The sequence below is a fragment of the Neolamprologus brichardi genome, chromosome 14, assembly GCF_056152115.1.
Source record: "Neolamprologus brichardi isolate AB-2024 chromosome 14, ASM5615211v1, whole genome shotgun sequence".
NCBI classification, from domain to species: domain Eukaryota; kingdom Metazoa; phylum Chordata; class Actinopteri; order Cichliformes; family Cichlidae; genus Neolamprologus; species Neolamprologus brichardi.
Genome location: NC_142117.1, coordinates 25,523,993 through 25,593,463, shown reverse-complemented (window position 1 = coordinate 25,593,463; position 69,471 = coordinate 25,523,993). Strand labels below are relative to the sequence as shown.

General features: G+C 37.9%; 9 protein-coding genes across 9 annotated transcripts; all 9 read right to left on the bottom strand.

The window, feature by feature from the left end:
* Positions 1–11,855: 11,855 nt before the first annotated feature.
* Positions 11,856–15,001, bottom strand: LOC148098896 (extracellular calcium-sensing receptor-like). Its single transcript, XM_087851547.1, has 6 exons — positions 14,904–15,001; positions 14,475–14,760; positions 13,540–14,364; positions 13,215–13,436; positions 13,000–13,093; positions 11,856–12,760 (listed from the first exon to the last, which is right to left on the bottom strand). Exons 1-6 carry the CDS (start codon positions 14,990–14,992, stop codon positions 11,856–11,858), a joined length of 2,421 nt encoding a protein of 806 aa, XP_087707673.1. The 5' UTR covers positions 14,993–15,001.
* A 4,307-nt stretch (positions 15,002–19,308) lies between these two features.
* On the bottom strand, positions 19,309–22,454 carry LOC118453644 (extracellular calcium-sensing receptor-like). The gene is made up of 6 exons (XM_087851546.1): positions 22,357–22,454; positions 21,928–22,213; positions 20,993–21,817; positions 20,668–20,889; positions 20,453–20,546; positions 19,309–20,213 (listed from the first exon to the last, which is right to left on the bottom strand). The coding sequence occupies exons 1-6, from the start codon at positions 22,443–22,445 to the stop codon at positions 19,309–19,311; spliced, it is 2,421 nt and encodes an 806-aa protein (XP_087707672.1). The 5' UTR covers positions 22,446–22,454.
* A 7,411-nt stretch (positions 22,455–29,865) lies between these two features.
* LOC102778147 (extracellular calcium-sensing receptor-like) lies at positions 29,866–33,049 on the bottom strand. Its single transcript, XM_087851545.1, has 6 exons — positions 32,961–33,049; positions 32,531–32,816; positions 31,797–32,369; positions 31,335–31,457; positions 30,980–31,103; positions 29,866–30,764 (listed from the first exon to the last, which is right to left on the bottom strand). Exons 1-6 carry the CDS (start codon positions 33,047–33,049, stop codon positions 29,866–29,868), a joined length of 2,094 nt encoding a protein of 697 aa, XP_087707671.1.
* A 4,995-nt stretch (positions 33,050–38,044) lies between these two features.
* LOC148098895 (extracellular calcium-sensing receptor-like) lies at positions 38,045–40,834 on the bottom strand. Its single transcript, XM_087851544.1, has 5 exons — positions 40,586–40,834; positions 39,647–40,471; positions 39,317–39,538; positions 39,105–39,228; positions 38,045–38,949 (listed from the first exon to the last, which is right to left on the bottom strand). Exons 1-5 carry the CDS (start codon positions 40,832–40,834, stop codon positions 38,045–38,047), a joined length of 2,325 nt encoding a protein of 774 aa, XP_087707670.1.
* A 3,901-nt stretch (positions 40,835–44,735) lies between these two features.
* LOC102778426 (extracellular calcium-sensing receptor-like) lies at positions 44,736–47,619 on the bottom strand. Its single transcript, XM_006795499.3, has 5 exons — positions 47,365–47,619; positions 46,456–47,244; positions 46,071–46,301; positions 45,801–45,924; positions 44,736–45,649 (listed from the first exon to the last, which is right to left on the bottom strand). Exons 1-5 carry the CDS (start codon positions 47,599–47,601, stop codon positions 44,736–44,738), a joined length of 2,295 nt encoding a protein of 764 aa, XP_006795562.3. The 5' UTR covers positions 47,602–47,619.
* A 1,059-nt stretch (positions 47,620–48,678) lies between these two features.
* LOC148098894 (uncharacterized) lies at positions 48,679–50,711 on the bottom strand. The gene is made up of 4 exons (XM_087851542.1): positions 50,661–50,711; positions 50,025–50,268; positions 49,399–49,456; positions 48,679–49,316 (listed from the first exon to the last, which is right to left on the bottom strand). Exons 2-4 carry the CDS (start codon positions 50,172–50,174, stop codon positions 48,679–48,681), a joined length of 846 nt encoding a protein of 281 aa, XP_087707668.1. The 5' UTR covers positions 50,175–50,268; positions 50,661–50,711.
* Positions 50,712–54,489: 3,778 nt separating this feature from the next.
* Positions 54,490–57,486, bottom strand: LOC102797367 (extracellular calcium-sensing receptor-like). The gene is made up of 5 exons (XM_087851541.1): positions 57,238–57,486; positions 56,233–57,045; positions 55,925–56,152; positions 55,681–55,804; positions 54,490–55,409 (listed from the first exon to the last, which is right to left on the bottom strand). The coding sequence occupies exons 1-5, from the start codon at positions 57,484–57,486 to the stop codon at positions 54,490–54,492; spliced, it is 2,334 nt and encodes a 777-aa protein (XP_087707667.1).
* A 733-nt stretch (positions 57,487–58,219) lies between these two features.
* Positions 58,220–61,822, bottom strand: LOC102778727 (extracellular calcium-sensing receptor-like). Its single transcript, XM_087851540.1, has 6 exons — positions 61,632–61,822; positions 61,226–61,523; positions 60,287–61,081; positions 59,890–60,117; positions 59,597–59,720; positions 58,220–59,133 (listed from the first exon to the last, which is right to left on the bottom strand). Exons 1-6 carry the CDS (start codon positions 61,763–61,765, stop codon positions 58,220–58,222), a joined length of 2,493 nt encoding a protein of 830 aa, XP_087707666.1. The 5' UTR covers positions 61,766–61,822.
* A 1,857-nt stretch (positions 61,823–63,679) lies between these two features.
* LOC102778988 (extracellular calcium-sensing receptor-like) lies at positions 63,680–67,622 on the bottom strand. Its single transcript, XM_087851647.1, has 6 exons — positions 67,444–67,622; positions 67,039–67,336; positions 66,163–66,957; positions 65,754–65,981; positions 65,020–65,143; positions 63,680–64,584 (listed from the first exon to the last, which is right to left on the bottom strand). The coding sequence occupies exons 1-6, from the start codon at positions 67,575–67,577 to the stop codon at positions 63,680–63,682; spliced, it is 2,484 nt and encodes an 827-aa protein (XP_087707773.1). The 5' UTR covers positions 67,578–67,622.
* Between the last annotated feature and the right edge of the window lie 1,849 nt (positions 67,623–69,471).

Below are 69,471 nucleotides of genomic sequence, written 5' to 3'. Positions count from 1 at the left end.
TTTTGGTCTGAATTGAGAAGACTTAGGGGACAATAGGATGAAACATTAGTTTCGTCTCTGTCTTTTTTCAGGAGGAGACATATATGGGCATCGTAGAAAGAATGAGGGAATGAGCCGTTTAACACTGCGCAATTTACCATCCGAAGTAGCAGGGGAGCGATAACGTCAATATGTGTTAAAAGATTTTGAATTTTATTAATATTCAACTGTAATAATCGCTTATGTTTAGCTTTATTTGAATTTCGCAGTAATGTCTGTACATAGGGTGTCAGCAAATTCTTTAACTGGAACAAAGTGACTACATGAGGAGGTTGCTCAAGTTTAGACAACACCCATTACAAGATCGTTAATCAACTTGTTCATCTTTGTCTTGCAAGGCTGCACCCTTTGCAGCCTCGTATGCAATCACCAGATAAGAAGTTGCTTTTTCTTAACTTGTACTGCACCCATGAGTAAAGCAGTATATAATAAAGTTTGAGCAGATGCTTGGCGCGCATTTCTGCACTGACTCTGTAGTTGACAGATCGTGCACAGAAATCGTCCATGTACATGAATTAACTCTGGGCCCGTGATTCTTTGCTTTCCTGAGGTTTTTCTCCTAACAATATGTGTCTTATAAAGCTCTATCCCAAAACCGTCCGGACCACAAGCTTTTCTGTTAGGAAAGGAGCAGATTGCATTTCTAATTTCCTCCAGCGTAAAGTCTGCATCGAGTAAGCCCCGTGCAGCCTCAGGAAGAGTCGGGATGTCTAAAGCATTAAGAAAATTAGTGATTTCAGTAACTGTGGCCGTGGTACTAGATGTATATAACTGACAATAAAAACTGCGAAATCTGTCATTTATCTGCTTGTGTGATGGCTGCACTTACAGCCACACAGTGGTAATATCCACCATGTTAGTGTAGAGGCTTATAAGTAACACTGCATTCACATGTCTTTCTTTAAATATAGGAATTAATTTACAGGACAATAAATAACTGGTTTTGGTTTAGAATTCATTCACATACCCACATAACACTGCATTCTAAAATAAGTGCACACATTTTAGTTTACACTGTTATGTACGATTAATCTTTTGTTTTCTGAGTTACCTTAGTTGCAGCTGTTCCAGTCCCTTGATTAAGGAGCCAAGAGGTGGAAAAGGGGCGGAGCGAGTTTTAAAGGAAGACTACAAATTGGTTCATGCCATAACTAGGGACCATGGGGGGGAATTGGAGTTCATTATGTTTGGTTTAGTTAGGTTTTGTGTGTTTTACCCCTTCTTCTGTTTTTGTGGGCTGATCAGCCACTATTTAAGTTTCCCCTTTGTCTCGTTAAGTTAGGTCAGTTTGTTTGAGTTATCAGTAGTGTTGTCAACTTTGAGTAGAGTTCTGTTATTTTGACCTCTTTTATGGGCCCAAGATTTTGATTCTTTTTGCATGATTTAACTAATTATGTTTTTTGGGTTAAATAAAAAATCTTTTTTTTTGGACTTTAACCTGTGCCTAAGTTTCCTTCACTGCTCGGTCCATCACAGCTTGTGATCAGACAGCAACTGGCCAGTTGAAGAGAGAATTCTGTGTATTGCCCTATCAGCTTGAATGCCCTTCCGCTGTCTGGAAAGCACCTTGTCAGCCTTTTCACCAAGCTCAAAATGCTTCTGTTTTAAGCTACGAATACAATTCATGACCTGCTCCCCCAACATGTGGTTGTAGTCATATTTAAATTTGAGAATGGTATTAAGTGGGTCAGCAGCCCCGGTGTCGTGATACTTCTCCTCCAACACAGCCAGCTCTGCCTCAATATTAGTACGCAGCCTGAGTTTGTCCCTTTTCTGAGAAGCTTGATAAGCAATAATATGACCTCTAATAACGACTTTAAAGGACTCCCACAAAACCGAGTCTGAAACTGCACCATTATCATTGAATTGTAAAAATTCTGCGATTTTAGTAGATAGGTAAACCGTAAAAGAGTCATTTAGATATAAAGAGGGGTTAAATTTCCAATTGTATTGGGGGGTATATAGGTTAAAGTCAATTACCGTTGAGAGAGGTGCGTGGTCCGAAACTAAAATACTGTGATAAGTGGAACTAACCACTTTCGAAATAAGCCTGGAATCAATAAGAAAATAGTCAATTCTACTGAAACTGCCATGGACAGGGGAGAAGAAAGAGTATTGCTTTTCTAACGGATGCTGGTGCCTCCAAATGTCAACCAAGTCCAAAGATTTAGTAAGAGTATTGAGTACAGAAACAGCTCTCAAGGTTGGGGCCAGGGACGCAGAGGACCTATCCAACAATGGATCGAAATAACAATTAAAATCACCACCGATAATGATATTATGGTCATTGTATTGTGAGACAAGATTGAATATTTTACTAAAGAAGTCAGTGTTGTCAAAATTAGGGGCATAGATGTTCAAGAGGACTACAGGGGTGGAGTTGACCGTACCTGTAACAAGTATGAACCTCCCACCTGGATCACATATCTGAGTTTTGAATATAAAAGGAATAGTTCTGCGAACAAGAATGGCAACCACTCTTGCCCTGGAAAAAAAGGCGGACTGGTACACCTGTGACACCCATACCGATCTTAATCGCCTCTGCTCTGAAGGTTGGATATGGGTCTCCTGTAAAAAAATTATATCAGATGACAGAGATTTTAAATGTGAAAATACTTTACCACGTTTAAGAGCTTTGCCCATACCCCGACAATTCCAGGTCGTAAAAGTGATGTGGCTCATCCCCAGCTTAAGTGAGTGGATGATGTACGACGATGTGGAAGGACAAAATGAAGGCTTTGACATTTGACAAATAAAGAGCTGGCACTTACATCAAAAAAACAAAAATGACACATATTTAGAAACATGTAGACACCCCCCACCCCCACCCCACAAACCGCAGAAAAAAGAAAGCGGAACACCCCCAATATCCAACAGGGAGGCAGCCGGGAACCAGGGCCAGCCTGACTGAACGCTAATACTCAAAAACTACCGTGGAGCCCCGTGCGCCCCACATATAATCTATTTAACAAACATAAAAAATAAAATTGTGCACAAAGTACGAAAGATCCAACTCAAATATCTAGATGGATATAAAACTTTTTAACTGGTGCAACAAAACTGCAAATATGCAGAAATGAGATAGAGCATACAGAAACATATGCATATTCCCAATATCACAACGTAACACAAATTACATAGAAGCAAAACCCAATAGGCAAAACAGGCACTGTACACCGTTTCAGTGCGGGAAAGAAATGTACTCTACGGTATGTAAATCACAGTATGCGCACCAAAAAACCTTTATATTGCACAGTGATCAACTGAGGACAAAGATGTTGGATCAAAACATTCAACATAGCTGGGTAGAGAACATTACTGCAGAAAATGCGCAAATATGTAAACATGTCGTGAAATTAGTAAGTCCCTTGTGAATTATTATTCATTTGCAGAGCCAATGGAGTCAGCAAACCGTGCAGCTTCCTCCGGCGACATAAAAGTCTTCGATGTGTTGTTATATTCGACTTAGAGCTTTGCAGGAAAGCGAAGACAGCACTTAGCACCGGCGTCGGTCAGCCGCTTCCTCACACCACCAAAGGCCTGCCGCTGCGCCGAGACCTCCGCAGTGTAATCAGGAAAAATGGAAACTCTGTCTCCGCGGTACAGCAAAGGAGACCTTTGCCTGCTGAGTCGTAGTATGTCAAACACATCCCGGTCGTTGTGGACTTTAGCGATGATGACACGTGGCCGTTCATTGGGCTGTGGCTTCGGTCTCAGGCTACTGTATAGGAATTTCTGTTACCTAGGTATTAATCACATTATTTATTGTATTAACATGTCTGACACTCATACTGTAAGACAAATGGTAGGGAGTGTAGTAAGGATGTTGGGGGAAACAGGAACTCCAGAGGACCAGTCTTTTGTCTCTTAGAGGACTCTGGGAAGTAGCAAGGGAGTGTGAACCTTAAGGTGTGAAACAGCTGTGTACTGCCTTTGTTCCTGGAGAAGGTATTTAACTGAGAGCCATGCTAGGCTCAGTGAGACTCTGCTGACCGTCTGTCCCGCGGCCATGCTGGGGCTCCACAAGCTTGTTTGTCTGTTCTTTGTGTGGTTGGATTAAAGAATGTTAGCTACCGCTCACCGCTCGTCTGCAGGCTTTATTTAAGTGGAAAACTTCCACAACAAAATGGCGACGAGGATGGGATAGTCCATGTGGTCGCTGAACAACGGTTCCGTGGACGGGGTGATCACCCCTGAGGAAAAAGGTACCTTTGTCCTACCAGCTGTTGAAGCAAAGGAAATGGAGGAGTCACGGAGCCGTGTGTTTCAGTCACCACAGAGACTATTGATTTTGAGGGGACCTCTGCAGATGGGTGAGTTGTAGCTAACTTGTATACAGTCATGGGGAGTTTTTTGTCTGGCCGAGGGGGGGAACGCTGGCCGACCCCGGAGTTCGAGTCTCCGGGAGGAAAAACCTGGTGGTTTGAGGCCCCAGGCTTGTGTTGGGTACGGTCCATCACAAGGACATTGGCTCGAGCACGCTGTTGGGGAGAAACCGGCCCAGACCTGTGTTCGGTCCAAGTACGTCACAGGGACAGCGGTTCGGGTACACTGTCGGAATCCATTTCTGCGTACTATAGTGCACGGAGTGGCGGTGTTCATTCCTTGGTCCGTAGAAGGCAAGGACCTCACGGGGGACGCCTCGTGTAGTAAAATGGGATCTAGATCCAGTAGATCGGCAGACGTTCCACCGGGCGGCCAGAGACAAAACTCAATACGTGACTGTATGGTAAGAATTGAGTAAATGTGTGGTGTGTAAGATTGCAGAGAATGGTTGTGTGGGAAAAGTTGATGTGTGTGTAAAAACAGTGAGAAATAGGGTTTCAAAATGTTGAAAATGGGGAACAAAAACAAGAAAAAAAAAAAAAGAGAGAGAGGAGTGTAGAAATGTGTGTAAAAGTTGTTTCCAACTAGCGGGAGAGGGTGGTACTGCAGGCCACCAGCACCCCTAGGGTGGACACACACAAAATTAGCAGAATTGTTGATGAAAATAAGCAATAAAATTAGGGCAAGGGTTTTGTGTTTAATGATCAAAATGTCTTAGTGTGTCACTTGCAGGTGAAGAGCAGACCCGGATCAATTTTCCACGTGCAGCAGTCGGAAGAAAATTATAGGTTAACATCATTAGAAACACTCAAGCCAAGTTTTTGGCTGAATTATTTTACAGCTTAACTTCCATGTGTTTGTCACCCTGAGAAAACAAGCTCCAAAAATCTCTCCCTGAAGACAAGAAATGCAGTTCCAGAACAACGAGATGGATCTCAAGAGCTCACAGCAGTATCCTGACCAGTGAAGAAAAGGTCCAGCAGCGCAGCAACAGCTGTGCAAGACAGCGGCAGCAAGGAGAAAATGGCATCATCATGACTGGATGGATAGATGTGCATTTCCAACGAGCTGCACCTTCACTGTGTGTGAATGGACTTTTGAAAAGACTGCTTGAGTTGGACATTTGCCACTTTCGGCGCAAAAATGGCAAAATGAGACCGTGGAAAACACAGGACAAAGCTGAAAGACAACTGACTCTCACTGGGCTGCTGCAAGGGGGAGAGATGAGATGAGACCACAGTCAAAGGAGAAGGGGACAACATAGAGGAAGGCTGTTGTAGTGTGGGAATAAAATTTGGGGTTAGAAAACTGGGAAGAAAAAACGACTGCCTTGCGTGGAGAATTGAAAAGTGTCTGGAGCACCGCAAAGAGGAGAGGTACACAAAATTACACAAACCGAAAAATGCATTAATCCTACTAACACAAACACACATGCAATGAAGCTCATGAAGACCAAATAGCATTTTAAGCATGCATTTCTGTTACCGTCATCTTGTCCGGTTCACTTAGTGGGTTAAGCAGTGATACATAGACTAGTGAACTAGTATTATTTTTGGGGAAGGATGATTGAATCATTGCAGGGGTGAACAGAATGCTGCGGGGGGGGGGGGGGGGGGGGGGGGGGTCAAATGAGTGGAGACTAATAGATTATTGAGTTTCTTGTTTCTGATGTGTGGGGGAGGTCTTATCATGACACATCTGGGTACATGGGGAAAACAAAAACTCATTTTCTAATAGAATATTGCTGTTGTGTGAGGTGTGTGACTGGTGGATGAAAGTTTTGGAGATTTATTGATGCATTTTCCTTTGGTACCACTTTGAACCTGCCAATTAGTTTTGTTTTTTCATCATTCTAACAGAGTATGCTTAGACAAGTCCTAAAACTAGGCCTTCATATTTTTTTTTATTTTTAACAGTGCACTGAAATTTTTTGTTTGGCAATTTTCTCTTTTTCAAGCAGGCTGCAAGATCGGAATCGAAAGCGCTACACAACATGTTGATCAATCGCAAGTGAGCTTCTCCAAAATTAAAATGGGCTCGGGAGAAAGCCACTTATTTGGGACAATCAGAAAACAAGTCCCTGGCAAAAAGGATTCAGCGAGGTAATCCAGTCTAAATTCTTTTTTTCTTTTTGTGAAATGACGTTATTGCTGGCAGTAGAAACTTATTGCGTCACGAGAGGTTCTACTGTCAGCAAATAAAAATGGGGACTGACTGGACTGACAAAAGCTTTCATTGACTTGACACCAGTATGCAAGATTGCACCTCCACCCAGAGTGACAAAAGGGTGGATGTATGTATGTTTCTTTTTACAGGAGCAGAAAGGTGACAGCAACATCCTGGGTTGCATGGGCTTTTGAGCCGTGCTGACTTAACCTTTTAATTGCCACTTTCTGTGTCTTTGTGAATTTACCAGGGGTGTGTTATTCATGACCTTGTATTGTTTACAGTGCAGAGGTCACTGTGAGAAAGTGTGCACTGCGCTGTGCTAACATCTACATCACTTTTTCCACAGCAGAGGGCTAATCATATGATCTAATCACATGATTTACAGCAGGACACACCACTGGCTAATGTTTTTTCTTACGACAGGGCCTGGAGTGAAGCTACTTCAGGGGAGAAGCCCTGAGAATTTTTAAGAGACAATGCACAACTTTATTGTGTATGTCTAATTGTGATAAGCTGACATAGGGCAAAAGAGGGTTTTCCGGGGAAGTTTTCATTTTTAAATTGCAGGAACCGTGACATGAGGGATATGGAAGGATTGACTGAGGCGCAGATGCAAACTATGACTAGGAGAGAATGCTTCAAGAGGACCAGTGAGAAGCAGGGACCATCTGCAGGACAACTGACAAACGACAGTAGGCTGCACCACTGGGCTTCCAAAGGATTGTCATGAGGAGATTTTGAACAGCAAAATCTTAAAAATAAAATGAAAGAGTTTCGCCATTGACATTGAGGAAGACAACTAAGGTGTACGACATGCTCTGCCTTAAATCTACAGCCGCGTTGGAACAGAAATCGAGGGATGAAGAGAGCGTGCCAAGCTCCAAAAGTGACAGCGCAAGGAAGATCAGCGTTGGAATTATGACTCTGTAAATGGCACAGACACCAGGAGCCATGACTGTGACTGAGAATGACCACCTAATGCTGTTTCACTTTGCCATGCAAAGTACTTTGACACTCTGGAGAAGACCTTTCCTCTGTATCATTGTTGTTTCCATTTGCATGTGAGAGCTTAGATTGTGGGGAAGATTCAAAGATGAACAAAGGGTTTTGGGAAAACAGTGAAGTGAGGATATACAGTGTGAAACTCCTTTAAGTGTACAATAATGTTGATGTGATATACAGAATGTCAGGAAAGAAATTCTGGTTTTAATGTGATTCTTGATTTAAGAATCAAAGGGTGGGATTGTATAGGAATTTCTGTTAACTAGGTATTAACCCTTTAAGACCTACCATAGAACCAAGGCCACCAGAGCTTACTTTATATTTTTACATGCTGTAGTGCCATTTTTGGGAGCATTTCAAGTTGATATACATCAATACAACCATTATAGCCCAAATTTTAATAATATGTCTGCATTAAGTGCATAGTAATTACATACATTGCAAAAAAGTGCAATAAACTATAAACAAATTGAAAATTGTTTTTGTTTTTTTAACATTTATTTCTAGCTAGAGAAATTTAAGAGGTTTATCCCTAAAAACTGTAAATACAAAAAAGTTTCCCACCACAGGAAATTTATTTTAAGTGTCTTCATAGTTTTATTTTTGAAATACACCAATTTCTATATACTGCAGGAAAAACGAAAATAAATATTATAATGCAAATTTGCAAAAAAACAGCATATGCATCAAAATAAACTATTTCCAGCAGTGCAATATGAGTCCTAAGCATCCCAGAAACGACACCGAAAATCATAACGTTAAACATAACTTTTAAAAACACCAGTATAGGCTCATGAGGCCCTGATGGTAAAAAACTACATTTCCGCAAAATGACGTCACTTCTGATTTCGGGCAGGTCATGGCGGACATGCGATAGTTCACGCTGATGGACTAAGAAGTGTTACAAACAGCTGATCGGATCGGCAAAGCGTGTTTCTGGAATATTATGTTTTTATTTCTGAAAGTGCTTTTTATGCAGTTTTTGCAAAGCTATATGTGGAAGGAAACTGTGACCTAGGACAAGCTGATGGCATAAGATGTAAGTACAACTCCTCCGGTTTCATATGCAAAAAAAATTATTGTGCTAGCTTATGTGGTTGCAGAGCTATTGGGATTTAAAAATAGTTATGCAAAATGGAGCGTGCCCGCTCTGACCGGCTTTAAAGGGTTAATCACATTATTTATTGTATTAACATGTCTGACACTCATACTGTAAGACAAATGGTAGGGAGTGTAGTAAGGATGTTGGGGGAAACAGGAACTCCAGAGGACCAGTCTTTTGTCTCTTAGAGGACTCTGGGAAGTAGCAAGGGAGTGTGAACCTTAAGGTGTGAAACAGCTGTGTACTGCCTTTGTTCCTGGAGAAGGTATTTAACTTAGAGCCATGCTAGGCTCAGTGAGACTCTGCTGACCGTCTGTCCCGCGGCCATGCTGGGGCTCCACAAGCTTGTTTGTCTGTTCTTTGTGTGCTTGGATTAAAGAATGTTATCTACTGCTCACCGCTCGTCAGCAGGCTTTATTTAAGTGGAAAACTTCCACAACACTACGGTGGGCCCGGTCTATTTTTATCGGCCTGCTGAAGTTCCCATGACCCAAAAGCTCTGGAAGTAGGTTAGCAACGAAGTCAGTAGGGCTGCCTTTCTCATCCCCTTCCTTAACTCCCACAATCCTCACGTTGAGTCGGGGAGAGCGCCCCTCCAGATCGTTGACTTTAGCTTTGAGGAGAGTGTTAGCCACCTGTAGCTCTTTGCACGATGCTTCCAGCGTTGCTAATCGGCTATCGTTAGCGGACATAGCTTCATCAAGGTCTTCAAACCGGCGCTCAGACTCATGATATTTCTTCTGGAGAGAAGTTAGCGTTGCATCAATTGCATCGAGACGGCCCTCAACCGACTTCTTCAACCCGTCCACGAGCGAGGTTATTTTGGAAAGCTGAGCTCCATGGTTAGCGATAGCCGCTAATATGGCATCATTACCTGCCACCGACTGGCTCGCCTTGGACGTATCCCTCTGGCTCTCATCTTTCTTCGGCATGATGACAAAAGATTGGCTCCGACAGTCCGCGAAAAGATTTTAAAACTACCAAGCTAGAAATAAACTTAAAGTGCAACTTTATCAGTGGAAGGCACGGAGAGCACAGAAAACACGTCTACTCCATAGCTGCACACGAGCGCCCCCCCTCCACTTGATATTTTTGTTCCATAATCCTAAGCATCATTTAAGAAATTCCAAATTACTGTCTTACTGCATCCCACCTCGGCAGCAATTTTTGCTATTTTTCAAGTGGTCTTAAACTTTTGATCAGGACTGTATAATAACTAAGAATTCAATTGCACAATTTTCCCCATTAGACGTGGCACCCAGATCTGACGGTCAGTGCAGGCCTTGTAGGAATTTTTGCCATCTAAATAATGTCACGGAAAGCAATTGTTATCCCATTCCGCACATTGAGAATTTTTTTGGCTCATCTCGCGGGGACTTTTTTCATCAATTTTTTCTAAAATTGATTTAGTACAGGGGTATCACCAGGTTCCTGATCATGCTGAGGATGTCCCCAAAACCACTGTAATAACTCAGTTCAGCCTTTTCAGGTTTTTGCACATGCCCTTCGGCCTGAGGGGTGCAGCCCAAACCTTCTAGCGTTTGACTAACTGGGTATTGCGCGGGCTCTCCTTCGTTTTTGTATATCTAGATAATATCCTGGTGGCCAACAGCTTGGAGGAACAGCACACCTGCGTCAGGTTTCTTGGCGCTTGGCAGCACATGGCCTGATCAATAACTTGTCTAAATGTCAGTTTGGTTTTCCAGTTCCACCGAGATTAAAGTTGCAGTAAAATATTGGGATCTCTCGTGTCATCATTACATACATCCTTACCTCCACAACATGAACATTTCAGATGATTTTATTTAAAATTATTATGGCATTTATTTAAAGAAATTATTAACACAAAATTTATTTGTTATTTTCAACATTCCTGCAATTATTTACAATTTACCATATAGGTCACTTTAGTATTAAATCTAGATGGTACAAAGCACTATATCATTTCCAGAAATGGCCCACTACATTACATATGAATGCAAATATAATGCCAAACAGCAGTTGTCTCAAGGCCTGTTTTGCCTTTCAAATGGAGCTAAGAGAACGTGGTAGAAGGGAAAGTTTACTCCAGTTTTGTACATTTATTGGGAAAGGCAGAGGAAGGTGTTTATGTACACACAAATTATTGTTCTTATTTTGCTGGTTAAAAAAGAAGATACAAAGTGAACTCCCATCCTTTGTGCTCACTTCCTAATTACCTAGAGACACCCAAAAGACAACCGGCCCCCCTCAACAGTTGAGACAAATCATCTGGGAAGTAGGTAAGCAAAGGAGACTAAACATTGAGTAACAAATCCTCATTTCCTCCTAAGATGGCAGCAACTCTTTCATGAGGAATAACTCTTAACAATTCCCTGTACCAGAAAGTAACAATGGGAGGGTTATCCTTAACCCAGTTAATAAGAATACATTTCCAGGCCAGCAACAATAGTTTATCATCTAGTTTATGCTGCAAATAAGTTAATGCTGATTCTTTTGAAAGTAAACTAAGCATAAAAAATCCAGGGTCCCTTTAGATCCAATTCTTAAAAATATTGCTGAGTTCTTGAGATATGGAACTTCAAAATCTTTTGATTAGTTTACATTCCCAGAAGTAATGGGAAAAGGTACCAGTCTGTATTTGACATTTGATACAAAAAGGGGATACATGCGATGTAATCTCATGCAAAACATTGGGAGCTATATATAGGCGGTGTAAAAGTTTTTATTTGGTTTCAAGCAAGCGGTTGCAAGTAAAAGTAGATCTAGCTATGTTAATGGCTCCTTTCCAATCCTCCTAAGTATATTCATTATTAAGATCTCTCTCCCATTTATGAATAGCACTCAATGTACAGAGTGGAACACATGTTTATTTCAAAGGATTTACTGCATCTTGCTTGTAATGGTGTTAGAGACTGATAAGCAGGCAAGAGTCTGTTTTTGTTTTTTATCTTAAATTGTGTTGCATTTGTGTGTGGGTCTATAACTACTCACAAACATCCATTTCTTTAGCAGCATAAAAAATATCTTGCAGTGTAATGTAATGTTAATTATAAATCCTTTATCTGTAAAAAAATTACATTTAAATATGTATACACCCAGACTCTGTTATTTAATGTGTCACAGAATTTTAAGTGACTCGTAATGTCTACTAATGTAATATAAATGTAATAATAATAATAATAATGTAAACACAAAAATGGCAACATAATATAAATTGTTAATGGTTTTTAAACTTTTAGCTTATAGTTTTTCCCATGACATGTTTCTTGGTATTTTTTTCTGGCTTAAGAAATATTATGTAACACTTGGGTGCAAAAATACAAATTAATAAGCCAAAAGCGGAGGACAAAATTGCAAATATTTCTACAGCTACAGTGAACTTTCCAGGAGAGCTGATGTATGCTGGGATGAAGGTAATCCACACAGCACAGAATATCAGCAGGCTGAATGTGATCAATTTGGCTTCATTGAAATTATCAGGAAGTTTTCTTGCCATGAATGCCAGGATCAAACAAATGATTGCAAGGATCCCTATGTATCCCAACACTGCATAAAAAGCAGCCTGAGATCCTGTTTTACATTCCAGAACAATCATCCTATTGCTGTATGTGAACAACATATGTGGGTAAGGTGGGTTTAAAGTCAGCCATAATGCACATATTACCACTTGACTCAAAGTGCAGGAGCAAATGATGAGTCTTTGTTGTGCATGACCAAACTTTCCAGCAATGTTCTTGCCAGGAAATGTGGCTTTGAAGGCTGTGACAACAACAATGGTTTTTCCCAAGACACAGGAAATGCAAAGGGCAAATGTCACACCAAACGCGGTGTGGCGCAGCATGCATGTCCAGACTCTTGGTTGACCAAGAAAAGTGAGAGGACAGAGAAAACACAGAAAAAGAGAAAACAATAAGAAAGAGCTCAGCTCAAAGTTGCTGGCTTTTATCACAGGAGTTTCTCTGTAGTTGATAAAAACCACTATTGTGGCAAGGGAGAGAGAGGCCCCTAACAGGGATACAAGTGTTAGAGCTATACCCATAGGCTCATGATATTTCAGAAACTCAATTGTTCTAGGAATGCAATCATCTTTTCTCTCATTGGACCAGTATTCCTTTGGACAAGGTGTGCAGTCTGCTGCACCTGTTGAGGATAAACAGAAAGGGTAAGTGATGTATCTAGATGTACATTTGGGATAAAAATAAATTAAAAATTTACTTAAAAAAAGCATATGATGCAAGTAAGACATTAATATTTTAAATATTAGTTATATGTAGACACTAAACATGTCATGTTATAATGTACACGTTCAACGTTTACGGGATATACACTCTTGATATGTTTTTGTCTACCTGTTGAGTTGGCTATAGTTCCATCAGCACAGGGTACGCAGTCAAAACAACATATAGGTTTTCCCTGAATTTGAGCTTTTCTTGTTCCAACTTGGCAAACATTAGAACACACTGATGTGGGGACCTGTGACAAAAAAAATATTTAAGTATTGTAGAAGTAAATGATTATGTGTTAACAAGAGAATACTAAAGGATGAGATACTAGAAGTGTACTGCATGTAAAAATAGAGAGACATCATCATTACTGTTTTCCCTGTCCTCCACACTATCTTTTCCTCCTCGATGCTGAGCTTGTAATCACCATTTGCAGCAAAGGTCAAATGACCAAGTGTCACATGTTGCACTTTTCCATTTATCAACTGCCAGTTAATAACATCATAAGAAGCAGGAGGATCGCCATTCTCATCAAAAAACACCTCATCACCAAACTGATTTGTGAAATTCACCTTTTGTAACGTTTTACTGACCTAGAAAGGAAAGGATTATGTATTAGGTATGTATAAACATTCAATTATTGGTTTTGTTCAGACTATTTGAACGATTGTAACTTTCAGTTAAACAATTTCTCACCTCCTTGGGCTTTATTTCTGACAGGTTTAAACATCGCTTTACTGTTTGTGCTCCAACTGGTTGGCAGAATACCAGCTGATGCAGAGCATGTGCAATAGCATAAACCGCTTTATACACATTATAGGTCACTCTGAGCTCTGTGACATTAAAGAAAGCATGCTCGGAATTCATTAATGTTTCATTGCCTGTACATCTTTTGGTTGTGTCCTCAGTAGCTGCATGTACCCCTGGCAAAACAGGTGTGCAGCCCACCATAATCTCCCAGAAATCCTTCACGAAAGGTGCATGTGGATCTGTATAAGGACTAATACTTGTAAGAAAGTGTTTAAATTTAGGAATAGCCATCTTCTGCATTGCAAATCCCACTGTTCCACCAAAGGATCTATTCATTTCAGGCGTGGATGGTCGAGGTGCTTTTATCCAGGCCACACAAGAAATCCACTGAATTCCTGTAATGTTGTGGTTCACAATCTCTTGCATCAAAGGATAAAAGTCACCCTCAGAAGAAAAAGCCAAAATTACTTTGACAGATGACTGTTTTATTATTTCCACCACTTCTAGAAATTTATCTCTTGTGTACGTGCGTAGAACTGATGCAACAAAAGCAACACAAACCCCAAACTTTTCAACCTCCTCCTTAAAGGCAAGAATTCCATTACGTCCATAATCATTGTCTGCCTGTATGGCTCCAATCCACTGCCATCCAAAATGTTTGACCAGTGCAGCCAAAGCTTTTGCCTGGAAATAGTCGCTGGTGATTGTTCTAAAAAATGTAGGATATTTAGTTCTGTCACTCAGACAAGCACACGTTGAGGAGTAGCTGATCTATAAAAGAGAAAGGAACACTGAAACAGTGTGCATGCAACGATACATCATACAATGCCAAAACATCAAATATCACTTAGCATCATAAAATATACAACTTTATCTCTTACTATTGGCATATGAAATGGTCCAAGAATTCCAGCCACAGCTATTGACTGAGATGATCCAGACTCTGCTATGAGGGCAGATATAGCTGGAGGGCAGTGAGAAGTCGCACTTGCCTCCTCTGCTCCACTAGCCAGCGTTAGAGCAGCACGTAAAGTATTTGTAGGAGATGAGCATGAGTTAAGGATCCTATAGCCAAGAGATATGTTTGGAAGCAGAGCAGGATCGTTGTTGATTTCTTCAATGGCAAATAACATTGCCTGTGTCCATCGATACATTCGCAGGTCAAACCTAAAGACATGTTAGTGATTGATACAAGTCATAAAATAACCCTGCTATTGCTTCCCATTTATGTAAAGTACAATGTCAAGAATTAAAACACAAATAAACATACATGCATGACAAATGAAAAAGCCACTTGTGGTAAATCATACCCTTCACACTGCACTTTAGGTGGCTCCTTGTCAAATGTATAAGTGCTGAGTATCTCTTTGTTTAAAACTGGGAAGATTCCTCCGATCATTATGTCACCTTCCTTAAACAAACTTGGCATATCAAACCTGCTTAACAATTCACAGCCAGATACTGTGTTCGTGCTGAGAACACACAGAAATAGGTGGATACCTCTTTGCATGTTTGCACTGCATTGCCATATAGGCATGAGAGCACAGTTCTTATAACAACAGTATTACATGTAGTCAATGTGCTATAATTTCCCAAAGGGCTCAGTGATCTTAGATTGCCAAACTTGGAATCAGGAAATTAATGCTCTACACGTATTGTTAAATGTCAGTAAACTATCGTGTATCGAAAAGTGTCTAAAACTACTTTTGCAATGCACATTAATCATAAAGAAATTTTAAAGGGACTTTAGAAAACTCTTTAGCTAGGTAATGTATAAGTTATCCATAGTCTTTCAGTTTTTCAGTTTTTCACAGACAGGTAAATACAATTATTGCCCCTATAAGTAGATTAATCTATCTTTAAATGATGAATTATTCATTTTGATTTTGCTTTTTAAAAGTTAAATTGCATTACATTTTTTGTTTTTGTACACAAATCTATCTATCTATCTATCTATCTATCTATCTATCTTTCTATCTATCTATCTAACTATCTATCTATCTGTCTATCTATCTACATACATATGTGTGTGTGTGTGTGTCTATACTGCATGAAAAAGAATCTGTCGTGATTCATTGGCAGCGTTATTATTAAATTACAGTTTTGTGTAATCTATACCTTTGTGCCAATTCCTTGTCTCATAACAGATCTTAAGGGCAGCGATAAACGATTTCAATAGATATATTTAATAATAATAGCAATAGCAACTGGACAGGCAAAACAGCAAAGGAAAAAAGTTGTTTTTTTTTCTTTAGATGGGCTTATTCATCATATAATGAATTTTGAGGTTTGATGTGTTGCTTAGTAACATGATTGCATGATTTACACATATTTTTAATATGAAGGCTGCAGTAAAATCAGCCAGAACGATCTAGATGTGAGTAACACACACACACACACACACACACACACACATATATATATATATATATCTATATATATGTATATATATATATATATATATATATATATATATATGGAACTGTGTAATTACATAAAAGATGAACAAATACTAAAGAGCCGAATGGGTTGTGGATGGGATGTTTAAATGGGGCAGATTATGTTATAGCTGTGGAGTTAAAAGACTTAAATCCCATCAAACGCTTAAATCCACTTGAAAAATGGCAAAAACGCATGCAATTTATTGAAAACAACACTTAAAGTGAGACATGTTTTTTTACAGCTTATTAAAAGCTTAGGACCATACCTCCAAAAAAACCCACACCCACCCCCCAAAACAGAAATTTCCAAACATGAACTCAGTAATGAGTAACTCCACTGTTATTGTTTTCACCTAATAAAATGTGTTGCAGCATGCTTGATGCAAGCATTTTCATGAGGTGAGTGGGAACATTTCTCCAAGTGGTGAAGACGGCCGCACGGCGGGCATCTACTGTCTGGAACTGTTGTCCATTTTAGAGAACTTCCCTTGCCATCCATCCCCAAAGGTTCTCAATTGGATTTAGATTAGGGGAACACGTAGAATGGTCCTAAAGAGTGATGGTATTCTCCTGGATGAAGTCCCTTGTCCTGCGGGCATTGTGTACTGTAGCGTTGTCCTGTTGAAAAACCCTGTCGTTCCCACACAGACAAGGGCCCTCGGTCATGAGCAATGCTCTCTGCACCATCTGGACATAGACAGTGGCTTTATGATGCCCCTGCACCTCCTGAAGCTCCATTGTTCCACTGAAGGAAAAATCACCCCAGACCATTATTGTACCGCTTCCACTGTGCCGCGTCGAAAACATGTCAGGTGGGATCTGCTTGGCATGCCAGTAATATTGGGAACCATCATGACCATGAAGGTTACATTTTTTCTCATCAGAGAATAAAACTTTCTTCCTCAAATGCTCAAATGGTCAGTTCTGTGGCGTTTAAGGAGACTAGGCCTTTGAAGACATTTTTTGTTTTTGAAGCCCTTCAGTCTCAGATACCAGCTGATGTTTATGGGGCTCCAATCGGCACCAGTAACAGCCTTAAATTCGGTTGAGGATCATCCAGTGTCTTGGTTGACAGCCAATTGGAGCTCCGGCTCAGTGCTGGTGAAATATTTTTGGGTCTTCCACTTGATATTTTTGTTCCATAACCCTAAGGATCATTAAAAAAATTCCAAATTACTGTCTTACTGCATCCCACCTCGGCAGCAATTTTTGCCATTTTTCAAGTGGTCTTAAACTTTTGATCAGAACTGTATAATAACTAAGAATTCAATTGCACAATTTTCCCCATTAGACGTGGCACCCAAATCTGACGGTCGGTGCAGGCCTTGTAGGAATTTTTGCCATCTAAATAATGTCATGGAAAGCAATTGTTATCCCATTCCGCACATTGAGAATTTTTTTGGCTCATCTCGCGGGGACTTTTTTCATCAATTTTTTCTAAAATTGATTTAGTACAGCGGTATCACCAGGTTCCTGATCATGCTGAGGATGTCCCCAAAACCACCGTAATAACTCAGTTCAGCCTTTTCAGGTTTTTGCACATGCCCTTCGGCCTGAGGGGTGCAGCCCAAACCTTCCAGCGTTTGACTAACTGGGTATTGCGCGGGCTCTCCTTTGTTTTTGTATATATAGATAATATCCTGGTGGCCAACAGCTTGGAGGAACAGCACACCTGCGTCAGGTTTCTTGGCACTTGGCAGCACATGGCCTGATCAATAACTTGTCTGAATGTCAGTTTGGTTTGCCAGTTCCACCGAGATTAAAGTTGCAGTAAAATATTGGGATCTTTCATGTCATCCTTACATATATCCTTACCTCCACAACATGAACATTTCAGATGATTTTATTGAAAATTATTATGGCATTTATTTAAAGAAATTATTAACACAACATTTATTTGTTCTTTTCAACATTCCTGCAGTTATTTACAATTTACCATATAGGTCACTTTAGTATTAAATCTAGATGGTACAAAGCACTATATTATTTCCAGAAATGGCCCACTACATTACATATATATATAAATCTAATGCCAAACAGCAGTTGTCTCAAGGCCTGTTTTGCCTTTCAAATGGAGCTAAGAGAACGTGGTAGAAGGGAAAGTTTACTCCAGTTTTGTTCATTTATTGGGAAAGGCAGAGGAAGGTGTTTATGTACACACAAAATATTGTTCTTATTTTGCTGGTTAAAAAAGAAGATACAAAGTGAACTCCCATCCTTTGTGCTCACTTCCTAATTACCTAGAGACACCCAAAAGACAACCGGCCCCTCTCAACAGTTGAGACAAATCATCTGGGAAGTAGGTAAGCAAAGGAGACTAAACATTGAGTAACAAATCCTCATTTCCTCCTAAGATGGCAGCAACTCTTTCATGAGGAATAACTCTTAACAATTCCCTGTACCAGAAAGTAACAGTGGGAGGGTTATCCTTAACCCAGTTAATAAGAATACATTTCCAGGCCAGCAACAATAGTTTATCATCTAGTTTATGCTGCAAATAAGTTAATGCTGATTCTTTTGAAAGTAAACTAAGCATAAAAAATCCAGGGTCCCTTTAGATCCGATTCTTAAAAATATTGCTGAGTTCTTGAGATATGGAACTTCAAAATCTTTTGATTAGTTTACATTCCCAGAAGTAATGGGAAAAGGTACCAGTCTGTATTTGACATTTGATACAAAAAGGGGATACATGCGGTGTAATCTCATGCAAAACATTAGGAGCTATATATAGGCGGTGTAAAATCTTGTATTGGGTTTCAAGCAAGCGGTTAAAAGTAAAAGTAGATCTAGCTATGTTAATGGCTCCTTTCCAATCCTCCTAAGTATATTCATTATTAAGATCTCTCTCCCATTTATGAATAGCACTCAATGTACAGAGTGGAACACATGTTTATTTCAAAGGATTTACTGCATCTTGCCTGTAATGGGGTTAGAGACTGATAAGCAGGCAAGAGTCTGTTTTTGTTTTTTATCTTAAATTGTGTTGCATTTGTGTGTGGGTCTATAACTACTCACAAACATCCATTTCTTTCAGCAGCATAAAACATATCTTGCAGTGTACTGTAATGTTAATTATAAATCCTTTATCTGTCAAAAATTACATTTAAACATGTATATACCCAGACTCTGTTATTTAATGTGTCACAGAATTTTAAGTGACTCATAATGTCTACTAAAGTAATATAAATGTAATAATAATAATAATAATAATAATAATAATAATATAAAGACAAAAATGGCAACATAATATAAATTGTTAATGTTATTTAAACATTTAGCTTATAGTTTTTCCCATGACATGTTTCTTGGTATTCTTTTCTGGCTTAAGAAATATTATGTAACACTTGGGTGCAAAAATGCAAAGTAATAAGCCAAAAGCTGAAGACAAAATTGCAAATATTTCTACAGCTACAGTGAACTTTCCAGGAGAGCTGATGTATGCTGGGATGAAGGTAGTCCACACAGCACAGAATATCAGCAGGCTGAATGTGATCAATTTGGCTTCATTGAACTTATCAGGAAGTTTTCTTGCCATGAATGCCAGGATCAAACAAATGATTGCAAGGATCCCTATGTATCCCAACACTGCATAAAAAGCAGCCTGAGATCCTGTTTTACATTCCAGAACAATCATCCTATTGCTGTATGTGAACAACATATGTTGGTAAGGTGGGTTTAAAGTCAGCCATAATGTGCATATTACCACTTGAATCAAAGTGCAGGAGCAAATGATGAGTCTTTGTTGTGCATGACCAAACTTTCCAGCAATGTTCTTGCCAGGAAATGTGGCTTTGAAGGCTGTGACAACAACAATGGTTTTTCCCAAGACACAGGAAATGCAAAGGGCAAATGTCACACCAAAAGCGGTGTGGCGCAGCATGCATGTCCAGACTGTTGGTTGACCAAGAAAAGTGAGAGGACAAAGAAAACACAGAAAAAGAGAAAACAATAAGAAAGAGCTCAGCTCAAAGTTGCTGGCTTTTATCACAGGAGTTTCTCTGTAGTTGATAAAAACCACCATTGTGGCAAGGGAGAGAGAGGCCCCTAACAGGGATACAAGTGTTAGAGCTATACCCATAGGCTCATGATATTTCAGAAACTCAATTGTTCTAGGAATGCAATCATCTTTTCTCTCATTGGACCAGTATTCCTTTGGACAAGGTGTGCAGTCTGCTGCACCTGTTGAGGATAAACAGAAAGGGTCAGTGGTGTATCTAGATTTACATTTGGGATAATAATAAATTTAAAATTTACTTAAAAAAAGCATATGATGCAAGTAAGACATTAATATTTTAAATATTAGTTATATGTAGACACTAAACATGTCATGTTATAATGTACACGTTCAACGTTTACGGGATATACACTCTTGATATGTTTTTGTCTACCTGTTGAGTTGGCTATAGTTCCATCAGCACAGGGTACACAGTCAAAACAACATATAGGTTTTCCCTGAATTTGAGCTTTTCTGGTTCCAACTGGGCAAACATTAGAACACACTGATGTGGGGACCTGTAGCAAAAGAAATATTTAAGTATTGTAGAGGTAAATGATTATGTGTTAACAAGAGAATACTAAAGGATGAGATACTAGAAGTGTACTGCATGTAAAAATAGAGAGACATCATGATTACTGTTTTTCCTGTCTTCCACACTATCTTTTCCTCCTCGATGCTGAGCTTGTAATCACCATTTGCAGCAAAGGTCAAATGACCAAGTGTCACATGTTGCACTTTTCCATTTATCAACTGCCAGTTAATGACATCATAAGAAGCAGGAGGATCGCCATTCTCATCAAAAAACACCTCATCCCCAAACTGATTTGTGAAATTCACCTTTTGTAACGTTTTACTTACCTAGAAAGGAAAAGATTATGTATTAGGTATGTATAAACGTTCAATTATTGGTTTTGTTCAGACTATTTGAACGATTGTAACTTTCAGTAAAACAATTTCTCACCTCCTTGGGCTTTATTTCTGACAGGTTTAAACATCGCTTTACTGTTTGTGCTCCAACTGGTTGGCAAAATACCAGCTGATGCAGAGCATGTGCAATAGCATAAATTGCTTTATAGACATTATAGGTCACTCTGAGCTCTGTGACATTGAAGAAATCATGCTCAGAATTCATTAATGTTTCATTGCCTGTACATCTTTTGGTTGTGTCCTCAGTAGCTGCATGTACCTCTGACAAAACAGGTGTGCAGCCCACCATAATCTCCCAGAAATCCTTCACGAAAGGTGCATGTGGATCTGTATAAGGACTAATACTTGTAAGAAAGTGTTTAAATTTAGGAATAGCCATCTTCTGCATTACAAATCCCACTGTTCCACCAAAGGATCTATGTATTTCAGGCGTGGATGGTCGAGGTGCTGTTATCCAAGCCACACAAGAAATCCACTGAATTCCTGTAATGTTGTGGTTCACAATCTCTTGCATCAAAGGATAAAAGTCACCCTCAGAAGAAAAAGCCAAAATTACTTTGACAGATGACTGTTTTATTATTTCCACCACTTCTAGAAATTTATCTCTTGTGTACGTGCGTAGAACTGATGCAACAAAAGCAACACAAACCCCAAACTTTTCAACCTCCTCCTTAAAAGCAAGAATTCCATTACGTCCATAATCATTGTCTGCCTGTATGGCTCCAATCCACTGCCATCCAAAATATTTGACCAGTGCAGCCAAAGCTTTTGTAAGGTAGTAGTCGCTGGGGATTGTTCTAAAAAATGTAGGATATTTAGTTCTGTCACTCAGACAAGCACACGTTGAGGAGTAGCTGATCTATAAAAGAGAAAAGAACACTGAAACAGTGTGCATGCAACAATACATCATACAATGCCAAAACATCAAATATCACTTAGCATCATAAAACATACAACTTTATCTCTTACTATTGGCATATGAAATGGTCCAAGAATTCCAGCCACAGCTATTGACTGAGATGACCCAGACTCTGCTATGAGGGCAGATATAGCTGGAGGGCAATGAGAAGTCGCACTTGCCTCCTCTGCTCCACTAGCCAGCGTTAGAGCAGCACGTAAAGTATTTGTAGGAGATGAGCATGAGTTAAGGATCCTATAGCCAAGAGATATGTTTGGAAGCAGAGCAGGATCGTTGTTGATTTCTTCAATGGCAAATAACATTGCCTGTGTCCATCGATACATTCGCAAGTCAAACCTAAAGACATTTTAGTGATTGATTCAAGTCATAAAGTTACCCAGCTATTGCTTCCCATGTATGTATAGTACAATGTCAAGAATGAAAACACAAATAAACATACATGCATGACAAATGAAAATGCCACTTGTGGTAAATCATACCCTTCACACTGCACTTTAGGTGGCTCCTTGTCAAATGTATAAGTGCTGAGTATCTCTTTGTTTAAAACTGGGAAGATTCCTCCGATCATTATGTCACCTTCCTTAAACAAACTTGGCATATCAAACCTGCTTAACAATTCACAGCCAGATACTGTGTTCGTGCTGAGAACACACAGAAATAGGTGGATACCTCTTTGCATGTTTGCACTGCATTGCCATATAGGCATGAGAGCACAGTTCTTATAACAACAGTATTACATGTAGTCAATGTGCTATAATTTCCCAAAGGGCTCAGTAATCTTAGATTACCAAACTTGGAATCAGGAAATTAATGCTCTACACGTATTGTTAAATGTCAGTAAACTATCGTGTATCGAAAAGTGTCTAAAACTACTTTTGCAATGCACATTAATCATAAAGAAATTTGAAAGGGACTTTGGAAAACTCTTTAGCTAGGTAATGTATAAGTTATCCATAGTCTTTCAGTTTTTCACAGACAGGGTAAATACAATTATTGCCCCTATAACAGAGGACACACCCTGGACCTGGTCATCACCCATGGGCTGTCCGCCAGTGTGTCCTCCGTTGTTGACTTGGCTGTCTCTGACCACTACTGTGTGTTTTTTAACATCACCGGTTTTATTCAGCGGGAGACCTCGGTGCAAACTGTGAGGAGGCGCTATCTAACCTCTGAAGTGGCTGATTAATGACTTTTTGGGTGATAGACAGATCCTGGAGATATTCCAGTCTGGATTTAAGGTGAACCACAGCACAGAGACTGCTCTCCTAAAGGTTTTAAATGATCTTAGATGTAACTGGGACTCCCAAAAGCTCTCAGTCCTGGTGCTACTGGATCTAATCGCAGCCTTTGATACAGTAGACCACGCTATTCTTTTAAACAGACTGAAACACATGGTGGGCCTCTCTGGTGCTGTACACAACTGGTTCACTTCCTATCTCTCAGACAGAACTTTTATGGTGAGTATGGATACATGCTCCTCTAAGATCCATAAAATGACATGTGGTGTGCCTCAAGGGTCAGTTTTAGGCCCTGTACTTTTTAATTTGTATATGCTTCCTCTTGGCGGTGTCATCAGGAGGCATGGCGTGAACTTCCACAGTTACGCTGATGACACTCAGCTGTACATTTCCGTGTCTCCTGATGACACCAGACCAATGGATGCCCTTTTTAACTGTATTTTAGATATAAGATCTTGGATGGCAGAAAACTTTTTACAGCTTAACCAGGACAAAACTGAAGTTTTAATTGTCGGTCCTGAGGCTCAGAGAGAGAAACTCTTGTCTAAATTACAGGCATTTTCACTATGTCCTTCGCTACAAGTGAAAAACCTGGGTGTTGTTTTTGACTCTGAGCTTGGTTTTATCCCACATATTAAACATGTAACCAAAATTGGATTTTACCATCTAAAAAATATAGCCAGAGTCTGCCCTATTCTCTCTCGAGCCAAAATGGAGATGTTGATGCATGCTTTTATTACCAGTCGCATTGATTACTGTAACGCCCTGCTCTCTGGTCTTCCTAAAAAGAATATTTCAACTTTACAACTTTTACAAAACTCTGCAGCTCGTGTGCTGACGAAGACGAGAGGGCGGGCCCACATTACACCGGTTTTAGAATCGCTGCACTGGCTCCCCGTGTGTTTCAGGATCGATTTTAAAGTTCTTTTATTGGTTTTTAAATGTCTTAATGGTCTTGGGCCTTCTTATCTCTCAGATCTGCTTTTACCATATAAACCCTCGCGGACCTTGAGGTCCTCTGGTACTGGCCTTTTGATTGTCCCTAAAGTCAGGACACATACTCACGGAGAGGCAGCTTTTCAGTGGTATGGTCCTCGTCTGTGGAACAGCCTGCCGGAGGAGCTCAGGGCCGCAGAGAACGTACATGTTTTTAAGAACAGGCTCAAGACCCACCTTTTTAATTTGGCTTTTCCTTAACATTTATTTATTTTACGCTTATTTATTCTAATATGTCTGTATTCACATCGCTTATGTTAATGAAAGTGTGGGGAGTGAGTTGGAGGGCGGGGCGGGGTGGGCTGCTTTTAACCATGTAAAGCACTTTGTGCTACATATTTTTGTATGAAAAGTGCTTTATAAATAAAGATTGATTGATTGATTGATTGATAAGTAGATTAATCTAGCTTTAAATGATGAATTATTCTTTTTGATTTTGCTTTTTAAAAGTTAAATTGCATTACATTTTTGTTTTTGTACACAAATCTATCTATCTATCTATCTATCTATCTATCTATCTATCTATCTACATACATGTGTGTGTGTGTGTGTGTGTGTGTGTGTCTATACTGCATGAAAAAAAATCTGATTCATTGGCAGCAATATTATTAAATTACAATTTTGTGTAATCTATACCTTTGTGCCAATTCCTTGTCTCATAACAGATCTTAAGGGCAGCGATAAACGATTTCAATAGATATATTTAATAATAATAGCAATAGCAACTGGACAGGCAAAACAACAAAGCAAAAAAGTTGTTTTTTTTCTTTAGATGGGCTTATTCATCATATAATGAATTTTGAGGTTTGATGTGTTGCTTAGTAACATGATTACATGATTTACAGATACTTTTAATATGAAGGCTGCAGTAAAATCAGCCAGAACGATCTAGATGTGAGTAACATATACATACATATATGTATATATATACACATATATATATATATATATATATATATATATATATATATATATATATATATATATATATATATATACAGTGTTGGGAAGGTTACTTTTAAAATATATTCCATTACAGAATACAGAATACATGCCCCAAAATGTATTCTGTAACGTATTCCGTTACGTTACTCAATGACAGTAACGTATTCTGAATACTTTGGATTACTTAATATATTATCATGCTGTTTACAACTACATGAATGTACTATTGCTGTGATTTATTACTGTTACTGAAGGTCCGCGGCTCTGAACCGTAGTAAAGGGACCTCTGGCTAATACGGCGGGTTCGTGTTGGGCTCATAGCCGAAAAATAGCTTGACTTTGTTGTCTGGGTCAACTTTGCTTGTGAGAGACAAAGAGAGGCGTTGAAAAGCTGCTCCAACGGAACTTATTGTTTTTGGAGGAAAACACGAACACGGTGTACAGTCGAGTCTTAATAGCTTACTTACAACTGGGCTCGTCAGGCACTCTTCTTGGCTGCAGTGGTTATTATTATATTTACATGCTTCCAGCTCCCGTTTTTGCTCGATGACAGCTCGTACTTTTCCTTTTTCTCCCTCCCTCGCTCACAGACACATAACGTGTATGGCAGTCCATTCTCCCTGCAGCACGGACTACACTGCCTATGATGCTACATTCTTTAGAGCTATATCGGTAGCATTCTGCCTATTAGCTTAGCACAACAACAACAGGCGCTCTCTCACCCAGGAAAGACAGAGCGAGAGCGTAACCCTGTAACCATGGCAACCGCAACGTTGCCGCCTGGAACAACAGAACGTAGCTGTCAAACAAAACCCAAACAGTCCTGACCCGCCACAATATGAAACAGGAAAGTACCGCCGTGTAATCCATTTATTTCAACAAAGTAACTGTATTCTAAATACCACCTTTTTAAACGGTAACTGTAACGGAATACAGTTACTCATATTTTGTATTTTAAATACGTAACGGCGGTACATGTATTCCGTTACTCCCCAACACTATATATATATATATATATATATATATATATGGAACTGTGTAATTACATAAAAGATGAACAAATACTAAAGAGCCGAATGGGTTATGGATGGGATGTTTAAATGGGGCAGATTATGTTACAGCTGAGGAGTTAAAAGACTTAAATCCCAACAAACGTTTAAAACCACTTGAAAAATGGCAAAAACTCATGCAATTTATTGAAAAAAACACTTAAAGTGAGACATGTTGTTTTACAGCTTATTAAAAGCTTAGGACCATACCTCCAAAAAAACCCACACCTACCCCCCAAAACAGATATTTCCAAACATGAACTCAGTAATGAGTAACTCCACTGTTATTGTTTTCACCTAATAAAATGTGTTGCAGCATGCTTGATGCAAGCATTTTCATGAGGTGAGTGGGAACATTTCTCCAAGTGGTGAAGACGGCCGCACGGCGGGCATCTACTGTCTGGAACTGTTGTCCATTTTAGAGAACTTCCCTTGCCATCCATCCCCAAAGGTTCTCAATTGGATTTAGATTAGGGGAACACGTAGAATGGTCCTAAAGAGTGATGGTATTCTCCTGGATGAAGTCCCTTGTCCTGCGGGCATTGTGTACTGTAGCGTTGTCCTGTTGAAAAACCCTGTCGTTCCCACACAGACAAGGGCCCTCAGTCATGAGCAATGCTCTCTGCACCATCTGGACATAGACAGTGGCTTTATGATGCCCCTGCACCTCCTGAAGCTCCATTGTTCCACTGAAGGAAAAATCACCCCAGACCATTATTGTACCGCTTCCACTGTGCCGCGTCGAAAACATGTCAGGTGGGATCTGCTTGGCATGCCAGTAATATTGGGAACCATCACGACCATGAGGTTACATTTTTTCTCATCAGAGAATAAAACTTTCTTCCACCCTTTAAGGTCCCATGTTTGATGCTCTCTTGCAAAGCTCAAATGGTCAGTTCTGTGGCGTTTAAGGAGACTAGGCCTTTGAAGACATTTTTTGTTTTTGAAGCCCTTCAGTCTCAGATACCAGCTGATGTTTATGGGGCTCCAATCAGCACCAGTAACAGCCTTAAATTTGGTTGAGGATCATCCAGTGTCTTGGTTGACAGCCAATTGGAGCTCCGGCTAAGTGCTGGTGAAATATTTTTGGGTCTTCCACTTGATATTTTTGTTCCATAACCCTAAGGATCATTTAAAAAATTCCAAATTACTGTCTTACTGCATCCCACCTCGGCAGCAATTTTTGCCATTTTTCAAGTGGTCTTAAACTTTTGATCAGGACTGTATAATAACTAAGAATTCAATTGCACAATTTTTATGGATCAATTTACAACAATCCTACAAATTATTCATAGTTCACCATGTGGGCTACTTTAGCATGATATCCAGATGACACATTACTAAAGTCACTTCATCCTTTCCAAAAATAGCCCACATTTACAATTTTACATGGGCCAGTTGAAGGTCACACTAAATTTGTGATCAAATAAATAACATAGAGAGAGAGTTTTTGAGGTTTTCTTTTACTTATATTTCAGTTTCTGCCTAAACCTATTTTGCTGTTCAGAAGCTCAAAGAGCATCCACTTGTGTTTATTTATTCAGGAAAAAAAGAGGAAGGTGTGTAATTAGGGAAATTTTATTCAACCACCAACTAGAAGTCGCCCAATAGCTGCAGCAGGGCTTTAATGAATATTTACTTATACAAAAGTAAATGTAATTTCATTTCATTTCAGGGAAAAACAACCCCTAAAAACAACAACAACAACAACAAAAAAAAAAAACGCTTTAGCTCCATGGTGTTTAAATTACCACAGTTTTTCACTTTTCAAGGTCACAGACAGGGGATATACAATTATTAATGGTATAAGTGGATTAATCTTGCTTTCAATTATGATTTATTCTTTTTGCATCTGATTTTTCAAAGTTAAATTGCATTACATTTTTAATGTTGTACACAAAAGCCTATTTCTCTACATCACAAACTAACTATCTATCTATCTATCTATCTATCTATCTACATCCATATTTGTGTTTGTGGAGGGGGGGTGCATGTCTATATTACATGAAAAACAGCACGATAAGATAAGATAAGACTTTATTGATCCCATGGCGGGGAAATTTGTGCATTATGGTGGGGACTATGAAGAAAGCATTGCAATGTCTGAGCTCTCAATCAATCTTTCTTCTCTTTAAAACTGGCCATGATCTAGATGTGTCTAAAATATCCCCAATGTATATATTTAACGAAAGGCCGTATATGCAACATATATGTTACATATATTGCTACATTGATAGTGTTACTAAGTTACAGGACATTGAAATACTTATAACTGTAATAGTGAAATATAGATTATGTAAATAAAAACATAAATGGCAACATCACTGACCCCTTTTTCACCACTGACCCAGCTGTGGTTCCATTTTTTTGGAGGTGCTTTTAAACAAAGTAACTTTGCTACTGTTTGTGCTTGTCACGGTTCTGGGTCAGTTTCTACCCAGTATTTTGAGTTTATAATGTTTTGGTTTAATTTTCCATCAGGGATTGTTTTCTTGTTCTCTTGTTGTGTTGATGATGACGATTATGATGTTTATTATTAGAGTTTCATGTTTCTGTTTATTTGTGTTTAGGATTTGTTCTTCGGTTGTGTCTGCTTAGTATATGTCTAGTTCCATGTGTCATTTTCTGTCTGTCTCTCAATGTCAAGTCTGCGTCTTAGTGTGATGGTTTCTTGTTCCTGTTTTATTGTGAAGGTCTGCGTCTCATGTGAGTGTGTTCAGTTTTACCTCTCGTCTCGTTAATGACTCCCAGCTGTGTCTCCCACCTGTGTGTAATCTCCCTGTGATTTTCTGAGTGTATTTAAGTTGTGTCTTCTGTGTTTGTAGTTGCTGGTCCGTCTGTGTTTCCACCCTGCTTCATCTGTGTGTTTCCCTGCAGTCTACCGTCATCTGTTTCCGCCCGCTCTCATTCATGTCCAGGTTCGTGTTCTGTAGTCAGTTTGTTCCCAGTTTAGTTTAGTCTTTGCTCCGTTCGCCGTTTGTCCATTTCCTTTTTGTGTTTAATAAACCACCCTCACACCTGTACAAGTGCCTGCGTTTGGATCCTCCTTTATTTTCCACACGGCTCATTTCACTCGCCGTGACAGTGCTAGAGACAAAATTGAAATGATTTCATTAAAAAAAGAAAACAAGCTTTTTAATAAAAAAAATATGTGGTGTTTCGTGTTAGTACAAAGCATACACAAGGTATTGTTGTCTGAACACAGACAACAAAATTAGCTCTGCCTAGATTTTACCATGTGTGCTTCACATTACAATGACTTGTTAACCACTTTTACAATCCATTCATCCATCCACTCGCTTCCACTTATCCTTTTCAGGGTTGCGGGGGGTGCTGGAGCCTATCCCAGCTGTCATAGGGCGAGACAGGTACACCCTTGCCTCTCGCCACCCTTGGCCCTGTTTGTTGTCGCAGGGCCAACAAACAGAGACAGACAACCGTTCGCAACCATTCGCACTCACATTTACTCCTGCATTCACACCTATGGGCTATTTAGATTTTCCAATTAACCTATCCCCACAAAGTGCATGTCTTTGGACTGTGGGAGGAAGCCGGTGCACCCGGGGAGAACCCACGGAGAGAACATGCAACTGTGGAATTGAACTCAGGACCATCTTGCTGTGAGGCAACAGGGCTAAACACAATGCCACCGTGCTCTGAATTATTTTGTAATTTTACACCCAAAATTAGAAGACAACTCCAGGCGGCCTGTATGATACTTGGGTTATAAAGGTTTAACATAGAACAATATCATGTTTCTTTACTTTATAATTTTTCCCATAACCCATTTCTTTGTATTTTTTTCTGGCTTAAGAAATATTATGTAACACTTGGGTGCAAAAATACAAATTAATAAGCCAAATGCTGAAGACAAAATTGCAAATATTTCAACAGCTACAGTGAACTTTCCAGGAGAGCTGATATATGCTGGGATGAAGGTAATCCACACAGCACAGAATATCAGCAGGCTGAATGTGATCAATTTGGCTTCATTGAAATTATCAGGAAGTTTTCTTGCCATGAATGCCAGGATCAAACAAATGATTGCAAGGATCCCTATGTATCCCAACACTGCATAAAAAGCAAACTCAGATCCTGTGTTACATTCCAGAACAATCATCCTATTGCTGTATGTGAACAACATATGTGGGTAAGGTGGGTTTAAAGTCAGCCACAGCACACATGTTATTAGTTGAATCAAAGTGCAGGAGCAAACAATGATTCTTTGTTGTGCGTGACCAAACTGTCCAGTAATTTTATTGCCAGGAAATGTGGCTTTGAAGGCTGTGACAACAACAATGGTTTTTCCCAAGACACAGGAAATGCAAAGGGCAAATGTCACACCAAACGCGGTGTGGCGCAGCATGCACATCCAGACTGTTGGCATACCAATGAAAGTGAGAGGACAGAGAAAACACAGAAAAAGAGAAAACAATAAGAAAGAGCTCAGCTCAAAGTTGCTGGCTTTTATCACAGGAGTTTCTCTGTAGTTTATAAAAACCACCATTGTGGCAAGGGAGAGAGAGGCCCCTAACAGGGATACAAGTGTTAGAGCTATTCCCATGGGCTCATGATATTTCAGGAATTCGATTGTTCTAGGAATGCAATCATCTTTTCTCTCATTGGACCAGTATTCCTTTGGACAAGGTGTGCAGTCTGCTGCACCTGTTGAGGATAAAAAGAAAGGGTGAATAATGAATTGAGAGACCGGAAGATTTAACTTCCTTGACAGAAAAAAGCAGTGAAATTAATTAAAAATCAAGATGATGCCCTACCACATTAATATTTTAAATATTACTTATACGTATACACTAAATATGTGATATTATACTGAGTGTGCTCGATTTGATAAGACACTTCTTATATTGGTCTACCTGTTGAGTTGGCTATAGTTCCATCAGCACAGGATACACAGTGAAAACAACAAATTGGTTTTCCATTAATTTGAGCTTTTCTGGTTCCAGATGGGCAAACATTTGAACACAGTGATGTGGGGACCTGTGGCAAAAGAAATATTTAAGTATTATAGCAATGATAAATAGGTTTTGAAATGATCTTACTGCCACTATTCAAATAAAGTTGAGATACTAAAAGTGTACTGCATGGAAAAAAAAGAGACATCAGAATTACTGTTTTTCCTGTCCTCCACACGATCTTCTCCTCCTGGACATTGAGTTTGTAATTGCCGTTTGCAGCAGATGCAAAATGACCAAGTGTCACATGTTGCACTTTTCCATTTATCAACTGCCAGTTAATGATATCATAAGAAGCAGGAGGATCGCCATTCTCATCAAAAAACACCTCATCACCAAACTGATTTGTGAAATTCACCCTTTGTAAACTTTTAATGACCTAGAGAGGAAGAGATTATTTATCAGATTTTTATGAGCTGCTTCTTCAGTCAGAAGAATTGTAACTTTCAATTGCACCATTTCTCACCTCCTTGGGCTGAATTTCTGAAAGATTCAAACATGAATTTACTGTTTTTGCTCCAACTGGTTGGCAGAATACCAGCTGATGCAGAGCATGTGCAATAGCATAAACTGCTTTATAGACATTATAGGTCACTCTGAGCTCTGTGACATTAAAGAAAGCATGCTCGGAATTCATTAATGTTTCATTGCCTGTACATCTTTTGGTTGTGTCCTCAGTAGCTGCATGTACCCCTGGCAAAACAGGTGTGCAGCCCACCATAATCTTCCAGAAATCATTCACGAAAGGTGCATGTGGATCTGTATAAGGACTAATACTTGTAAGAAAGTGTTTGAAATTTGGAATAGCCATCTTCTGAACAACAAATCCGAGGGCGCCACCAAAAGCTGTGTATATTTCCGGTGTGGATGGTCGAGATGCTGTTATCCAGGCCTCACTTGCGATCCACTGAATTCCTGTAATGTTGTGGTTCACAATTTCTTTCATCAAAGGATAAAAGTCACCCTCAGGTACAAAAGCCAAAATTACTTTGACAGACGACTGTTTTATTATTTCCACAACTTTCAAAAATCTGTCTTTAGTGTATGTACGTAGAATTGTACCCACAAAAGCAATGCAAATCCCAAACCTTTCAACCTCTTCCTTAAAAGCAAGAATTCCATTACGTCCATAATCATTATCTGACTGTATGGCTCCAATCCACTGCCATCCAAAATGTTTGACCAGTGCAGCCAAAGCTTTTGCTTGGAAATAGTCGCTGGGGATTGTTCTAAAAAATGTAGGATATTTAGTTCTGTCACTCAGACAAGCACACGTTGAGAAGTAGCTGATCTATAAAAGAGAAAAGAACACTGAAACAGTGTGCATGCAACGATACATCATACAATGACAAAATATCACATAGCATAAAACATACAGTTTTATCTCTTTTACTATTGGCACGCAGCATCATAAAACATATAATTGTCTCTTATTGTCCAGTTATCTCTTACTATTGGCATATGAAATGGTCCAAGAATTCCAGCCACAGCTATTGACTGAGATGACCCAGATTCTGCTATGAGAGCAGATATAGCTGGAGGGCAATGAGAAGATACATCTACCTCCTCTGCTCCACTAGCCAGTGTTAGTGCAGCACGTAAAGCATTTGTTGGAGATGCACAAGAGTTAAGTATGCTATAGCCAAGAGATATGTTTGGAAGCAGAGCAGGATCATTGTTGATTTCTTCAATGGCAAATATCATTGCCTGTGTCCATCGATAAACTCTCAGGTCAAACCTAAAGACATTTTAGTGATTGATACAAGTCATAAAGTAACCAAGCTTTTGTTTTACATGTATATACACTACAATCTCAAGAATTAAAACACAAATAAACATACATGCATGACAAATGAACAAAAAAGTTTGTGTTAAATCATACCCTTCACACTGCACTTTAGGCGGCTCCTTATCAAATGTAGAAGTGCTGAGTATTTCTTTGATCAAAATCGGGAAGATTCCTCCGATCATTATGTCACCTTCCTTAAACAAACTTGGAATATCAAACCTGCCAAACGGTTCACAGCCAGATACTGTGTTCATGGTGAGGATACAGAGGAATAAGATGATACCTCTTTTCATGATTGTGCTATATTATCATATATGCATGAGAGCACAGTTCTTATAACGACAGTATTAGATGTAGTCAGACATTCTCTCATTTCCCAAAGGGCTCAGTGATTTCAGATTGGTAAGCTTGAAACAACAATAATTGCTCTACTCATTATATATTTTCAAATGTCAGTAATCTATTTTGTCTGTTGTCAGTAAAAATTCACATTTCTTCTACACAGACTTCCACATATAACCTGTAGATGACCAAGAGTTTGATGTCTAGAGTTTTGTGTTTAGGACTACAGTATACATTTGTGGTTGGTGAGAATAATATATGTTGTGTCTCCTCAAGAAAGTGACAGTCATTTCTTCCACAACAGTTTATTGTGGAAGCTATTGATGTGAAATGCCTGCAAAGCACAGCACTGGCTTTTCAGTAATTAAGATCTTAATTGCTGCATAACACTGCATGCATGATTAAACTATTGATGCATATTCATTACTTTAACAAAAGGCGTGCTAAAATTATTATATAGTATCCTGAATTTTTTTAACAAGATGATCATGTTGATGACTGTAGCCACGCATGTCATTCCATTGCAAGAAAATCTGCATTTGTTTATATTCTTGACTGTGTGATACAATATTTTTCATTTCTACACTCTTGTTGTTTGTGTTGGGTGCTGAAAAAACTTTGAAAAAACTCATTTCTAATTTTAATTTTTACAGTACGGCACAAGGCTGTGCTGTGCGGCCTTACTTGTTCGTTAGATCTACCCTTCTTTAGAAAATTTTGACCACTTTTAGAGACATTTCTCATCACGATACATTAATAGGGATGGGAATTGATTAGATTAGAATTTAATGATTCTGATTACATTATTGATATCATTTGTCGGCTGGATTCCTTATCAGTTCTCTTATTGATTCTCATTGGCTTTGCTTTGAGACTCAACTAACTAGCTAACATGCATATCATTACCTTGTTACAAATTAACTGCATTCTGTGAGAAAAGGAAAAAGCTGAAAATTTAAATAGTTAAAATAGTAAATAGTTGTTTTTTGTATTATATAATTTATTTATTACATTTTATGTGGAGTGAATATATAAAAGTATATTTACGGTAGCCCCTAGAGACGAAGCACGTACAAACTCCAAAACACGTAAAAACTATGAATCACGTACAAACTCCAAAACATGTACAAAACGCAAGAGAAGTGCTCGAGGATGCTAGGGGCAGTGTTGAGCTTTTGTTACCTAGTGGCTACACCAACGACCGGATTTGGTGTGTGGTAGTAACAGGTAAATGAACATTTTTTTTTAATTTAGTTGAACATATATGAGTGCCTGTGTACAAATACACAAACAATACACATATGCTTTCAATTGTGTAATTTAAGTGATCTAGGTAGCTCTGTTTTGGAACTTCAGTTAACGCTAGAAGTGTGTTTAGGAATTTGTACGTGCTTTTTGGAGTTTGTACGTCCTTTGTCTCTAGGGGCCACCATATATATTTATATATAAACATATATATAAATAAAACCACTGTTTTTTTTAAATTATTTTTTTTACATTAGTAATTCCTTTTGTGCATAGTTTTATATTGTTGTTAATAATAAATTAATTACAGCAAAAAAACAACCTGAAGAGCCAGTTGGAAGCCGAAAGAGCCGGCTCTTTTTAGTGAGGCGAGCCGAAAGAGACGGTTCTCTAAAAAGAGCCGGAAATCCCATCACTACAGTGGATGCATATGTTTGAGTGTTTAACCCCCACTTGGAACATGATTTGTCCTGTATAGTGTTTATGGAGAGTTTTGTATTGTATACGTTGTAAGTTGGGGCCTTTAGTCTTTAGTCCTTTAGTCCCATCAAGAAGATGGCTAATGAAGAAGAAGCTAATATGATGGCATGGCCATGTCAGTGCTCTGTCATTCTCCTTTTCAGACTCTCATTCGTGCAACCCACCCCCTTCCCATCTCCACCTCAACTGAGTCATTCAGAGCTCCATCAAGTCTACAGCTTTACCATCACCAGTGTTCAAACTCCAGGAGATCATGCCCTATATCCTATTGCTGCTGGGATTCTGTTCTGTTAAACCCCAAGATGTGTCAAAGCTGCAGATTCTAAATGAGTGCTTAGAATCCATCAAAGGTTGGATGGCTGACAACTTCCTCCAACTTAATGAAGAAAAGACTGAAGTCCTGGTATGTGGTCCTGATAGACATGTACCTATGATAATGAATGCTCTTGGTCCTCTTTCAACATTTGTGAAATCATCTATCAGGAACCTAGGGGTAATTTGTGACTCTGCTCTTACTTTGGATGTTCACGTCAAATCTCTGGTTCGGTCCTGCTTCTATCGTTTAAGAAACATTTCTAAATTAACCCCTATTGTATCTCGTTCTGAACTGGACATTGTTATTGCATATTCATTCATTTCAATTTGGACTAGTTTGGACTACTGTAACTCATTGTTCACTTGTCTAAGCAAGGGCTCCCTGGAGCGTCTGCAAATTGTCCAAAATGCTGCAGAAAGGCTTCTGACCAAAACATCTAAGTACTCTCATGTGACACTGTTGCTACTACAGCTCCATTGGCTCCCCGTTGAATTCAGAGTGCATTTTAAGATTCTGGTTCTGACCTTTAAAGCTCTTCATGGACAATCACCAGCCTACATTACTAAACTTTTACAGCCCTGTGTCCCTAGGAAGTCCCTGAGATCATGTGATCAGGGCCTACTTGTTATTCAGCATACAAGGCTGAGAACCAAGGGAGATAGAGCTATTGCCACTGTAGCCCCCAGACTGTGGAACTCTCTTCGTCTGAGTTTAAGATCTGTGGACTCATTTAAAAAACAACTAAAAACGCATCTTTTTAGAATTGCATTTTGTTAACTTTTGTCTATTTCTGTTGTATACTCTGTCATCCCGTTGTGAAGCACTTTGTGATCTTTTTATCTAGAAAGGTGCTATATAAATAACATTTTACTTTACTTACTTTAATTTACTTCTGCCACAATGGGTCATCTGAGTCTAATCACCTAATTCAATTAATTTCAATAAACTTCAATTCAGTTCAATTTTATTTACTGTATTTTCCGCACTATAAGGCGCACTTAAAATCCTTTAATTTTTTCAAAAATTGACAGTGCGCCTTATAATCCGGTGCGCCTTATGTATGAATTCTGGTTGTGCTTACAGATCTCAAATTGATTTTTTGTGGTACATGGCGCACAAAAATATGTCAAAAAATGTTTTAGTACGACTTTGGTAAGCTACGAACCGCACCGCTTGATGGATTGTCGGAGCATTACGTCTACCGTAGTCAAGAGCCTCGCGGAGTAATCTGGGTCCAAAACTCCATCCCTTCAGGTCCCAAAGTCAAACGTACACTGCGGCATCACTGAGAGTTAAAAACTGTCTGAATTCTTTCATCTTTGATAAAATGATCAGCGTTGCTGTTTTGCCAGGTGTAACAATTTTAGTTTAACATCCAGGCATCAATGAAAACAGAATTTATTAAATTTCAGTTACAAGTTAGCTCGCTAGCTTCAACCTAAACATGATATACCATGTTCTGACTGAGAGATTAGAAGGTACAGCTCTGCTATCACTTCCAACATAAATGAAGACAGAAAACTAAACAGCAGTGACATTTGTAGGGTTACTGAAGTTGGACTAGCTGGTATATAATGATGTGCTATGTGATGGCTTGCAATATCTGACTGTTTTGTTTCGCTTAATGCGCCTTATAATCCGTGCACCTTATGTATGAAAACAGACCCATTCATCGACAGTGCGCCTTATAATCCGGTGCACCTTATGATCCGAAAAATACGGTATACAGTACCAAATCATAACAACACCTCAAGGTAGACCCCACAATAATACATGTTCAGTTCTGCCAAATGATCTCTGCCCATTAAAATAGTTAGATCTGCTTGTAATTGCACTGAACCTCAAACAAATTCCATGAATCTAATTGAATAAAGCTTTTTTCTATTCTTTCTGTCATTCTGAATTTAGCTGTAGGTCCTCCATTAATAGTAGCTCTATAGGCAGCTGGAAAAAAATTTAAATGGGCATTTTCTAAGTAAAAATGAGAACAGCTACTGGAAGAGTAAAACAGAAATGTCATTAAAGTTCCTTCTGCCAGCCATCATTATTTAAACTGTGTAAACATCCAACTGAAGCTCCCTAAATGTTGTGTGAAAATAAAATGTAAATATATTGACACTCTATACAGGTATGCAAATAATTACTCACATCCATTTCTTTCTGCAGCACATTTAATGTTTTGCAGTATATATCTATTATTGAAATATACATATATTTCAAAGGCAGCATGATGGCATGGTGGTTAGCACTGTTTGACACCAATGTCTGGCTGGGACCTTTCTGTGTGGAGTTCGCATGTTCTCCCCGTGTTTACATGGGTTCTGTCCACGTACTTTGGCTTCTGCACACAGTCCAAAGACCACATGTAGCCACGTGCCTCTGTGTTAGCCTTCCAAAAGACTGGCAGTCTGTCCAGGGTGTACCCCTCCTCTTGCCCCATTGGCATATTTTTGTGCTGAACATTGGGGAGGTCAAGATCTATGTCTAAATAAATAAATAAATCTGGCTAAATTCCCAGATTATTCAACATGCAACTATTTTGCTGGTAATACCTGAAATGAGTAAAGAAAACAGCCTATTTATGCATAACAATTCATAATTTTATTGAGGAGGTTATATTGGTTGGGTCTGATTATTGAGGGGGTGGTCGTAACCCCCCTAACCCACCTGGAAATTATGCCCCTGGCTTGCCCTATGATGGCTGGGATAAACTCCAGCACCCATACGACATGCATTTAAAAACTTAAAACTGGTGTTTTAAAATTGAGGAATTATAAATATTATTATAATTTTTTTACTTAATACTTTTTCCCATGACATGTTTCTTGGTATTTCTTTCTGGTTTAAGAAATATTATGTAACACTTGGGTGCAAAAATACAAAGTAATAAGCCAAATGCTGAAGACAAAATTGCAAATATTTCCACAGCTACAGTGAACTTTCCAGGAGAGCTGATGTATGCTGGGATGAAGGTAATCCACACAGCACAGAATATCAGCAGGCTGAATGTGATCAATTTGGCTTCATTAAAATTATCAGGAAGTTTTCTTACCATAAAAGCCAGGATCAAACAAATAATTGCAAGGATCCCTATGTATCCCAACACTGCATAAAAAGCAAACTGAGAGCCTGTGTTACATTCAAGAACAATAATCTTATTGCTGTATGTGAACAACGTATGTGGGTAAGGTGGGTTTAAAGTCAGCCACAACACACATGTTACTATTTGAATCAAAGTGCAGGAGCAAACAATAATTCTTTGTTGTGCATGACCAAACTTTCCAGCAATGTTCTTGCCAGGAAATGTGGCTTTGAAGGCTGTGACAACAACAATGGTTTTTCCCAAGACGCAGGAAATGCAAAGGGCAAATGTCACACCAAAAGCGGTGTGGCGCAGCATGCATGTCCAGACTGTTGGCATACCAATGAAAGTGAGAGGACAGAGAAAACACAGAAAAAGAGAAAACAATAAGAAAGAGCTCAGCTCAAAGTTGCTGGCTTTTATCACAGGAGTTTCTCTGTAGTTTATAAAAACCACCATTGTGGCAAGGGAGAGAGAGGCCCCTAACAGGGATACAAGTGTTAGAGCTATTCCCATGGGCTCATGATATTTCAGGAATTCGATTGTTCTAGGAATGCAATCATCTTTTCTCTCATTGGACCAGTATTCCTTTGGACAAGGTGTGCAGTCTGCTGCACCTGTTGAGGATAAATAGAGAGACTGTGTTGTGTATCTAGATGTGCATAGATTTTTTTTAAACCTGAAACATAAACAAACACTGAGTACATCACACATGTCTTTTGTTTTGTTCTTTTTGGCAGTATGAGTGGGACTGGGGGGCGGTATAGCATACCTGTTGAGTTGGCTATAGTTCCATCAGCACAGGGTACACAGTCAAAACAACATATAGGTTTTCCCTTAATTTGAGCTTTCCTGGTTCCTGCTGGACAAACATTAGAACACACCGATGTGGGGACCTGTGGCAAAAGACATGTCACATTAACATTCAGGAGAACATACAGTTGTCAAATTCAATACTGCAATGGAAAATTACAGCATAATTACCATTTTTCCTGTCCTCCACACTACTTTCTCCTCTTCAATGCTGAGCTTGTAATCACCATTTGCAGCAGATGTAAAATTACCAAGTGTCACATGTTGCACTTTTCCATTTGTCAATTGCCAGTTAATAATTTCATAAGAAGCAGGAGGATCGCCATTCTCATCAAAAAACACCTTATCTCCAAACTGATTTTTGAAATTCACTTTTTGCAAGCTATTACTGACCTGAAAAAACAGAGTGATTATTCATTAGATTTTTATAAGTTTATAAATTACTAATTATAATATAATTTATCTAGTAATTCAGAAAAATTTCAGTTGATTATTTCTCACCTCCTTGGGCTGAATTTCTGAAAGATTCAAACATGGATTTACTGTTTTTGCTCCAACTGGTTGGCAGAATACCAGCTGATGCAGAGCATGTGCAATAGCATAAACTGCTTTATAGACATTATAGGTCACTCTGAGCTCTGTGACATTGAAGAAAACATGCTCGGAATTCATTAATGTTTCATTGCCTGTACATCTTTTGGTTGTGTCCTCAGTATCTGCATGTACCCCAGGTAAAACAGGAGTGCAGCCCACCATTATCTGCCAGAACTCCTTCATAAAAGGTGCATGTGGATCTTTATGAGGACTAATACTTGTAAGAAAGTGTTTAAGTTTAGGAATAGCCATCTTCTGCATTACAAATCCCAGGGCGCCACCAAAAGCTGTGTATATTTCAGGTGTGGAGGGCTGAGGTGCTGTTATCCAAGCCTCACTACCAAGCCACTGGATCCCTGTAATGTTTTGTTTTACTACTTCCTTCATCAAAGGAGAAAAGTCACCCTCAGGAGCAAAAGCTAGAATTACTTTGACAGTTGACTGTTTAATCATTTCTACCACTTCTAGAATTTTATCCCTTGTATATGTACGTAGAACTGATCCAACAAAAGCAATGCAAACCCCAAGCTTTTCAACCTCCTGCTTAAAAGCAAGAATTGCATTACGTCCATAATCATTATCTGACTGTATGGCTCCAATCCACTGCCATCCAAAATGTTTGACCAGTGCAGCCAATGCCTTTGCCTGGAAGTAGTCGCTGGGGATTGTTCTAAAAAATGTAGGATATTTAATTCTGTCACTCAGACAAGCACACGTTGAGAAGTAACTTACCTGTAGTGGAAGAAAAAAGCAACACCAATGAAATGTGATGAAAATATTCTGAAAATTGCCTAATAAAGCATAACAAAGCCTTAACATTGCTTAATAAACAAATTTATCTCTTACTATTGGCACTTGAAATGGTCCAAGAGTTCCAGCGACAGCTAAGGACTGAGATGATCCTGCCTCTGCTATGACGGAAGATATTGTTGGAGAACAAACAGTAGCTTTTATCCCCTGTGGTCTGCTAGCTAGTGTTAGTGCAGCACGTAAAGTGTTAGTAGGAGATGAACATGAGTTAAGGATCCTATAACCAAGAGATATATTTGGAAGGAAAGCAGGATCATTGTTGATTTCTGCAACAGCAAACATCATTGCCTGTGTCCATCGAAAAGCTCGTAGGTCAAACCTAAAATGTGTCATTGCAAAAAATCACAATTATAGAATTGCTGCTGAACAATTGTATGTAACATAACATTAAAGATGCAAGCGTAAAGAAGCATGTATGGAGAAGTCTAATGTATCAAGACTTACACTGCACAATTCACTCCAGCAGGCTCACTCTCAAAAGTATAAGTGCTGCTAACCTCTTTGTTAAAAACTGGAAAAATCCCACCGATCATTATGTCACCCTGCTCAAACCAACTTGGCATGTTAAATTTGCCAAGCAGCTCACAGCCAGAAACTATGCTCAAGTACTGTATGGACAGAAAAACAAAAACAGTTCTCTGCATGTTTACACTTCTAAAATCAGATGAGGATAGAGCTTTTATAATGAGCTGGACAAAGGCAAATATCCCAAGGCAGCAATCTGAGCACAACAAGAAAAGGTGACTGCTCAAAAGAAGGTTCACATATCCAGTGCTGCATGAAACGTAACAGACGTGTCCACATGTAATCATTTCCCTACAGCAGTTTATTCAACACACTGATAATTCAAAGAGTGTGAAATGCAAATAATGTACTGAATAGTAAGTAAGTATCTGTTGTAGTAATGTGGAATTATCTTCATAGTACACAAAATGCCAAACATTTAACCCTAAATATTTTTTTTCATTCACATATTAATCCACGCAATATTCACATTGGATATTGAAAATAGAGGCTGATGATGTGAGATCATTACATTATTACCCTCAGTCCATCATACATGCTTGGTCATTTTATAACTAAAATGCTGTGCTATTGATTCAATTCTATTCAATTTTATTCAGTTTCATTTATACAGTGCCAAATCACAACAACAGTCACCTCATGACACTTTGTATTACAATAATAATTGTAGGGTCTATTGTAAGCATATCTGCAGTGTCTTAAACTGAAGCAATGAAACTGTATCTAAATGATCTGCTGGGTAAGCGGACAGCTAAAACGAGCAGACCAGTGAAATATATTTTATTTATAAAATATATACAGCCTGTCGGTTCCTGTGCTTTTGGCTCAGTAGGTCGCCCCATGATCAGAAGGTTGGTATATATATATATATATAGTATATATATAGTATATATATATATATATATATACACACACACACACACACGAAAAAGGGAGAAAAAAAAACAAGTCATTTACCTAAGCAAAATATATTTTTATTTTTATCACTTTTACACAATTAATCAAGCCGGTCATTGACATTGGGCCATAAGTTTTCATCAACATCACAGTGGATGTCTTCGTTGTTCAGGCACCATGGGAAAAATCTCCTGGCATGACGAATCCAGGCTTGACATTGCTCAGCAGTTATATCACCATAAGCTTCACACATGGCTTGAAGAAGGAAGACATGCTCATGGGGATGGCGATCATACACCTTCCACCTCCATGTAGAGAAGAATTCCTCAATTGGGTTGAGGAAAGGGAAATATGGTGTGTTTGAAACCATTCCTGAACCAGCTGTGCATGGTGGAAGCTGACATTGTCCCACACAACAACATAGATGATGTCTTCTCCCTGACAGGCCTGCTCCAGTTCATTAAAAAAAAAACTATCAGGTGTTCAGTGTTGTATGACCCTAGAACTGGTCTACAGCCTACCACACCATCTTTAGATATAGCTGCACACATTGAGATGTTCCCCCCACGTTGTCCAGGGACTTGGATGGTAGCCCTTTGTCCAATAAGGTTACGTCCTCTGTGTCTAGTTTTTGCCAGATTGAAACCGGCCTCATCAACAAAAATATACTTGTGATGATTCACAGCAGCGTCCAGCTCCATCACCCTTTGTTACAATAATTGCATGCCAGTTTAGTGTTGTACCTGAATATATTCTGAACGCAGTTGTTTCACCCGGACATTGTTCCTCTCAAAAGGAACTTACAAATGACCAGACAACAATCAGTCAAGTTGAAAATCCATGGAAATAATGAATGATTCATTGATTATGCCAGATGAAATGACAGAAAAATGTATTAAACTGAATAATAAGAGATGCAAATCAAAAATTTTATAGTGATAACATTATGAAAGGCAGTAACTGTGAACGAAACATTTATTTAGATGAAACACTTATTTTGTGTAGTGAAAAGGATATTTTGTCATTATGTATATTGTACTAACACAATTGAAAATATACTGAAATGTTTGAAAAAGGTGCACTTTTGATGATCTGTTGTGATATAAGTACTAAGAGTTTTGAAAATGTACCAATTGCTTGTGAAAACTGCGCCAAACCAATAAAAAAAAAAACCTGTAACATACTACACAGGTCATGAACAAGATTTTCTTTTTTAATTTTCATTGTAAGTGGGATAAAGCAGTTAATTAAAAGTAGTCTAACATAAATGTAAATGCTGTAATTTGATTATTTTAATAAACCATGTAACTTGCATGGATTCGATGCTGGCGTGACCACAGTGCTCACGTCTAATGTTGCTCACAGTGGTCCAAGTGTCCGCTCAGGGAGTTTGTGTGTTCGCTCAGACACATGAAAAATTAGACGGAACATTGGTCTTTACTAAAACAAAGTAAAGTTTTTAGGAATTTAACTATTTTGATTGCTTTGAAAATATAGCCAAATTATTTATATAGTCAAATCTCAACAACAATTCTACTAAATACACACAAAAAGCATGTCACGCCTTCAATATGAAATGCAATTCAAAATCTCACTAAGCAGTGCTAGCTCTATTTGCCTGAAAATGTGAAGGGAGCAGTTAAAATCCCAACCTGATTTAAATGTAGCTAATTTTAGTAACATAGTATAAGACGTCTGTGCGGAGTATGGCCTAGAGTCCCGAGGTCAGAATGGGAGACAATCCCAAGGGTGGTTGAGAATGACCGAACTAAGTTCGTGTGGGACTTCCAGATACAGACAGACAAGATGGTGGTGACTAACCAACCGAATGTTGTAGTGGTAGACAAGCAGAAGAAGACGGCCGTAGTGCTAGACGTAGCGATACCGAACAACATCCGAGATCTCTGTCCAGAAGAGTGCAGTCCTAGGAACAGCTAAGATACTGTGCAGGACCCTCAAGCTCCCAGGCCTCTGGCAGAGGACCTGAGCTTAAAGGATTGACTGCCCACAGGGGCGAGAGGGGAATATATATAATATATATATTATGATACTTCATAACTTCGTAAAGTAATATATAATATAATTAATTACTTTTCAAGTAACACTAGTACGCCCCAGAACTGCACAAGGGGGTAATTCTGTCCTGCAATAATGGCATTTTTAAGTAAGATTTAACAAAACAAGTAGAATTTTTAGGCGGTTTATTTGTTTTAAAAGATGATTTAGATATTTTCTTTGCAGGTTGTAAAGTTAAAATACAGAAGAATGCTAATAAACAAAGGGTAACAAATAGCTAAAGAAAACAAACCGCTAAACCATCTAAATTATTACATTCTCACTGAAAAAGAACATTGTGAAAAAGAAGATAAAGAAAGAACATTGGAAAAAGCTTCTCTGGTAAATGGTAAATGGCCTGTATTTGTATAGCGCTTTACTTAGTCCCTGAGGACCCCAAAGCGCTTTACACTATATTCAGTCATTCACCCATTCACACACACATTCACACACTCTGTGTAAAAATGTATCATAGAAGGTTTGAAACATATTACAAATGAAGCTTGTGTCAAATATATGTAGCAGTTAAGTTTGAATTTTATATTCCTTTTCTCAACAGCCTCCCAGATAAACAGAAAAGAGGAAAAAAACCTTTAATCCATGTTTTCAGTTTATTCAGCATCTCACAGCTAAACAAATTGTAACAGACTACACAGATACAGTGAAATTATTTCTATGATTCATACACCAGGACCAAATAAATTACAAATTAAATAGTTCTTGGTGGTATTTTTCCCATCAAATGCTTTTTAGAATTTTGTTCTGGCCTAAATATGATTATATAACATTTTGGAACAAAAATGCACACCAACAAACCAAAACTTGATGCCAGAATGGCAAATATTTCCACAGCTACAGTGAATTTCCCTGGAGAGCTGATATATGCAGGGATAAATGTGATCCATACTGCACAGAATATCAGCATACTGAAAGTGATCAGTTTGGCCTCGTTAAAGCTATCTGGCAGTGTTCTAGCAAGAAAAGCAAGTATAAAACACAAGATAGCAAGAAGTCCAATATAACCCAGGACAGCCCAGAATCCAACAGCTGAACCCAGAGCACACTCCAAGATGATCTTTTCTTTATAGTAGTCAATGTTAATGTTTGGGAATGGGGGGTTTATTGTTAGCCAAAGTATACATATCATAACCTGAATCAGAGTAAATATCAGAACAGTGAGCCTCTGTTGCATAGGCCCAAACCACTTCATGACATTACTGCTTGGAAGTGTAGCTCTGAAGGCCATTAAAACCACTAATGTTTTCCCCAGAACGCAAGAGATACAGAGAACGAAGGTAATGCCAAATGCTGTGTGTCGTAGCATGCAGGACCACTCGGAGGGACGTCCGATGAACGTCAGAGAACACAGGAAACACAGTTTCAGTGAGAATAACAGCAGGAAGCTCAGCTCAGAGTTGTTTGCTCTTACAATAGGAGTCTCTTTATGAGTCAAAAATATTACTGATATCATTAGCGCTAAAAACACACCAATACAACTAAATGCAGTTAAAAGTGCCCCCATGATCTCTTTGTAGGAAAGGTATTCAGTAGGTTTTGGAAGACACTTGTCTCTGTTTTCATTTGGCCAAAATTCAGGTGGACAGAGCAAACAGTCAGGAGAATCTGTGACAGATGTAAATGACAGAAAATATAAGTATAGTATATCCAAGATATATAATCAATTGAAACATTCGGTGGTTCAAATATTTAAATGGTTTTGATATATATTCATTCAGGACACTAGAACTGATTTTAAATAGGTATCCTTACTCACTTGTCTGATTACTAATTGTTCCCTCGGGGCATTTAAAGCAGTCAAAGCAGCAAACAGGCTTATTCTTGTTTATAGCCTTTCGAGTCCCTGGCGGACATGGTTCTCTGCAGACAGACCTGGGAACCTGATTTGGCAAAATTCAACAAGTTAAAACTCAATACTGAAACACAAAATATGTTTTCTTAATAACATTAAAATGTTTCTAAAACTGCTGTGAAGAAAATATTATTTTTAAATCTATGAAATGTCCATAGTGTTGAGGGAAATTACCTCACTACTGTTTCCTCCCCAAACTATGATGACATCTTCTTTTAGTATGAATCTTTCTTCCTTTGAAAAAGAGGCATCGTATTGACCAATAATACTAATTTCAGCAGAGCCATCCTCTTTCATCTGCCAGTTTACTAAGTCATAGAGGGCAACTGATTGCCCATATTCATCAAATAAAACCCTGACCCCATTCTTAGTTGTGAAGTTCACATACTTAATGTGTTCGAGCACCTACAGAAAGACAATTAGCACATTTTGTCATATATAAAATCATTCAATAGTCAGATTTTAACAGAAAACAAACAGAAAACAACAATAAATTTAATGATTAGAGACAAAGATCAAATAATTTCAATATATTAGGACTTACCAACTTAGGTTGAACCTCATTTTTGTTCACACAAAGCTTCCCTGTTGTAGGATTTGAGCCATTCTGACATTGCAGTAGAGCGTGTAGGGCATATGCTACTGAATACACCGCTTTATATACATTATTCTCTTCCCTGAAATATGCCACATCTGTGTAATCATTTGAGACTGTTCGCAGGTCCTCTGCACCAGTACACATAGTAGAAGTGTTTGACGGAGAGTAGCTGCAGTCAAAGAATTCCTCCCAGAAAGCTTTAATTAATGCACTCTGTGGCTCATCAGAAGGCTTCAAACCAAGTAAAAATTCTCCAAGACCTGGTATGGATGCCTGAGGGAGCGCAAAGCCCATTGCCCCATGTAAAATGTGCTTTCTGTCAGCAGAAGCCAGGTCTGATTGCATTATCCACGACTCTGTGCCAATCCACTGCTTTCCAGTTATTTTATAAGTTTCAATTTCTGACAGGAATGATTTGGCATAAGACAAGGACATAAACAAGAGGACCACATTTGATGAGGACTCCAGTAGTGTGTCTAGAATAACACTGAAAAGTTTTTTGCTTATTTGTGAGTAGGGAAGACTGTATTCAATACATATGCCTTCTTTCTTTGCTTCCTTAACAAAGTCAGCTGTACCATCCTCTGAGTACATGCCTATTGAATAAATAACTCCCACCCAGCGCCAGTCAAAATATTTCATAAGCTGTGCTAGACCACTGATTTGGTAGCGGTCACTTGGCACCGTTCTGAAGAAGGTGGGGTAAAGTCTTCTGTCACTTAAGCAAGCACAGGTTGAAAGGTGACTCACCTTCAAAAAAAAAAAAAAAAAAAAAAAAAGCAAACACAACAATCCTTTTTATGTTTTAAAGATAGACAAACTCAATAAAACAGTATTCAAAAGTTATCCCTCCCAGTCATTTCTGCTCACCTGTGGAACTGATAGTGAACTTAATATGAGGTTCATGTCTCCACTTACTCCTGATGAAGAATGGCCAACTAGAGCCTGGACCTGATCACTGCAGCTTTTTGAATTCTCTCCACTTATAGCCTCTACAGCTGCCCGTATTAGGTTTTCACTCCCGCAGCCATTATACACCCTATAACTCAGACTCACTCCAGGAAGCAGTATAGCATCTCTATTGATCTCCTCCACAGTAAAAATCATTGTCCTGGCAAATTTCAGTTCCCTGTGATTCCGTCTGTAAACAAAGTGTCAACTGTTGATGCTATACACATAAAAAAAATATTTCACATTATCATAATGCACTATATCAGAAAGACATAAAGTATTCTACTAGCATAACATACAGGTGTTATTAATTTATTTTAATCATATTCACTTACTTTGTGCAGTATGTGTATGGAAGTGCTTGGTAGTTATTATCTATAAGTGTCCTTGTACTAGACATAGAGAAAACTCCTCCTAGAATTAAATCACCTTCTTTAGAAAACTCCATGAATCCTGTCTGTCCAATCAGTCTGCATGTATGGTTGTCAGACTTTATCCTTGCCAGCAGAGTGAATAAAATCAAAGTGATCATACTCATCATGAGCTGCCCTCCCCTTCACTGAAGTAGTTGTGTGCTCGGAGCTGACCTTTATAGTTTTTCTTCAATCATCAGAGAAATGTCTCCATCGATTGTGAGCACTTTCCCCATTGTCAAAAGATTATTTTGTTTTTTTGCATCACTGAAACTACTTCTATCTCTACTTCTGCTATTTGACTTGTAAAAGACAAGCAATTAAAATGTTCTTTGAGAATCTAAACAATACTTCATGGTATATTGGTTTAATATTAACTCTATATTATGTGTGATATTCTGAAGTACATTTGATTATGTAATCTAATCAGTATTTCATTTTTAACTGGCCAGATATTCTATCTGTTTATTATTGTTTCTGGCATCCAATTGTGTTTTTTCTTATCTGATGATGGTGCTTTGTTCATATACAAACAACAATATTTGTATTCATGTGAAAAAAAATGTAATTGTGTTTAAAAAAACATAAAAGCAATTGGACCAATATTAATGGGACGTGCTCTACGCACTCTTCTGAGTAATGTTTCTTTCCACAAGGAACAAACAAGCAAAAAAAAAAGAACAGGAAAATGACATACAAGAGGACACAGACAGATGCTTTTATTATATATCTTTAATCTGCATTAATACAAATGTTCATTTTGTTTTCACATTTCATATGACAGCTGTAGTGGAGAGAGATGGATGCTTGAAAATGACCTTCAAATTAACCTATTGATCTTGACAATTAAGATATACTTTGTTGGAATCCTAGAATTCTGGTGGCAGGTGACCAGTTGCACATGAAAAAGGATACTCAAGAAACTGACTTTTGTTAGGATGGATTGTCGCAAACTTGAAAGGGAAACTAACACACAGCACAAAGTAGCTAATAGTTCTATCTGCCTTAACACACCCCAGGATCTCAGTGCTGATCCATCAGTTCCCTCAATAAGTAGGTCTTTTGACATATGTTTCCCGTTATTATTGAGGAGAAAAATACTAAAGGTCAGCCAGATGAGCAACACAGCAACAAGTAGGGCATTTAATCGATAGCGTGTTGTTAAAAACAATTTCATGACAGGATGAGCTGCCTTGAAGATAATTAATACATGAACAGTTCTCCCCACTACACAGGTCAAGCATGCAAGTATTATACACCACTGAGATGGCTGGTAGATGTTGACTGATGCTGAAAAGTTGCAGTTATGATGCAGGCTGACTCTGCTTGATGACATTTCTATTCTTGTCATGTGCATTGCAAACAGCAACAGAGCTGCCTGAAAAACTTTGCCCACCCATTTACTGGAATCTGTTAGCTGCACAATTTTGCCCATGTAAACAGTAACTCTGACGCCATCTGTATGAAAAGAAAGTTATGCTTTTTTATACAACTGTTCAGGCACGGTATTAAAGAACTTGTGTATTTATTTGTTTATTACCTGCTCGTGTTAGAAACACTTCTTTTGGGTAGTGTGTTGAATAGACCTTGGATGAAATCTGCTGATCAAGTAAAAAAAATAATCTGTTATTGGACAGTCACATAGACACAACAAATGGAGATCGACAAAACGAAAATCTCAAAACACACAATTTGACATATTAATTGCACACATATCTTATTGCAGCTAATCTTGACATAAGCTCTTCAGTTTTTCAAAGGATTCTTGGCTCATTTTGTTGTCAGCAACATTAAAATATTAACACACGGTGGAATTTGGGGTCTTTATATACAGGGACGAGAATGAGTTTTCCCTTAAAGTACACATTACAGATGCATATACAATCCTTTTTTTTCTGGTGGTACACCAGGACAAGAGTAATAATGTGGGTTCAATGTGCCAGAGATCTCAGAAGAACAGATGGGCAGGTATTTCTGTAATTTAAATGTATCCTGTAATGATTAGATTATATCTGGATGAAGGCTAATTACAGATAATACATAGGATTATCAGTGCAATCTGTATTGAATAGGCATGAGCAAAAATGTTTCAGTGCTCTAAATTCACATCTTATTTTCTATACAGTAGGATTCATTTTATTTTTCTATCATAAATCCGGCAGTTACCTGTGTCATGTGTGGAACACAGTTGGTCTTGGACAGCAAATATACCAAGAACTGTAGAAATCTACATTTATGTACATGCTTGCTTCCCTTATCTTCATTCACAGTGTACTTATATTCTTGAAGCAGGTGTACACATCCATTGGAGACCATGCAGTTCAAAGGCAGATCCACAAAAACTGTATAGTCTGTTTTGATCCTGTCTTGTGTGAAAATATTATTAGAGTCAACAGTAATTTCAGAAGTCCTAAAAAATGAGAAAAGAATTATAAACATTTTTAAATAGCATTTTAGAAGTCTTCATTACACTTATTTACAGTCAAATTGCTTGAATTTCCATTTATTCATTATTTGTAGGCACATAAAAATGACTTGATTTCATTTAAATAAGATGGAAAGATAAAATTATGGTAAACCATTTTTAAATATGAAATGCAAAACTAAAAAAAGTATCATAACACAGCACTGAGCCTGTTACTTTGCCTATAATTACAGTAATATACTAATGACTTGAAATTGTAACATATTTGAAATCAAAACATATTATCATTTATGGTATTTAGACTCCCAAATTTCTGGGAAAACCACACCGGCTAACCATGTACACACAGATCACCAGTCAGGTTGTAATTTACTCACCTGTAACATGTCTGTATTAGTTTTGTGCTGTCATTGTCATGAATGGCAACATTTTTACACAATGCAGCAAAGGCCTCTGTTTCTTCATAATGCTCATACAGGTCCCGGTTGCGCCATGTGTCACATGACAACACCCAAATGAACAGTGTTAGGAAAACAAATGTGACTGTTGTCATCTCAGAGCCTTGCCTTTGGCATGCATGCTTCTTAGAGGGACATGTTTTATAGCTTCTTCTCTGTAGCAAAAAAAAGTGTAGCCAAAACAATGGGCCACTCTCATTGGTACATGGAATAACTGTGAAGTTACTGTTGTAATCTTTTTTCTTTTCTTTTTTTTTTATTAGGAATATCAGCTATAACACATGTGTCCGGTTTCCTAAAAATGTTTACTAAAAAATATCTTAGACTGTTTACTGAGACCAACATAATAAGGGCCTGTAAGTTTTTACAGCTGTTCCTGTAAATCAGCTCTTATATCCATCCACTTTCTTCATTGCTCACTCAGTTTGGAGTGACAAGAATTTTGGATCTATCACAGCTGTAATAAGGTGAAAGGCAGAGGACACCCTCAGCTGTTTGCCAGTCTATGGCAGGGCTAACAAAAAGAGACAGACAGCTATTCACACTCACATCTATGTCAAATACAGGAGTCTTTAGACAATTTGAGGAAGTTGGAATACCCAGAAAGAAACCTCACAAGCCCAGGAAAACTATGCAAACTCCACACAGAAAGACATCAGCCAGTCAGTATACTGAAACCCAGGACTTTCACCACTGTACAACAACAACAACAATAACAACAACAACAACAACAATAATAATAATAATAATAATAATAATAATAATAATAATAATAATAATAATAATAATAATAATAATAACCAAAACAATAATAACAATTTTATTAATATATATAATTTGTTTGTTAATAGAGTAGATTATGTTGAAGTTCTTTTATTAGGAATGTGTCCTAGGAAACACAGTTGCTAAAATCATTATTAAATATGCTTACAGATTAGTCATTAATGATTATTAGCTTATATAAAATATTGTCTATAAATTAATAATGACAAAAAATAGGTTTGATTTTTAGCAAGAGTATCAATTACTCCTTAAGAGTTTTGTCTTGAAGGCCATTAAACCAATTATTGTTTTCCTTAGAAAGCAATAAAGAATATAAATGTGATTCAAATTTTTGTATATGGCACCATGCAGGAAGCTCAGCAGAGGTCTTGGTCACTACTTGATCAGGCCTATTAAAAGTAATGATGTTAAATAGATCCACAGGAGCTCTGCACAAAAAAAAGTAGTTTCTGCTTTCATGAATGCAAGTCTCTATATTTATTAGTATTTTCTCACAATTAGCTAGTAATCAGTCTGACAGTTGAGAATCCCCACCAATTTCTATTTTTAGAAAGAGACAACATTTACTGATAAATTAATATGCTAATCAGGAAAAAGACAAAGCATATTATAGATATAGCAAAGGCCAAAATTTAATTTGGAATGTTCTTAATGTTTGTTGTGCACAAAGAATGTTGTCATAAAAGCAATCATGTATTACCTTCAACAGTCCCTGGAATGGAAGGCAACTATGGCTGTAAAGTAACACAGGAACAGTGTGCATGAGAATATGGAAGAGTTATATGTACTTTAAACTGTGCTTAAATATTTGCTTCATGTTATTATGGTGGATGTGGCTTAAAAATGCATGATCTGCACGGTCCTTGAGCATATGTGAGTTAAATGTATGCGTTCATGCCTTGCAACTAAATCTCCATCTTTGGAGATCAAAAATGTCTGCAAAAATATAAAGAAATAAAGAGATTCAGAGGGTCCTTTTGTAAAATTATCATGGGACTGAGTTTGTTTCAAAGGAATATAGAAACTACTGCCCATTCTAGGGTTGTGACCGAAAAGTGGTAAAAGAATTTGGAAGGACTGAAATTTGTTACTGTGCAATCCCATGTTATCAACTCAAGAAACTCAAGAAAATACTTTTGTATTTTTATAATTTGATTGAATGGGATTGCAACAGGTTATCATTGTAGTTTAAAAGTTATTTTTATTTATTTATTTTAACTTAGTAAATAAGAAACCTCTGTTCACACAGGCCGTGTTGGTATTAGATTATCCTTAAAAAAATACCCATGAAAATTGCCAAATACAATTCCACTGCCCCATATTTTGCAGCAATTATTATATTTAACAGTTGGATAACGTTTCGTAACTTTGGAATTAGCATAAGCTGTCATTTATTTTACTCTTTTAGTAAATAGATTGTTTAGTTTGTATTCTTTTGGTATAAAGGCACTGCAAGATGTCAAATGCAGCTGTTACTATTTTATGTATGTGTGTGTGTGTGTGTGTGTACTGTACTACAACTTGACTATAGTACATTTGTCAGTGAATTCAAAATGTATGGTATAATATTATAAAATCTTTTGATTTAAGCTCTTAAAGACACAAACTTATTCCCAGCACAAAGCCAGAACTCTCTTATTAATCAAAAGCCTTTTCATTATACCTATGTTAATATTGTACAATTCAATAAAAACTTTCAAACTTGAAAAAGAGTTTGAAATAAAATTTAATTAAATTACTTATGGATCAAGGAACGGCACAGTTCAGTAGCACTGAGATAATACCTTAAATAAACAAACAGAGGAAAGAAAGGAGGCAAGAGACACCAAGAGATCAAAACAAAGACTTTTAATTTAGTAAACATGTAACAGTTACATGTTGTGACAAAGATGTTAACTAAATTAGACCTTATTATTTTCTGCTTGATGGAATATGCCACCTGTTGCTCTTGTTGTTGTGTTAAAGGATGAAGCAATCTGTTTCTGTGTTTAATCCCATGTGGCTCCTTTATTGGACTCTGGTGCAGCTGTCCCATTGGAATATATCTATTGGGTAATAAAGTCATGCCTGAAACAGATGTGCACTTATTTGCCTTCCTCAGTTTTTCTTGTTTGTTGTTTTTTTTTTTTTTGTATGTGCAATCTTTTATTTTGTATTGCATCATTGTTCATTTGAACTTCAGAATAGAAGTTTGGTCATTACTGAACCCCATTAACGAAAAGTGAAGAACAATTCCTAATAAAAACTTTCTCGAAAGTTCATAGCAACATGAATCTTAAACAATTCCTATTAACATTTTTCATGATGGGTAGCCATTATCAGTTTTACTAGTAGACAGAGTATTAGATTAGCATTATGTTAGATTTTTAAGTTAAATTATTTTCAAGGTTTAACAAGTATGAATGAATGCACATATTTGTGAAGTAAAGCATATAACAATCGATATCCAGCCAATCAAAAAACATAATGTTTCAATTATGTACTGTTCAGTCTAAATGAGCAGTATAACATGGGCCTAAACAAGGAATGGGGAAAGAGAAGGCAGATGCCAGCAAAAGTTCAGATAGAGGTACGCCACTCAATGTTGTGTGAAGGTGAAGGTGAAGCACATGATTTATATTTGATGGAATTAGGGGTACTTTATTCAATATATTTTGTTATGTCACATACAATGTGGAGGTGGGATTAAATAAGTTTGCACTTTTTCTCGCTCCTTCTTTACTTTGCTAAATGAACTTTGTATATTGTTCAGATGATCAAAATAAATTAAAAACAAACAAATAGAATTAAGTGTAAGTTTAATACAAAATGTGTATTTGGCAACATCATGGTTGGACTAATCATCACAAATGTAACTCTACTGTCTTTCACTTGTCACACTGCTCACAACATATGACATTTATTCACATTAACAATCATTATAGGAAGATTGTGTAGTTGCAACCCAGCCCTGAAATTTAAACTCTTAATATTGTATATCATAATTTGATGTCTTTCCCATTATGTGTTTCTTAGTATTTTGTTCTGGCCTAAACAGGATTATATAACATTTTGGTATAAAAATGCAGAAAAGTAGTCCAAAGCTGGAAGCCAAAATAGCAAATATTTCTACAGCCACAATAAACTTTCCGGGTGAGCTGATATAGGCGGGGATAAATGTGATCCAAACTGCACAGAATATCAGCATGCTAAAGGTTATAAATTTTGCTTCATTAAAATTATCAGGCAGCTTTCGAGCCAAAAATGCAATTGCAAAACATGATATAGCCAGAAATCCTATATATCCTAGAACAGCGCAGAACCCTACAGCTGTGCCTGTATCACACTCTAAAATGATTCTGTCCTTATACAGTAGTAAATTCCTAAAAGGAAAAGGTGGGTTTATTGTTAACCAAAGTATGCATATCAAAACCTGTATAAAAGTAAAGACCAGAACACTGAGTCTCTGCTGTAGATGGCCAAACCATTTCATTACATTTGTCCCTGGAAGTGTAGCTCTGAAGGCCATTAAAACTACTATTGTTTTACCAAGAACACAAGAGATGCAGAGGACAAAGGTGATGCCAAATGCTGTGTGTCGCAGCATGCAGGACAATTTGGTTGGCCGTCCGATGAAGGTCAGAGAGCACAGGAAACACAGAGTTAAGGAGAAGAGCAGCAGGAAGCTCAGCTCAGAGTTGTTTGCCCTTACTACTGGGGTTTCTCTGTGACAGTAGAAGACTAATGTTGTAACCATAGTTAGAAAAACTCCCAGCAATGAAAATAACACTAACACCAACCCTAGAATTTCATCATATGCCAGGAATTCTACTTCTTTGGGGATGCAGGCGTCTCGTTGTTTGTTTGACCAGTACTCTGGTGGGCATTTCGCACAGTGTATTGAATCTGCAAAATTAAAAATAAAGTAGGGAATTATCAAACAAACAACCTTTAATTGTCACATACACAATCATACAGAGTACAACGTGTAGTGAAATGCTTGTGTCCGAGCTGCGGTCAGGCTACAGACATAGCCACGCCTTTCCAGCATGGATGGTCTAGCCAGGACCCTTACTGGATAGTGGGTGGGAATTGAACTTTTCACCAAAGGTGTGTAGTCTTACCAATGCAGTATCCAGCTGCTTAATTTTCTTTGTTTCTTTTGCTATTTATTCACCTGTCACATTACTGATCTCTCCTTCTGGGCAGGGTATGCAGTCATAACAGCAGACTGGCTTTCCTTTCTGAAGGACCTTATGTGTTCCAGGGAGACACATCTCACTGCACACTGACACAGGCATCTCCTACGGGAATAAAAACAATCATATTCATTTTGTACTATCTCTATAGTTAAATACGAATTTAAAAAACATAAAAGTTAATATTTATATGAAGATTTCAAACTTCAGTTTCTATGTTACCTCAGTCAACCCATTGCCCCAGACAACCGGGATGTTGTTCATGACAAACTGATTTCTCTCTGGAAGAGACGCATCAAAAATGCCAATGGTTCTTCCCTCCATTGTTCCTCGAATTGTAAACTGTAAATTAACAAGTTCATATCTTGCTGGGGTGTCACCATTTTTGTTAAAATACACCCTTTCCCCTTCTTTTGTTGTAAAATTTACAGTGTTAAGATACTGTAAGACCTAAAAATGAAATTCCATAGAAATTAAATTAAGCATTTCAACTCTTATCATATTGTCAGAATGAACTGACAGTCACTCACTTGCCATGGTTTAATGTGTTTGGGGTCAATGCAGCTCCCATTAGAAAAGGACAGTTGATCATTATCACATTTGATCAGCATGTCGAGAGCATGAGCCACTGCGTAAACTGACTTGTAGACATTATCAGTAAATCTGAGCTCAGACACATCAGTGAACTGTGATTCAATGTTTTGCAAGCTCTCATGGCCACTACATGGCTGTTTTTGAGTGTTTACAGATATATTGAGAGAGCAGTCAAACACTTCTTCCCAGAATTCCCTAACAAACTGACTATCAGGGAACTGTGAGGGGTAGAGCTGCTTTAGATACTCCTCTAGCCCTGAGATCTTAGCTTTAGGGCTGGTGAAGCCTAATGAGCCCACCAGGATTTTGTGTCCCTCACTGTCAGTCAGAGAGTGATCTGTGATCCATGCATCACTGCCAATCCACTGGAGTCCTGTAATGCTATGCGTGTACAGCTCAGTAGCCAGCAATTTAATTTCTCTGTGAGACATAAAAGCCATAATAACTTTGGAAGTGGACTGCTTAATGATTTCTATTATTCTCTGTAGTCTGTTTGGTGGATCTGATGATGAAAATGCTTCAGAATACTCAATACACACTCCATATTCTTTTGCAGCTTGGATAAATGCTGCTATGCCATTGAAGCCATATTCATTATCCACAGCTAACGCCCCGACCCAGGACCATCCAAAGTGCTTGACAAGCTTGGCAAGAGCTCTACTCTGGTAGTAGTCACTGGGAATAGTTCTGAAAAAGGTAGGGTACTCTTTCCTGTTGCTCAGACAGGCACAGGTGGCAAAATGGCTGATCTGCATTGAAATATACAAATATCTGAATAGCATTGGCAGAGCAAACATTAAATATTGCCATTTTAGGCTTATGCATTACCTGTAGCTATAATTTTACTCTTGCGAGAGTTTTTTGCGAGAGAACTGTAGAGGTGCAAAAGTGCCATATGAAAAGTGAAATTATACTTCAATGACTTGTTTTCTTTGACTTACCACAGGTATCTGAAACCTTCCAACAACCTGTGCAAATGCAATAGTTGGGCTTGATCCAGAATGTCCCAAGATTGCTTGCACCGCCTCAGTGCAGGTGTCCTCACGGAGTTGTCTATTTAACCCACTCAGCAGTGTCAGTGCTGCTCTCAGTATGTCCATGGTTCCACAGTTATCATAAATCTTATAGCCAAGTTTAATATTAGACAGCATGTGGGGATTTTTGTTGATTTCATTTATGGCAAAGATCATTGTTTGAGCAAATTGAAATTCTTTAAAATTAAAGCTGTAATTATTAATAAAAGTAACAAAAACTTTATGTTAAAGGTTCCAATTTAGAACAAAATACACACAAGCATAAACTATTTAAAATGAAATGTAAATTTAACACATTTCTCATATAAAATAGGATATAGGATAAACAATACATACTTTTTGCATTTTCGAAATTCTGGCATTGTCTGAAATGTGTTAGTTACATAATCCTGGCCTGTGCGAAATGAAAAAATGCCTCCAATAAAAAGGTCCCCATCCTGGGTTAGTTCAGGTGGTTGTGCCAAGCCTTGCAGCTGACATGCAGAATTTCCTTTCTCCAGTAATAGAATGAAGAGTAGCAGTCTCAATAATACCATATCTCTGCTGTTGCCTGAACATTACCCCAATCAGCTTTACAGTTCATACTGGAGCTTTATACACTTTTCAAGTTGTCATGGCTCAATGTAGCCTCCAGAGACATATGCACACCTTAGGCAAAAGATGTTTTGATCACAGTTTTATTAGCATTATAGTATATTGTATAATTCATATGGCATACAATATAAGGCTAATATATTTATATGATCTAATCACGGTTGTTTTCAACGATATACTGCATTCATGCTATGACTGGACAGGTATTTCAGTAACTTCAGAGAACCATCTATTCAGTTTGGCTAACAATTATGTATAAATGTTACAAATGCAAAGAAAACATTGTTTTCATTTTTCAAAATAAATGGGGTGCCTTCTTTCCCATCATGTTCTTCTTGGTATTCTTCTCTGGTTTCAGTAAGATTATATAACATTTGGGCATGAAGATGCAAATCAGCAGTCCAAAACTGGAAGCAAGTATAGCAAATACTTCTACAGCAACACTGAACTTTCCTGGAGAGCTGACATATGCCGGGATAAATGTAATCCATACTGCACAGAAAATCAGCATGCTGAAAGTGATGAACTTGGCTTCGTTGAAATTATCGGGTAGTTTCCGAGCCAGAAAAGCAAAAATGCAACATAAGACAGACAAAAGTCCAATGTAGCCAAGAACAGCCCAATACCCTACAGCTGAGCCTAGAGCACATTCTAAAATAATTTTGTCCTTAAATTCTTTAAAATTCTTAAATGGAAACGGAGGACAAATTGTTAACCAGACAATGCATATGATAACTTGTACAAGAGTGAATACCAGAACACAGAGCCTTTGTTGTGTCTGCCCAAACCATTTCATCATATTACTACCAGGAAGTTTAGCTCTGAAGGCCATTAAAACCACTATTGTTTTTCCCAAAACACAAGAGATACAGAGGACAAAGGTGATGCCAAACGCTGTGTGCCGTAGCATGCAGGACCATTCAGAGGGCTGACCGATGAAGGTCAGAGAACACAGGAAGCACAGAGTTAAGGAGAAGAGCAGCAGGAAGCTCAATTCAGAGTTGTTGGCTCTAACAATAGGAGTTTTTCTGTGTTTGAAGTAAATTAACACCACACCAGCAGTTGTGCATGTCCCAAATACAGATGCTGCAGTGAGCAGTGCTCCCATAATTTCTTCATACGATAGAAACACTGCTTCCTTCTTTATACATGCATCTCTTCTCTCATTTGACCAATATTCAGGGAGACATCTCACACAGGTGACTGAATCTGCCAAAAAAATATCAACATATTACAAATCACCCCTGACACTCATCTCCAACCACTGCATACAGGCTCTTCACTCTTCTTCACCTCTCTTCTGCACCGTCTTTTGCTTTGGAAAGTTGATCCCAGGTATTTCAATTCATCTGCCTTCACTATCTCTACTCCTTGCATTTTCATTTTTACACCCATCCCTCTTTCATTTACTTGCTTCCACTGGCTTTCATTCCTCACCTCTCCAGTGTATACCTCTACTTCTCTAGACTTAGGCACCATACAATAACTTTGCTTAATTATTAAATAAATTAAAAACAGTTCCAGTCTTACATGACAGATAGTCCTGAAAGAAAAACCCAAACAGTAAAGCAAGAACTTAACATAACCAAATAATGATAAAATTTTTGTTTTGAGGCACAGCGAGCAAAACAAATACAAAAGTGTACACTGAATATAACACTTGTAACATAACCTGTAATGTTGCTGATCTCTCCTTCTGCACATCTTATACAGTCATAGCAGCAAACAGGCCTTCCTTTCTGGAGAACCTTGCGTGTTCCTGGAGGACATTTCTCACTACAAACTGACACAGGCACCTGCATGAACAAAGGCATTATGAGAAAAACATGTATAATATTGCCCTTACAGCCATGTTAATAAAATGTATTTAATATTAGAACCAATAGATGTTTATATCTCCTGTGCCAAATTATTTTATTAAAATGGAATTTGTAATTATTGTAATTAATTAGACTGATACCTTACCTGCTTTGAGTTTCTTGCCCAAATTAAAGACTTGTTTTGCAGATATAGCTGTTTTTCTGCAGCTAATGATATATCATAAAGACCAACTGTGACAAACTCCACAACGCCGTTTTCTCTTGGCTGCCAGTTTATAATTTCATATTTTGCGGCTGGATCTCCATTCTCATTAAAGTAAACCTCCTCTCCTTCCTTTGTTTTAAAGTAATTGTTTTTTATGTGCTGTAAAATCTATAAAACAACATTAATTTATTTAATTACCTGAGAAAAACTTTGCAAACTAACTGGCTATACGACATGGATAATAAATTATTTTTTCAAACTGTGAAAACATTTTTTTTATCAGTGATTGTTATTGTGTAATGTGATAACTTATAATTGAAATTATTAAAAAGCTCACCGTGAATGGGTCTAGCGGCACAGTTTTGTTACATGTTTTATTACAGCTGAGGATGTTGTGAAGTGCATGGGCCACTGCATACACTCCTTTGTAGACATTGTTAAAGATAGGCATGAGAGACATGTCAGTGTAGCTGTTTTGAACTCCAGTCACATCTTCATGTCCAGTACACTCTCTCTGAATGTCTGATGATGATTTTGACTGCCTAAACCTACAGTTAAATAATGCCTCCCAGAACTCAGTAAACAATTCATTATTAGATGAATTGAGTGGCTTCAGATTAAGCATGAACTCTCTCAGGCCGCTGACATGTGCTTTTGGAATGGAAAGGCCTATGGCACCATTCAGTATGTGATGTATATCCAGTGCTGCTATTTCAGAATCAACTATCCATCCCTCACTACCTACCCACTGGTATTCAGTCAAATTGTGCTGGGACATCCCATACATTAGCACATCCATATCCATGTGTGACAGAAAGGCAACGATCACCTTGGAGGTTGAAGCCTTTATAATGTCAATTATCCTTTGTATTTTGTCTGCTGGATCTGTCCTGAAAAAAGATACAGAATACTCTAGACAGATGCCCAGCTGCTGTGCAGTTTCTGTGAATGTGGCCATGCCATTATTTCCATAATCATCATTGGTTCGAATAGCTCCAACCCAAGTCCATCCAAAATACTTGACCAAATGGGCCAGGGCTCTGCTCTGGTAGTAGTCACTGGGTATTGTTCTGAGGAAGGATGGGTACTTGGTTTTGTCACTGAGACAAGCACATGTGGCAAAGTGGCTGATCTAATAGAGAAAAAGTCCAAAATATAACATTCACACTTGCATTTTTTGCCACAAACAGTGAAGAAATTAAGTAGAAAAAAGAAGTAGAACATTGACAGTTGAATGCGCATAGTTGCAAATATTTTTATTAGCTATTCTACCTACCATTGGTACATAAAATGGTCCAAGGACAGTAGCTATTGCCATGCAAGGGGAGGAAGATGTCTCTCCAATTATGGCCTGCACTTGTGAAGGTCTGGTACATGGTCTCTCAGATTGCCCAGCAACAATTTCATTACCATTAGTCAGTGTCAGTGCAACCTTTACACTTCTTGCCATGGAGCCACAAGCATCATAGATTTTGTAGCCTAGAGAGACTCCTGGCAGTAGGTCTGTACTATTATTAATCTCCTCAATGGCAAAAAGCATAGCCTGAGCAAACTGGAAGCCTCTGAAACTCAAACTTGATTCGATTTGAGATATGGAATTAAAACCAAATTATCTTTAAACCAGAAACAGTGGTATTACAAAAGCAAGTATATATTATCTCAATACTCAGTATTTCACATACCTGGTACATTGCAGTGGCAGTGGTTTATGCAAGTAGGTGTCCATTCTGTCTTTCCAACTGCTGTGAAATGAGAAGATCCCCCCTAATATAATATTACCATCCTGAGATAGTTGGGGGTTTTCAGGATCCCCCATTTGCCTGCATACTTGTTCATCAGCCTGAGAGAAAGACACCACCAATAACACTTGTAAAATTGCCCAACCCTGCTGTGGCCAGCTATGCATTGATGTCATGCTGTTGGTGAGAAATAAAACACTGGATTGCATCACATGTGCCTTTAGATACATTTGAATCTTAAACTGGTATTTATGCATTTTTGGAGTAACATGAGAAATAATGGAGTAGCAATGACTCATTTCTGTCGACCTATAGGTGGAGCAAGAAGAGAGACAAACCCAAATGAAAAAAATAGTACGTTTTTCTTATCTAATCTGCTTTGCTTTGTCCTTCCTTTTTATTTTTATTTTGTTTATTTCACCAACTCCTGGGGAAATTTTAGTATATTCACTATTATATACAAGGTTAGTTTATAATTGACAACAATCATAATTTGAACAGTGAAATTTTATTTTTTACATAGATTTTTTAGATTATAGACATACAATTAATATCAGAAAATATATTTTAAATCAAATATTAAAATGTTAACTGTTAAATTTACTTAACCATAATGGAAATTAAGATTAGAGTCAGTAAAATTTCACCATAGTCATACAGTCAATTTTCAAAAAAAATCTAAAGCATTTGTTCTAAAATTTTGAACTTCTGGCTCATTTTGAAATCTGATATTTATTGCAACTCACACAAGCCCCAAATCATGACTTTAATTACAACATTTACATTAGATAAAGTGTTTGGGGGGGGAGGATTACTTTTTCATGTAAGGTCTCGTAGGTTTGGGTATCTTTTTTACCTTAATAAATGAAATCATTGTTTACATTTTATTTATTTTTTTTAAACCCAGAGGTGTGAAGAATATGTAAAAAAAAAAAAAATAATCAAGATGGGGTCATATTTTTTTAAGCCACTCAACAAATCACAAATTTGCCTCAAGAGTCTTTGAAGATCCTGAGTTGGGATAATTATCATGAAAAATCCCAGAAAGGTGATTCTTTTCATCTTTACGCAATGTTATAATTGGGAGAAACATTTCAACACTCATCCTGACTCTCATCCTGACTCCCCCAGTCCCCATTGCTTGCTAGTTCCCCAACTTTATGAACAGTACATTTACATGACAATTAACACCATCACATAACAATGATCCACATGATCAGTTTCATGATTGGTGATAAGTAATGTCCCTTATTCATAGCTACCATAGGGCCGGGAATGGCTGCAATCACAGCATTGTAAAACAGTGAAAGATTTAATATTAGGCCTTCTCCTTGGTTCAGAGATAGATATTTCCATTTTACATAAATGAACTCCTTAACTCCTCACTCAAATTCATCTCTAGGATATACACATCTTCATCATTAAAAGAGTGACTACTGGCACACAGGCTAAAGTAGACTGCACAGTCCTGTCTTGATGAGGAACCTCTTCTGTCTTGTGTTATTTGTTTAGCCAGAATTTGTCTACTGTCTTTAATGTCTAATTCACATGCATCTTCTCACACAAAATTGCTTAGTTTGGAGCTTAGGAACTAAACACAGGAGTGTGCCATTGTTTTGTGGGATTTTGCTTGCTTGGTGGCTCTAGCAGATGATTTCATTTGTAGGCTTTTGGGTTTAATCCCACTCTGTCTGCATCTGACCCTAAATATCAGCTGTTTCCTACAGGCTCTCTTCTTATGTGCTGTGTGTTCATACTCAAGTAACTGGTTTAGGCAGTCCTTTGATGATACATACTGAGCAATCAAGCCCAATAATTATTTCCCTGTTTGCTGAAATCAGTACACATTGCCATTATGACTTATGCACATGTAAATATCAACGGCCAGAAAAATGATCATATGACTCATTATTTTGCAATATCCCCCAAGGCAACTGTAGCGCAATTGTACTGTTTATATAGTATTACCAAAACAAAACAAAAATTTCAAATTAATGGGGTGTCTTCTTTCCCATCATGTTCTTCTTGGTATTCTTCTCTGGTTTCAGTAAGATTATATAACATTTTGGAATGAAGATGCAAATTAGCAGTCCAAAACTGGAAGCAAGTATAGCAAATATTTCTACAGCAACACTGAACTTCCCTGGGGAGCTGACATATGCCGGGATAAATGTAATCCATACTGCACAGAATATCAGCATGCTGAAAGTGATGAACTTGGCTTCATTGAAATTATCGGGTAGTTTCCGAGCCAGAAAAGCAAAAATGAAACATAAAATGGCCAAGATTCCTATATATCCAAGCACAGCCCAATAGCCTACAGCTGATCCCAGAGCACACTCTAAGATGATTTTATCTTTGAATTCCTTAAAATTCTTAAATGGAAATGGAGGAGAACTTGTTAACCAAATGATACAAATGACAACTTGTATAAGAGTGAATCCCAAAACACAGAGCCTTTGTTGTGTGTGTCCAAACAATTTCATATTGCTATCTGGACGTGTAGCTCTGAAGGCCATTAAAACAAGTATTGTTTTTCCCAAAACACAAGAGATACAGAGGACAAAGGTGATGCCAAATGCTACATGCCGTAGCATGCAGGACCATTCAGAGGGCTGACCAATGAAGGTCAGAGAACACAGGAAGCACAGAATTAAGGAGAAGAGCAGCAGGAAGCTCAGTTCAGAGTTGTTTGCCCTGACAATAGGAGTTTTTCTGTGTTTGAAGAAAATTAGCGCCACACCAGCAGTTGTGCATGTTCCAAATACAGATGCTGCAGTGAGCAGTGCTCCCATAATTTCTTCATATGATAGAAACACTGCTTCCTTCTTTATACAAGCATCTCTTCTCTCATTTGACCAATATTCAGGGAGACATCTCACACAGGTGACAGAATCTGCCAAAAAAGAAAAGAAAATTTATATATATGTATATATTTTTATAGCTCGACCTGAATAACAGATAATTGATGGACAGTGCCACAAAGATATCACAACAGTATGACAACTACATGATCATTCAACAGTACTATGATTCAGTCATAATTTAGTTTGGTTAACTATTAAATAAACTCATAAGAATACCATTGAGTACATGACAAATGTTCTTGAAAGCATTATGTCAGGACATTAATGTTGATTAAAATTTCTATCAATATGCAAATTATTAAAGTTATGTCTAGTTGCATATACTTTCAATTTAATTACTTATATTTAATCAAGAAGAAAAACACAAAGATTTAACATGGCCAAATGTCAAACCATGACATTTATGTTTTGTGGCAAAGCTAGTAACAAAAATGCAAAAGATTACATTAAATATATCAGTAAACCTGTAATGTTGCTGATCTCTCCTTCTGCACATCTTATACAGTCATAGCAACAAACAGGCCTTCCTTTCTGGAGAACTTTACGTGTTCCTGGAGGACATTTTTCACTGCAAATTGACACAGGCACCTGCATGAACAGAAGCATTATGAGAAAAAAATGTATGTATAATATTGCCCTTGCAACCATAAATTCTCAATTTTGATAAATTAAGGAACATTAATGCTCATATAGGTTTTGCTGGGATTTAATAATTTTCAGTTCCTCAATAATGCTATACTTTTTATTAATAAGGGTTATGAAGTTATATAGTGTAGTATTAAGTGGACACAGCCCTGAAAAATAAAGGCATTAGACCATGTGTCCTTGGGGAGTAGAAAGCTGTAGACTCGCTCACGCTTGCCTGGGAAAATGTAGATAAGAGGGGACCATCTCTAGTGGAAAGCTACTGAGACACTGTTGTTTAGACTAGAATGAGAGAGCTTCTTTAATAAAACTGTTAGGGGCACACCACCATTTTGAGATCCACGGCAACGTGTCATGCAGGACGCATCTCCCTTCTAGAAGTAATAAAGTGTTAAATGGTCTACTGAGCAGTGTTTTGTCTTCCATTGGATGCCTCTGAGGAATCAAAAGAACTCAGTGAAGTGTTGATATTTACAGTTTAAAAGCCTTGTGCCAAATTATTTTATTAAAATGGAATTACTGATTATTAAAATTAGTTACACTGATACCTTACCTGCTTTGAGTTTCTTGCCCAAATTAAAGACTTGTTTTGCAGATGCAGCTGTTTTTCTGGAGCTAAAGATGCATCATAAAGACCAACTGTTACAAATTCCACAACGCCGTTTTCTCTCGGCTGCCAGTTTATAATTTCATATTTTGCTGGTGGATCTCCATTCTCATCAAAGTAAACCTCATCGCCTTCTTTTGTTTTGAAGTAAATGTTTTTTATGTGCTGTAAAATCTATAAAAAGGCATTAATTTATTTAATTACCCATCAGTAATTTGGCAAAAAGATGAGATGTAACTGGCAAAAGAACAAAAAATATCAATTTAATGTACTTTAAAAATATATATATAAATTTTTTTTATTGATTGTTATTGTGTAATGTTAAAACTATACTTTAAGTTATTAAAAAGCTCACCGTGAATGGATCTAGCGGAAAAGCTTTGTTACATGTTTTATTACATTTGAGGATATTGTGAAGGGCATGGGCCACAGCATACACTCCTTTATAGACGTTGTTAAAGATAGGCATGAGAGACATATCAGTGTAGCTGTTTTGTACTCCTGTAAGGTCTTCATCTCCAGTACACTCTCTCTGAATGTTTGCTGATGATGCTGACTGCCTAAATTTACAGTTAAATAATGCCTCCCAGAACTCGGTAAACAGTCCATTGTTAGATGAATTGAGTGGCTTCACATCCAGCATGAACTCTCTCAGGCCGCTGATATGTGCTTTTGGAATAGAAAGGCCTATGGCACCATTCAGTATGTGATGTATATCCATTGCAGCTATTTGAGAATCAGCTATCCATCCCTCGCTACCTACCCACTGGTATTCAGTCAAATTATGCTGGGATAATACATGTATTAGCACATCCATATCCATGTGTGACATAAAGGCAACAATCACCTTGGAAGTTGAAGTTTTGACAATGTCAATTATCTCTTGTATTTTGTCTGATGGATCTGTCCTGAAAAAAGATACAGAATATTCCAGACAGATGCCCAGCTGCTGTGCAGTTTCTGTGAATGTGGCCATGCCATTATTTCCATAATCATCATTATTTCTAATAGCTCCAACCCAAGTCCATCCAAAATACTTGACCAAATGGGCCAGGGCTCTGCTCTGGTAGTAGTCACTGGGTATTGTTCTGAGGAAGGATGGGTACTTGGTTTTGTCACTGAGACAAGCACATGTGGCAAAGTGGCTGATCTAATAGAGAAAAAGTCCAAAATATAACATTCACACTTGCATTTTTTGCCACAAATATTTATTATTAGCTATCTCACCCACCATTGGTATATAAAATGGTCCAAGGACAGTAGATATTGCCATGCAAGGAGAGGAAGATGTCTCTCCAATTATGGCCTGCACTTGTGAAGGTCTGGTACATGCCATCTTGGATAGTGTAGCAACAACTGTATTATCGGTAGTCAATGCCAATGCAACTCTTACACTTCTTGCAATGGAGCCACATTCATCATAGATTTTGTAGCCTAAAGAGACTCCTGGCAGTAGGTCTGTACTATTATTAATCTCTTCAATGGCAAAAAGCATAGCCTGAGCAAACTGGAAGCCTCTGAAATTCAAACTTGATTCAATTTGAAATATGGAATTAAAACCAAATGACGTTTAAACCAGAAAGAGTCGTATGACAAAAGCATATACGATTATCTTAATACTCAGTACTTCACATACCTGGTACATTGCAGTGGCAGTGGTTTATGCAAGTAGGTGTCCATTCTGTCTTTCCAACTGCTGTAAAATGAGAAGATCCCCCCTAATACCATATTACCATCCTGAGATAGCTGGGGGTTTTCAGGATCCCCCATTTGCCTGCATACTTGTTCATCAGCCTGAGAGAAAGACACCACCAATAACACTTGTAAAATTGCCCAACCCTGCTGTGGCCAGCTATGCATTGATGTCATGCTGTTGGTGAGAAATAAAACACTGGATTGCATCACATGTGCCTTTAGATAAATTTGAATCTTAAGCTGGTATTTATGCATTTTGGAGTAACATGAGAAATAATGATACAGTAGTGATGACTCATTTCTGTCGACCTGTAGGTGGAGCAAAAAGAGAGACAAACCCAAATGAAAAAAAAAAGCAAACAAAAAAGGGTTTTCATTTGTAGCCTGCTTTGCAAACCTCTAATATATATACATAGTTTATCTCACTGAAACATCATGTTGTCTTGGACATTTTGTTTTTAAACATGTATTTAAACATAGATTTGTAACAGTGGAAACCAGTGAAAGCCAAATGAAGGTTAATGTATGAAAAGATACGAATACTGGATTTCAGGAAAGCAAACTGATTTTGTTAGGAATTGATGGTTTATTTCCTGAGTCAGTCGATTTAGACCTCCATTAGCATTCCTTTGAATTTATTACAAAGAAGTACAAAACTGTCCTTTCTTTCATTTCATTTTGTATTTTACAAACTCCTGAAGGCATTCTCCCTATTTCTACAATTTTAAATAACTTACATATGTAATTTAACCTCCTAAGTCCTGAACTCTTCCATGGCATGCATTTTTAATTTCTCTTTGATATTTGGGCTGATTGGGACCCGATGAATGTAAAACCAAGATTCACCAGATTTTTTTTTTTACACGATTTTTGTTTCTAAGAAAAATGAGCCACACATGAAGACATTTGTTTTAAATTTTGATAAAACAGAGGCAGTATAATGTCCTCGTAAGTGGATATCAGGCCCTTGTGGAGCTAAACTTAGTATTTTGGTCTAGACAACCCAAAATGTGATGTCCACATATGTGGACGCCAGGTCATAGGAGGTTAAAACACGAATATTAAATTGCACTGGGTTATTTTACATTTCAAATTTCCAATGAAAATGATAAAATATATTTGCAAACGTTGAAATGAAAGTAAACGTGGAGTTATTGGAATTTCATTGCATTCATACTGTCTTGGAGTTTTGGACCTTGAATTTTTTTTCATTTCAATTTTCTGTCTTGGTTTTTTTTGTAGTTTTGGCGATCTTGAGTTTTTAACCTTTTTGGGGATATTTCTCTGTTGGTTTCTTTATGTTTATGTTCATTAGTCTTTTACTCGTAGGTTTTTGGGTTTCATTCATGATTATATTTTGTATGTACTCAGTTGCTTATTTCAACACTTACAATTAAATTGTAGGTGCTCCACACCAACTGTGCCAGATTAAAATATAAATAGTAGGCAGGAAAAAATATACACTCAATAAATACAACCAAGAGGGATATATACAAAATAAGAGAAATATATACAAGAAAAAGGCACACATTGGAGAACAAAATGGTTGCAAATTGCTCAGAGGTAATGCAAACAAGACACTTAGTCTGAATAGGGTTGGTGTGTAAGTGGCCTGAGCAGAGATGGGCAGTAACGCATTACTTCTAACGCGTTACTGTAATCCGATTACTTTTTTTCAAGTAACGAGTATAGTAAGTGATTTCTATTGCAAAAACGGTAATTAGATTACCGTTACTTTCCCGTAGGAACGCTGCGTTACTGCGTTACTAAAACCATGATTTTTTTGCAAGAATGTCTCATGACAGTGACATAAGCGAGTGCGACGTTCGTGACAACAGCTGTGTGCAGATCAACAATGGATAATATATCAAGTGCGGGAGAGAGTATGAACATGTAGCGTTTAAAGCGTGGAAGTACCGACCTTATTTTGAATTTGATTCCATAAAAAGTGACAAAAACAGTGTCCGTT

Bases quoted from the DNA above. Each gene is read 5' to 3' on its own strand.
- LOC148098896 (XM_087851547.1), bottom strand. From the start codon at position 14,992: ATGATCGGAGGAATCTTCCCAGTTTTAAACAAAGAGATACTCAGCACT. The intron at 14,761-14,903 runs GTATGATTTACC...ACATGTCTTTAG, and splicing joins CCTAAAGTGCAGTGTGAAGG to GTTTGACCTGCGAATGTATC. The intron at 14,365-14,474 runs GTAAGAGATAAA...TCTCTTTTATAG, and splicing joins GACCATTTCATATGCCAATA to ATCAGCTACTCCTCAACGTG.
- LOC118453644 (XM_087851546.1), bottom strand. From the start codon at position 22,445: ATGATCGGAGGAATCTTCCCAGTTTTAAACAAAGAGATACTCAGCACT. The intron at 20,890-20,992 runs GTGAGAAATTGT...TTTCCTTTCTAG, and splicing joins CAGAAATAAAGCCCAAGGAG to GTAAGTAAAACGTTACAAAA. The intron at 20,214-20,452 runs GTGCTGATGGAA...TATCCTCAACAG, and splicing joins TTGTTTTGACTGTGTACCCT to GTGCAGCAGACTGCACACCT.
- LOC102778147 (XM_087851545.1), bottom strand. From the start codon at position 33,049: ATGATCGGAGGAATCTTCCCGATTTTGATCAAAGAAATACTCAGCACT. The intron at 32,370-32,530 runs GTAAGAGATAAC...TCTCTTTTATAG, and splicing joins GACCATTTCATATGCCAATA to ATCAGCTACTTCTCAACGTG. The intron at 31,458-31,796 runs GTGGGCTGCACA...CTTCCTCTCTAG, and splicing joins ATGATTTCTGGAAGATTATG to GTCATTAAAAGTTTACAAAG.
- LOC148098895 (XM_087851544.1), bottom strand. From the start codon at position 40,834: ATGATGTTTGCTGTTGCAGAAATCAACAATGATCCTGCTTTCCTTCCA. The intron at 40,472-40,585 runs GTAAGAGATAAA...CTTCCACTACAG, and splicing joins GACCATTTCAAGTGCCAATA to GTAAGTTACTTCTCAACGTG. The intron at 39,229-39,316 runs GTAATTATGCTG...CTTTTGCCACAG, and splicing joins TGTGGAGGACAGGAAAAATG to GTCCCCACATCGGTGTGTTC.
- LOC102778426 (XM_006795499.3), bottom strand. From the start codon at position 47,601: ATGATTTTTACTGTGGAGGAGATCAATAGAGATGCTATACTGCTTCCT. The intron at 47,245-47,364 runs GTGAGCAGAAAT...TTTTTTTTGAAG, and splicing joins GTTCACTATCAGTTCCACAG to GTGAGTCACCTTTCAACCTG. The intron at 46,302-46,455 runs GTTCAACCTAAG...GTCTTTCTGTAG, and splicing joins TTTGTGTGAACAAAAATGAG to GTGCTCGAACACATTAAGTA.
- LOC148098894 (XM_087851542.1), bottom strand. From the start codon at position 50,174: ATGGTCTCCAATGGATGTGTACACCTGCTTCAAGAATATAAGTACACT. The intron at 49,457-50,024 runs GTAACTGCCGGA...CTTGATCAGCAG, and splicing joins GTGTTCCACACATGACACAG to ATTTCATCCAAGGTCTATTC. The intron at 49,317-49,398 runs GTAATAAACAAA...CTTTTCATACAG, and splicing joins AGTGTTTCTAACACGAGCAG to ATGGCGTCAGAGTTACTGTT.
- LOC102797367 (XM_087851541.1), bottom strand. From the start codon at position 57,486: ATGATCTTTGCCATAAATGAAATCAACAAAAATCCCCACATGCTGTCT. The intron at 57,046-57,237 runs GTAAGTCAAAGA...ATTTCAATGCAG, and splicing joins GAAGGTTTCAGATACCTGTG to ATCAGCCATTTTGCCACCTG. The intron at 55,410-55,680 runs GTGAATAAATAG...TTAATTTTGCAG, and splicing joins AGAGATCAGTAATGTGACAG to ATTCAATACACTGTGCGAAA.
- LOC102778727 (XM_087851540.1), bottom strand. From the start codon at position 61,765: ATGGGGGATCCTGAAAACCCCCAACTATCTCAGGATGGTAATATTATA. The intron at 61,524-61,631 runs GTATGTGAAATA...AATCGAATCAAG, and splicing joins CTGCCACTGCAATGTACCAG to TTTGAGTTTCAGAGGCTTCC. The intron at 61,082-61,225 runs GTAGGTAGAATA...TTTCTCTATTAG, and splicing joins GACCATTTTATGTACCAATG to ATCAGCCACTTTGCCACATG.
- LOC102778988 (XM_087851647.1), bottom strand. From the start codon at position 67,577: ATGGGGGATCCTGAAAACCCCCAGCTATCTCAGGATGGTAATATGGTA. The intron at 65,982-66,162 runs GTGAGCTTTTTA...GCCTTTTTATAG, and splicing joins TTCCGCTAGATCCATTCACG to ATTTTACAGCACATAAAAAA. The intron at 65,144-65,753 runs GTAAGGTATCAG...CTGTTCATGCAG, and splicing joins GGGCAAGAAACTCAAAGCAG to GTGCCTGTGTCAATTTGCAG.